This window comes from Mus caroli, chromosome 14 (assembly GCF_900094665.2).
Source record: "Mus caroli chromosome 14, CAROLI_EIJ_v1.1, whole genome shotgun sequence".
Classification (NCBI taxonomy): domain Eukaryota; kingdom Metazoa; phylum Chordata; class Mammalia; order Rodentia; family Muridae; genus Mus; species Mus caroli.
Window position 1 is genome coordinate 93,467,394 of NC_034583.1, and position 52,143 is coordinate 93,519,536.

General features: G+C 40.6%; 1 long non-coding RNA gene across 1 annotated transcript; it reads left to right on the forward strand.

Moving 5' to 3' along the window:
* Positions 1-8,381: 8,381 nt before the first annotated feature.
* LOC115029255 lies at positions 8,382-37,647 on the forward strand. Its single transcript, XR_003834835.1, has 3 exons — positions 8,382-8,431; positions 21,635-21,734; positions 36,715-37,647. It is a non-coding gene; the product is annotated as an uncharacterized LOC115029255 (long non-coding RNA).
* Positions 37,648-52,143: the final 14,496 nt, after the last annotated feature.

Here is a 52,143-nt window from a genome sequence, read left to right on the forward strand (position 1 = left end):
ATGGATCCCTGGATATGGCAGTCTTTAGATGGTCCATCCTTTCTTCACAGCTCCAAACTTTATCTCTGTAACTCCTTCCATGGGTGTTTTGTTCCCAATCTAAGAAGGGGCACAGTGAAAGAGTTGCCATGATCATGGTGTCTCTTCACAGCAACAGGAACCCTAACTAAAACAGTTAGTATTCTATCACTATGACAAAATACCTCCGTCACATAACTTCGTAAAGAGAAAAGATTGATTTTGGCTCACAGTTTGAATGTTCCAAAGTGCTCTGAGTCCCTGGTGAGTGTTCGATGCCAGTGGGATCGGACACACGGAGCAAAATACTCACCTTACTACCAGGAAGAAAATAAGGGCTGGGGTCATAATCTGCTTTGAGATCATGTGTACAATAATATGGACATGTGAGAAGGCCCTTCTTCATGATAGGCCCTACCAATAAGAATGTACAAGACTCTAAACTTTTAATACACAGACCTTCAAGATCCAAATTATAGCAGCAATCGTGTTGATTACTCTTTCAAGAACATTTTTATACAGATAGCTTGTTTAAAACCGAATTTAGTTTTCACACTACACTTGTTAAATTCACCTCTTTAAGTCTCCATGCCACTAACTAGTTGTAATTTTAATTACTAAAAGTAGTGGTGCCAGGCATAGTGGTTCACACCTGGAACCCCGGCACGTGGAAGCTGAGGGTGGAAGATTAACGTGAGTTAGAGGTTCCTTGATTATACAGTATGTTTCATACAAGCTTGGCTGGAGTGAAACCAATGGGAAAAAATGGATAAATAAAGTGATTAAATAATTCACCTTCAGATTCTCATAGCTACTTAAATTATCTGGCAGCCCATTGTTATTATACGTTGGAGCTTATGGAAAGATTATAATCCGACTTGTAAGTGCCTCTCTACCCTCCACCACTCACCAGTTATTGCACTTGTCAATAAACCAGTGCTTACTGAGTGTGTAATTAAAAAGAATATTTATTAAGTTTTTTTTACATAAAAGTCACTTTGAGAGGATAGCAACACAGAATACAAGAACATATAGGAAAAAAAAGTGCCACATGTTTAAGTAAAATCTTAAAAGTGAACTAAATTCTCATATTTTGTTTAAACTAGAAATTGGATGAAGTTATCCTCATACTTAAAATGTACATAAATGCATCTTATATGAAATTCTGAATATTGTGGTTTTTAGTCTACTACATTTGTCCCCTCCAAACACACACCCCAGCTTCAAGATAGTAACAATGAAAAGTCATTAATGTGAAAGTCACCATACACTGTTGCAGGATATTTGATCATACTGTGAACTCTGAGATTGTGTTATTTATTGGGGGGGGGGGTGTTTCTAGTTGTGGTGTAGCTCAGCCCTTAGCACACACCTTTAATCCCTCAGACAAGCCCTTAATACACACCTCTAATCCCAAACAATGAAGGCAAAGTTAGTCTGTAGAAGGAAATACCCTTCTTTGAAAATGATATGTAATTGAGTGGCAGAGACAGTGATGAATCAGAAAGAGTTGACAGAATAGGATGTGCCCAAGTTTCACAAGATGAGAGACGAAAGGGAAGCTACTTAAGGAGCAGTGTAGAGATAGGAATAGATAGATGAGAAAGAGAGAGGGAGGGAGGGAGGGAGAAAGAGAGAGAGAGAGAAAGAGAGAGAGAGAGAGAGAGGTGAGTAGTTTTATAGAGACTGGTTGTAGAGAGGACAAGCTAAATATAGATGAACACATATGAACCCGAGAATGAGAAGGGACAGATTAGAATGGATTACCAGAGTAAGTTTGAAGCCAAGCAGAGCATTCAGTCAGAAGCTGAGAGAGAAGTCAGAGCTCAGAGAGAACATGAAAGGGTGAGCTTATTCAGCAGTCAGCAGTCAGTCCCAGGGGCTAAAAACATTCTAGGTATAGATCAGATTATACAGACACACATTCTCTCTCTCTCTCTCTCTCTCTCTCTCTCTCTCTCTCTCTCTCACACACACACACACACACACACATATGCACATACACACACACAGTATGTGTGAGATAACTTAATTTTTTTTTAAAAAAGACAAGCTGAAAATTACAATCTCACAGAATTCTTCAGGACAATGGATAAGTATTGGCTGCATAATAGATACAGCTGAGCATCATATGGTCATCAGTGAGAAGGGATACCATGATAGAACAGCATTACTCTCTCTGATCCAACAGCATCTAGTTAGTACTAATAGAGGGAAAAATAGAAAATGATAGCAGGAGCTTAATATGATATGAGCAGAAAGATCCTAATGGACAGATTGATCATTTAACGGAAATTCCCTAGAGATGTAATGTTACTGCAATTCCAGCATGTAATCAGGGGACAAACAGCATAGAAGGAGAAAGAAATGTGTTTTCAATTGTCTAAACAACCCTGCATGTGTCAATCCCTGCTGAGGACATGTCATCTAAAAATACATAAAAACCAGTATGTATAGGTACATTCTTAGGGAAGGAATACCTGGAAACAGAACGAAATTATGAAAACGATGTTTTATTTTTATTTCTCTTGCTGATGTGAGAGTGTGCACTCTACAAATTGCCCAAGGAAGCTAATATTTCTATTATTCCTTAAATAACATTAAAATGTTTTATTATTGTATAGTGATATTATAATTATTCATAAGACAACACAGTGTCCCCAGGCATTCATTAGCATGTCAGGAATATTAGAAAAGCATAGACACATTGGTAGCTGTTTATACTAAAAACGTACTAAATCAATTTATACCAACTTAACTGTCTCTGGGTTTTGACGGTTGAAATACATTTTTTATAGCCTCTCTGAGCTTGGCTAAGAAGATTGAAAGAAAATAAACAAAGTCTATTAATGCTCTCTCACCTAAATTGCTTCTCCAATCAATACTGATTTACAAAATAATAGGCTATCTCTGTTTATTAGACGTACAATATAATTTTGATATTTTCATTTTTGTGGGGGTTAACATACAAGGCCAACTTTTCATCACGCATCTTCAAACACATGTCATTACAGTTTGCTCATGTTTATTCTCCTTCCTGTTAATTTTGCTACTATATTTAATTTTCACTTACTTTGTGGCAATTTTGAAGGTGTACAGTGAGCCAAAATACCTCATGATCTCCCCCAGAGTCCTCTTAATGAAGTATGAGTATAAGAAATGGGGATACAATGTGCAGCTATTTCTAGCTTTTGTTAACCAAAACAGCCTTCACTTTCAGTGGAGGGAAAATGGAGACTGAGTATCTAGCGTTCATGGGTCAGAATTATATGCTTATATAATTTAGATTTCTAGAGTCCAGCTTTATTTATCCAGATCTATGTGATGCTCTGTGTTGAACAAATGCAGCCAAAGCATTTAGGATTTAAACCAGGTTTCTCAAGGAGGGTTAAGCGTGGAAACATAGAGCATGTTAACAGAATTGACGGTTATTGTGAAAGATCAAAAAATAGCTGAGAGAAGGGCCTCCCTGAGCACACACATTAGACCTGAACTGCTCTCGTTAAGTGCTTTGTCTCCTTAAAGGCACTGGTCATCCTTTAGGACACATCTAGGCGAGTGATGCGAGTGCTTGATTGTTTCATAAATAAACACACCAGCAAGTCCTCTTGGTCCTGCGATTCTCACAGACAGACTAGAAATAGCATTTAAAATAGTCTGTCACCAAGGCAATGAGTCAACCTGGAAACCATCTTGCAGATGTACAGAAAAAAAGTCTTATGTGCAAATATAGCCTTCATATTTGGCAAAAATAAATTAGCATGAGGGATAAGGTGGGCCTTAGTGTGGCTTAGGGTATACATTATTTGTGCTCTCTAAATGTTTATGTGACTAAAAGACTCCATTGGAAGTAACGAGCCTTTAAGAAGTGGGGTCAACTTAATGTGGAGGTTAGTTTTTGTGGGACCCCTCCTTGGTTGTTACTGTGTGAGCCCTTTGGATCCTGTGAAGGGTCATTGTAAAAGAAGCGAGCATGCTCCCTTGTTCATCCTGTCTCCTTCCTGGATGGCGATATGATTATTGACTGACACGTGCTTGCACCGGCTAGTGCAATCAAAGACCTTGGACCAAGGTCTACGCTGTTTAGATTTCAAATCCTTAAACCATAAGCTAGATAAGGCTCTTTTCTCATAAGCATCTTGTGTCAGATGGTTCATAATTGTAATAAGGAGCTAATGCAGGTCTAGTGAGGTAAGTTGCTGTGTGGTATTGCATTTCCTTCTTAGTTTGTACTGTTTATATTTTATGCTTGATCTCTTTTGGGTCAGAGTTCCCATGATGTCCACAAATCAAAATCACATGGTCTCAAACTTCTTCCCTAGGTATAAAGTCATGGAATTCAAAATTATTATTTCTGAAAAGGCAGAATTGCAACCATGTCTGCTAATTATATTCATGAAACAATCACACTGTAAACATATTATCAATGCTTGCTGAATCATATCTGTGACAGGATAGCACAGTGTTGACATGAAGATAATGTTAAACTATGGATTTCTCAAGGAAGAAAACACTGTTTTTTGGTTTTTTTTGTTTTTAATTTTCAAGAATCTGTATCATGTATTCAATGCTGAATTGGAGCTTGCTATATACCTGGCAATGACCTTGATCTAATTTCACTATAGGAATTTTACTAGCTGATTTTGTGTGTCAACTTGACATAAGCTGGAGTTATCATAGAGATAGGAGCCACCCTTGAGGAAATGCCTCCATGAGATCCGGCTGTAAAGCATTTTCTCAATTAGTGATCAAGAGTGAGAGGGCCCCTTGTGGGTGGTGCCATCCCTGGGCTGATAGTCCTGGGTTCTATAAGAAACCCATTGAGCAAGTCAAGGGAAGTAAGCCAGAAGGCAGCATTCCTCCTTGACTTCTGTGTCCATCCTGCCTCCAAGTTCCTACCATGTATGAATTCCTGTCCTAACTTCCTTTGGTGATGAACAGCAACGTGGAAGTATAAGCTGAATAAACCCTTTCCTCCCCAATTTGCTTCATATATCTTAATGTTTTGTGCAGGAATAGAAACTCTGAATAAGACAGGGTTGCCCCATCACTGGCTTTATCCCATGCTCGTTGTAGATCCTAAGGTCTTCTTGCATGCTAGGCAAACATTCTACCAAATGAGCTATGTCCTCAGCCTTAGTGACATTTTTGTATCTGTATACATAGTAAGCTTGACATAGGAAAAAAGAGGAGCCTATATTGGTGAGATTGAAGTGAAATGTCCTATCTTTAAGCCAACGGACTATTATTTTTTAATTACATTTTTAAAACTTATTCACTCTACAGCCTGCCCACTGCCCCTCTCCCAGTCACCCCGTCTCCCATCTTAGAATGCTAGGTAGCTCGCATCTTGCTAATGCCCTCAGAAGTCAGCACTGTGGTAAAGCCTGCTGTTTTGCATTGTGGTCTGTTCTATTTAGATAAGATTTCACACAGTGGACTCCTGTACCAGAATCTCTTTGTAGGTCAAATAGAGTTTATCTTGAATGCTTGGGACCAAATGTTTTGGGATTTGGTATTAAATTTTTTTTCTACTGTTTTGATACACATTATAAGATATTTGGGGATTTATTGAAGCCTACACAAAAATCCACTCATCTTTGTTTAACATAAACCTCCTACATTATGCATAAAGATAATTTCCCAGAATGCACCAGGCTGATGCACATATGAACTCACAGAGACTCTGCACAAATTGAAGCCAGACACAATCCCAAGGCAGAGAAGGGGAAGTGAACCCAGTCCCACTGTAACTGAGAAGATAGTTGCAGTAGACAGCAGCTGGGAAGGGAAATTGGTTTTCTCCAATGTAGGGACAATGGGTGTCTCAGCCACACTCCAGGGCAGGCCTCATGTGCAGGAGTAGCTGACCAGCACAAAACAGGCTTAATGGTCTTTGGTGACCTGTTTTTGTTTGTTTGTTTGTTTGTTTTTTTTTGTTGTTTTTATGGCTAGTGTTGCCGTTCTTGGTTTTTTTTGGGGGGGGGGTAGAAGAGGAAAGGAGGAGTGGGAGTGGAAGGGAGAGGAAGAGGAGAGGGAAAAGAGGAAGTGAGGTAGGGAGGTGAGGAAGAACTGGGAGAACTTGGGGGGAAGGGACAGAGTATAATCAAAATATATTTTAGGAAAAATTTAAAAATGTAAAAAGAGTATGAGGTGTAGATCTATGCAGGTGTCACTTTGGGGATCTCTGTTCTGCCCTAGTCATTGGCTTGTTCATCTTCACATCAAAAACACCCTGTTGCCCATTATGTAAAATGTCCCTTGCTTCTACTCTCTACTCAATAGGCCGTTTTGAGTCCTATACTCCCCTAAGTATGTAACTGTAATTAAGGATAACTGCCAACTAGGTTTTAGGGTAAGATTTTTGTGGTTTGTTTTTGTATTTTGTTTCTGGTTTTGCTTTTGTTTTGTTTTGTTTTTTAGCATAGTTAAGGACCCTATTGGAATCAAAGCTGTATGTCTTGCCAATACTCAAATATGGCTGCCTGATTGGGAAGCTACTCATACTTAGGAGGAGAATCAGGACAGAAAGCTCACCCTAACAGATGTAGGAGAGGGAGCACTGGTTTTTATCAGAGCACCCTGTTACCTTTTCTGTTCTGGTCCAGGTCTCACAGTGGAGGATAAAGTATCCCCAGATTTTCTCATCTCTTGAAGATGTGTGGACACTAAGAATCTCTATTTTAGTCTCTAGGCACAGAGCAAAGAAGCAAGAAGCAGTTTTTTTTTTTTTTTTGGAAGGCACAGCATGACTTCAGCACACTGAAGTTTCTCCAAAGCTCTTCGCTGTTAACATTGTGGGAATTCAGCATTTTCCTGCAGATCAAAGTCCACGTGGCTTCTCCCGTGCAGGGAGTACAAGCAAAATAGATTTGCTTCTGTGGATGCCCAAGGAGAACGGGGAAGACTTTTGAGAGAACCTGGAGCACTGGAAAATTGTAATATGGGAGTGGGGGGAATACAATACAGCAGAAATATAGGCTGTTACTATCAATATGTTTGGTCCTACATGGATGATAATTGTGAAACATAGGCAACAGATTCTGATGAAATAGATTAGAATACGGTGTTCTGAGTATGGTTTCAGAGATATAAAACATATAATCAGTTGCTCATCACAGATCCTTAGAGACATTGTACTTCTGTTTTGCACGATTCTTTTACTGCTACACTTATATGCTTGCGTGTATATGCATGTTTATGTATGTGCATGAATGTGCAGATGCATGTGGAAGTCAGAGGCCAGTGTTGGTCAACTGCTTTCCACTTTATTAAGACGGCGTCTTCCACTGAACCAGGAATTCACTGACTCAGCCAGGCTGTGAGTCGCTAGAGATCGCCTTTCTTCACTTTGTAGCCCAGATGATTGGTATGCATCCCCAAACCCAGCATTTTGCTTAGTGCTTAAGATCAGAACTCAGGTCTTCCTGATTGTAGGGCAAGCCACTTTACTAACTGCCGTCTCCCTAGCACCCTGATTATTTTTTAAGTTATGAATCTTTTCTGTGATTTTTACATGCTAATTCTAAAGCTCTCGCAGGACTACAAATAAAAAGGCAAGAAGAAGATCAAATCTAGAAAAAGCATTGTCTACTTTTCAGCTTTTGTTGTTGTATAACTAGTGTTCATTTGTTGCTTTGCTCGTTGGTTTCTGACAATTAAAACATGGCTACTGACTTGACACAATTTAACCCAAGGAATTTTAATGCTAGAGTCCCCTAATAGGGAACAAAAGACTTGTAAATAATGTATCTACTTCCTTGTGTGTAGGTGAGATTTAAATTGACACAAATCTTGATGGAAATGCTCCAAGCACGTGTCAACTAGATCAGCCTGCACTTCCCACTGATATTCTCATGGTGGTCTCTACTGCTTAGAGTCTGTCCTAATTAAGGAGATGGAAGGTTCACAAATATTTTTGTTGGAATCACACTCAGATACTGGGATCTCCTGCCTAATAACTTCTACATTCTTTGGGAACAGAAATAGTCCTCAAATGGATAAAGTACCATTTCACAATAACAATAAGAACAGATGAATATAGGTCATGTCTTCTGAGAACCTTTCAGCATGGGACATCGCTGTTAGATCGCAGAGCAGAAAATGGCAGTGCTGCTGGTAGCTCCTAAGATGATGATCTGCTCAACCCAGAACAGATTCTTAGGTTCGAGTTAATCCCATAAGTAGTCAAGTTGACAACAAAGAACAGGCATCACAATAGGTTTCTGTTTTTTCAGGAAAGCCATCGCGTCCCTTGGGCAAAGGGCATCTAGTTCCCAATTAACCAAAACAGCTTGCATCAGCTCAGAAACTCTGACCCTATCACATAAAATCCTCTTGCTCTCTCCCAATGAGAGACAGCCCTGCAATGTGTCGCCCCAACAGAGCATGCTCTACCCAGGAAGCAGTCAAGGTCAGTGGTTTCACTGTGCCGTGTTTATAACTACTCACCTCTCTAGCAGCTAACATTTCTTGAAAGTGGGTTTATTTTTGTTCCACAATCTAATTATTTCATGCTTAAGCTTTTGAATTGTACGTTAACCTGATTTTCACTGTTAAAAAAAGAAAAATATCTGTCTTCCATTTCTTTATATACGTACATATATATGTACACATATACACATATATACATATACACACACACATATATATGTACATATATGTGTCACACATGTGTATGCATGGATATGAAGGTACCTACAGAGGCCAGGAGAGGGTATCTGATTTTCTGGACTTGCCAGCTACTGGACTTAGGTTCTGGGAACCTGGCTCTGGCCCTCTGGAAGAGCAGCATTAAGACCACTGAGCTGTCTCTCAAGCCCACATCTTCTCTTTTTATGTTATTTGTTTTATCTCCTCTGTCTCAGTTCTCCTTTTGGCGATGACTGTTAACCACACCATAGAAAAGCGATAGAAGCGATCCAAAGGGCATTGAGGTCATTTAAATTTCTGGCAGATAGAAAAAGATCTAGGAATATACTAATGCTTTAGCAACTATTAAATGTTGTTAAAGACTAATAATGTTACTTAAATTTTGGGAAAATCGCCACGCTGAAAGTAAAACTTAAAAAATTAATACCTTTTCCTTTATTATTGTAAATTATACCGAAAGTTTAGGCATTTGCTTGTGTGTTTGTTTGTCTGCTTGTTTTTCTAGAAAAACAATAACCAAGAATTGTGATACCATCAGAGAAAGGCTTAGTAAGTAAAAGTGCAAATAAAAGGCCTCGAGATTATACTAAAGTTTTAGATTTTTTGTTTGTTTTCAGAAAACAAGATTATCAAGAATTGATATGGGGTCAGGGAATGGCTATAGAGGTAAAAATTCTTGTTGTGTAACCCTGGGAGACTGAGTTCAGTCCCTGGAACTCACATAGAACAGCAGGCACTGTGGCATCCACCTGTAATCCCAAGATTCCTAGGGAGTGATAAGAGATGGTGACAGGAGAATCACTTAGAAGCGCAAGGCCTAAGGAGCCGTGGACTGCAGAAACTGCTTCAGCAAGGTGGACAGTGAGAACAGAAACCTGCATGCTGTCCTCTGGCTTAGACACACACACCAGACACAGTGTGCCAACACGCATGCGCGCGCACACACACACACACATACACACACACACACACACACGCACGCACACACCAAAATTACTTATAATACTAAAAAAAAAAGCATCATAAAGAATCTTAGGTTTATCCACTTACAGTCTGGTCAGAGCCAGCTTTGGTACTCACTGCCATTGCTCTCCCCTGCCCAAATATCGATTGCATTTCTTAAAGCAAGTCCCTTCTGTAGCAGGCTTCTTATGTCCTACTAACTCATTGTAAAACCTCTTTATTTTATTTAAGGATAACACAAGTCATTTATTTCTTAATGCCATCTGTTTCACCCAAATAAATCTGATCCACTTTGTCCAAATTTAGATTCTTAGAAGTAAGACAAATAGAACACTTCGAGGGTCCACTTTCTATCTCGTGGTGTCAGCACTGTGTGGCTGTGAACAAGCAGCTCGTCCAACTTTATTTCTTCTCTTTCCCCATATGAGAATTTGCTGTCTCTCCCCATAGTTTTTGAGGCTTTTACATTTTACAAATAAGACTATTCCTGTAAAATCTGTACTCTCTCTCTCCATATTGAGAATTTGCTATCTCTCCATATTTTTTTTGAAGATTTTACAAATAGATCTATTTTTGTAAAATCTGTCACAAATTCTTGGAAGATTATTTTAGACTTCAATCTGGTATATATGCTATACTAAATTCCCTACCGGTGGCCAATTCATACTCAAACATAATAAATACGTATCAAACTTTTGTGATATGTTATATACTGGGCTAACTAAATGACTTCATGTATGTACCTCATTCAATTTTTTAAATCACTGAAATAGATGTGAACGAGTTCCATTTTCAGATGCAGGAGTTCAGCCTTAGGATTTTTATATTGAAAGAGAATGTAGTTGTTATGTGGTCCTTCTTCTCCATAATAACTAGGCATTGTTTAACATTTCCATAGCATTTTTTAAAGGAGTGTATTAACATAGGAAACGAGATTGCCCTACAGCCTTGAAGACATGTTTGCTTTATAGGTAAGTTGATTATTTAGTCTGTAAGAACAGTGCTGAACCAGATTGTAGGCCATACATTAACAATGTTATTCATGAATATTTTTGGTGAAAACAATCAAGGGGTTTTACATAGAGACCGTAAGCCAATTTTAAGAAATGCTCCTATGGTCTTATCGTTAAAAATCCAGGAGAGATGGCTCAGCAGTTAAGAACACTGACTACTCTTCCAGAGGTCCTGAGTTCAATTCCCAGCAACTACACATGGTGGCTCACAACCATCTGTAATGGGATCTAATCCACTCTTCTGGTGTGTCTGAAGACAGCTACTCACAAACATTAGATAGATAGATAGATAGATAGATAGATAGATAGATAGATAGATAGATAGATAGATAGATAGATAGATAGATCTTTAAAAAAAATCCAGTGTATGGAGCTGGAGAGGTGGATCAGTGGTAAGAACATTTGCTGCTCTTGGAAATGCAATAAAGAATTCAAGACACAAATGAAAACAAAACAGTTTTTAATGCACAGTTCATACCAGCATAGAAAATAATAGCCAACATACAATGTTTTTAAAACTGTCCAAACCTGAGAAATTCCTGTCCTCTGTCTCCTGTAGGCTGAGACTTGCAACTGCCAAACACCCCCTTGCTTTGGCTTAGGACACAAAGTTTCATCCAGTGAACAATTTGGGGTTTAAGACAATTTGATCCTAGGATCAGTGACACAACAAACTACCTATATAGCTGTCAAAATCCTGACTCAAGCAGGTTCCAGCAGCTAGCTGGGAGAGGGAGTGGCCCAGTGCCCCTGCTTGCCTGTAACGCCAGCAAATCCTAAGATCATCTGTACTGAAAATGGACCATAACAGTCTGTTTCTTACACTGCTGTGACAGTGGGTTTCCAGCACCTACATGAAAGCTTACAACTACCCTTAAACTCCAGTCCAGGGTATCTGATAGCATCTTCTGGTCTTCATAGTCACCAGACATACATGTGGTACACACACATACATGTAGGTGAGACACTCATGCACATAAAAATGACTAAGTCATTTTTAGTACATAGTGTATTCAGTACATAGTGCATTGATAAAAATTTAATTATTTTCAGTTCAGAATATATAAAACATAGTAAGTTTGCACAGTGATTTTTCTCTTGGTAAATCCCTTGTTTCTCAAGGAAAGATAAACTGGCCTCAATCAAATCAGTAAAGATTAAGTTAGGTATAACTTTATTGAGTTGCTCAAGAGAAAATAATACAATGATGAATTTCCCAATCAGAGGTATTCACACCATTTGACTATCACTGACCTTATCAGCCAGAAAAATAATCTGTTTTTATAGAAGTAAAAAAAAAAAATCTGCATTTGTGCAAGTGAGAGGCCATCATTTCAGTGGGTATACTTTTTTGTAGTTGTTGTCGTCGTTGTTTTATTTTTTTCAAGACAGGGTTTCTCTGTGTAGCCCTGGCTGTCCTGGAACTCACTCTGTAGACCAGGCTGGCCTCAAACTCAGAAATCCGCCTGCCTCTGCCTCCCAGGTGCTGGGATTAAAGGCGTGTGCCACCACCGCCCAGCTCCAGTGGGTATACTTTATAGCAATGGCAATAAAATATGGTGCATGCAATTATTGTTATCTGTTTATTTCAAATTTCATGTGTTAGATATAATGGATGCTTACAACAAAACTGATGGACTTAAATAAGAAAAGATGCAGATATATACATGACCACAAAAGTTTGCATATAAATTGAGGGGATCTGTAGGTCTTAGAACCCCACTTCAAGCATCTGTCCTGAATAACCTAGGTTGTGCTTATCGCACACAATTGCAATAAATTTTCGCTTCCAGACTCTAGCTTGCTGATTTTTAATCAATACTTTTGAGCATAAAACGTAAAAGATAGAATTTCAGTGACCTCATGAAGTCAATTGTATTACAAGAGGGTATCCTTATCCTGAAGAAATAGATGGAAAAGCTGATATTAAGTAGCAACTAAGGAATAATTTATATTAGGATAGAACTAGACATAACTATATATTCAGCAGTGGAATATATGATATATTAAATAGATTTGATAAGATATTACAAATTCATTTTCATGACAAAAGCACGTTAATCACTAACATCATATTATGGCATACAGATGTCAAGGAAGCAAGATTCTGAATGACATAAGTCTTTTGAAATGTGTATATTACATGAAAAGTGCCTACAAAGATATCATTGATGGACTGATGGATTCCAGAAGAAAACATAAAGATGGGGAATCTCTTGGGAACCCCAGTATTGGATGCCATTATGTGGTTATACAAAATGTAGCTTGCTTATCAATGACATAATAGCTAAAATCTCCATACAAGCAAACGCAGTCTCAAGGCTTCCATCCTCTGTCCAAATCTTGTCAACTTCTTTTTTTCTAGAACTCTTTCTAGAGCCCTGTACAAACCAGGCGAGAGTTTGGTACAGTTAGTCTGATGTGGCTTAGTCTAAGGAGTAAGTGATAACCAGAGTAGCTCGTTGGAGTAATCTGAGCCACGCATAACCAGATGAACCGATCTGGAGCTTGCCCCTCCCCCACCTTCTGGGGTGTTTCATATGTTATTCCTGCTTATATCTGAAGGGCACATTAAAAACATATATAAAGGCACATATAGTTTAGTAACTTCTTATTGATATTTTTTTACTTAGTCTTTCAAACATAGGCTTCATCTATAACTGTATAATTACCTATGCAAATAAATACATCACATTTTATGCAAGTTTTGATATTCTGTGTATATTATTCTACCCCTTCCCCTTTTTCTTGACGATTATTTTGTATGTAACATAAGAAGTATAATTATTCAAAGGAATGTGAGAAGACCAATTGTCAGCTAATACAAACTTCTCAAGCTGTTTTTTTCCTGTGCAGCAGTTTTAAAATTTCTAATAACCATGACTTACTTGTACTTTACAATAGAATACTATCTTCTAGTGAGTATGAAATATTTATAAGAATATTTTCTCCTAATTTCCTACATTATATTATTCTAGATAGCATTTGATGCTTAATATAATTTTCCTATTATGACTACTGAATATCTACTGTTTATATTATGTGTACTGTATATATAGTATGCGGTACCATGCTACATACTGTAGGAGATGCAAACATGAGCATGAGTTATCTAAGACAATGAGTAAAGCATGATTCTGTGGAGAGAGCATGATATTGTACATAGATGTTCACACACAACAAAGGAACTTGTACAATCCTTAAAGGGCAAGAAGGTAGTGTTAGTAGCAATGGCATCATCTTAGCTCTTGGCTAAGACAAAGAATAATTGTATACTCAGGGAACAAATTATGTCTGGCTTAATTGCCTTTGTCAGTTTGAAGGAGCAGACACTGCAGTGTCTGGGCAGATGCTGGGACTCCTCTGGGAATGCTGATCTGTGTGTGTCTACTTATGGGGGTAGGGATGCCCACTAACTCCAGCTGATGCGAGCTTCATTATGAACTGAGCATGGCAGACCCTCTCATGCTCTACTCAGTTATGTATGATCTCGGCTGGAAAGAACTTCAGCAGCTACTGTGACATCCTAGTGGATGGCAAAAATCCACATCTTCATGTCAAGCTAATTTGGGAAACATTACATCATTTAGTTTCCCAGTGTGAAGGGCATTAATAATTCAGTGATTCATGAACATCTCCATTTGTTTCTCTCACAACGTTGTTTTGCACTGCATACAGAAGGTGCAGGGAGGAGGACTCAGAAGGCCCGAGGTTTAGATTAGGCTTATAGTCTTCAGGTATGTCTTTCATACTCATTCTGTACATTCTTTTCCTAGAACCTCCGTGGCTTCAGCAGTAGAGAACACTGGGTGAAAGAATTGTTATTAGCAACTATGAGTCTCAGTGTTACACGCTATGCTCACTCTGTCTGGGTTGTTGAATATTCTTTATTTTTTAAAGCTTTGTTTCTACTCTTTTGTGTTAGAGTGTAACTTAATATACATTTTTTTTCTGGGTTGCAACATTTTTTTAATGCAAATTCTCCAAAAGAAGATTGAAGAGATTAAGCCTCTTGGGAGTTACCCATCTGTGAAAAAATATTTCCATTGGATTAGATCTCTGACAGTTGCAAAATGACTTTCACTGCCAGCCATTTACTTTGTCCCTTTGGACAAAATAAATTGTTTCCTAATTGGAGTTACATCATGGCATGTTCTGAAAAATATGGTACCCATAGTTTCCTCTTGGCTTAAAGATACGGCGAGGCAGTTGATTGCTTTTACAGAGAGCATTCTCTATCAATCATACTTTGAGACAATCTTTTAAAAGGAATACTTTCCTACTGTTTTTGCAATTAATGTGTACTATATAATTTTATTTATTTATTTATTTACATCCCAAATTCTGTCCCTACTCCTGGTCCTCCCTCCTAGAGTTCCTCCCCCACCCGCACTTCCCTTAGCCTTTGAGACGTAGTCCCCCACCCTGGGGCATCAGGTCTCTTAAACAATTAGATGAATCCTCTCTCACTGAGGCAGACATGGCAGCTTTCTGCTACATCTGTGCTGGTGGGCCTCAGACCAGCCTGGAAAAGAACTAACCAAATATTATATGTTCCTTTGAGTTGCATCATTGTAAAGTAATTAAATCAGAATGTCTTTAACATGATCTCCTTTATCATGGTGTGTCCTTGTTACAGAGACACAGGGTCTGTGGGATAGGAAAAATGATAGTGACCTCTCAATAGGAAAATAGTAGAGTTGGTTACAGAGTATTCACTCAAAGTATTTCCTGGAGCAGATAAGAAGCAGGTTCAAGATCCACTATGTTCATAGCAGCCTTATTTATAATAGCCAGAAGCTGGAAAGAACCCAGATGTCCCTCAACAGAGGAATGGGTACAGAAAATGTGGTACATTTACACAATGGAGTACTACTCAGCTATTCAAAACAATGAATTTGCTCTTACCCTCTTGGTTCTCTGGACTCTTTCTTGCCTCTTGCCCCTTGCTCCCCGTCTCTCTCCATGTGGTCATGGCCAGCTTCTATGTCTCTACTCTCTCCTTCTCTCTGCCTTTCTCTGCCTCTGCTACCCTCTTAACTTCCCTCTTCATGCCCTAAATAAACTCTATTCTATACTAAAAAAAAAAAAAAAAGAATTCATTAAATTCTTAGACAAATGGATGGATCTAGAGGATATCATCCTGAGAGAGGTAACCCAATCACAAAAGAACATACATGATATGCACTCACTGATAAGTGGATATTACCCCAGAAACTTAGAATACCCAAGATACACTTCACAAATCACATGAAGCTCAAGAAGAAGGAAGATCAAAGTGTAGATACTTCAGTCCTTCTTTGAAGGGAAAACAAAACACCCATGGAAGGAGTTACAGAGACAAAGTGTGGAGCAGAGAGAGGGTATGACCATCCAGAGACTGTCCCACCTGGGGATCCATCCCATATACAGTCACCAAACCCAGACACTGTTGTGGATGCCAACAAGTACTTGCTGACAGAAGCCTGTTATAGCTGTCTCCTGAGAGACTCTTCCAGTGCCTGACAAATACAGAGGTGGATGCTTGCAGCCAAACCATTGGACTGAGCACAGGGTCCCCAATGGAGGAGCTAGAGAAAGGACCCAAGGAGCTGAAGGGGTTTGCAGTCCCATAAGAGGAACAACAATATGAACTAACCAGTATTCCCAGAGCTCTGAGGGACTAAACCACCAACCAAAGAGTGCACATGGTGGGACTCATGGCTCCAGCCGCATATGTAGCAGAGGATGGCCTAGTTGACCATCAATGGGAGGAGAGGCCCTTGGTCCTGTGAAGGTTTTATGCCCCAGTGTAGGGGAATGCCTGGGCCAGGAAGTGGGAGTGGGTGGGTTGGGGAGCAGGGGGAGTGGGGAGGTGATAGGGGGGTTTTGGAGGGGAAACCAGGAAAGGGGATAACATTTGAAATGTAGCATATATATATATATATATATATATATATATATATATTCAGGTTCATATGCAGCCATTTAGAAAACCACTCGTTGCAAAGGAAACAAAAAACACTTTGTAAAACCGTATTCATAGCCTGATTGTATGTTCATATGTTACTGTAAGCACAGAATGAAAAGACTATGACAGCTACATCTGGAGCTGCCCTCAGGAGAGGTGGGAATCCTATTTTTTTAATTGGTTATTTCATTTATTTGCATTTCAAATGTTAACCACTTTCCTGGTTTCCCCTCTGGAAACCCCCTATCCCATTCCCCCTTTCCCTGCTTCTATGAGGGTGCTCCCTTGCCCAACCACTCACTCACTCCTGCCTCCCCCTCCTCCCTCCAGAATTCCCCTACACTGGGGCATCAACCCTTCATGCTGGTGCCAGATTAGGCCATCTTCTGCTACATATGCAGTTGGAGCCCTGGGTCCCTCCAAGTGTATTCTTTGGTTGGTGGTTTAGTCCCTGGGAGGGAGGGGGAGAGAGGGGGTGTCTTGTTGGTTGATATTGTTGTTCTTCCTATGGAGTTGCAAACCCCATTCAGCTCCTTCAGTCCTTTCTTTAACTTCTCCATTGGGGTACCCCCCCCCCAAGCTGATGGTTGGCTGCGAGCATCCACATCTGTATTTGTGAGGCTCTGGTAGAGCCTCTCAGGAGACATCTATATCGGGCTCCAGTCAGTAAGCAGTTCTTGGCATCAGCAATAGTCTCCTTTTGATGACTGTATATGGGATGGACCCCCAGGGGGTGCAGTCTCTGGATGGCCTTTCAGGAGGGGGATTCTTAAGGCAATCGACACTCAAAATGGTGGGAGAATGTAGTTTGGACTGTTTTGCCTTTTTCACATTTCTCTGCTAGACATGCATACTTTCATATTTGAAAAACAAATTGTGACCTTGAAAAGAATATTTGTGAGGGCTGGGCTGAAAGCATGGAGGGAGACAGTTTAGGAGACTTTAAGTGTTTGAGAAAGACCTTGACAGACAAACCCACCTCGGAGATGGAGGAATGGAAGAGATGGATGGGAGACTGGGAGCAGAACGGAGAAAGAGGCTAGCTCTGTCACACAGCTGTTGACCGGTCTGAGCTTGGAGCCTGGGATTCTAGTCCGGCACTCTTCTGAAGGTTGGTCCCGAGAGGCAAGAGAGAGATCATTATCCCGTAGGGGCTCCACACTGAAACTCTCCTGGGATAGCGTTCACGTGTGAGCACTTAGAGCATCTCTGCCCAAGCTGAGGTCTGAATCTGTTCAGGTAGCAGTTTCTGTTCTGGTTCCCTACTTAATGTGTTCCCACATGAGATCTGGCAAAAGCAATGTCATGTCTGCTAACAGCCCCTTGGGCTTTTCTCTGTAGCTTAGTGGCCTAAGGGTGATGGCTCCATTACATCAGCCTCTTCCGCAGGGACTGGCAAGCAGCTCTCTGGCTCATTCCACATAAGCCAGAACGCCTTCCTTCACTTTGCTTGAAGCGTAACCGTTGCCTGCAGTCTGCAAAGGCCCTTCTGAAAAATCTTTGGTTTCTGTTTTCACTAAGACTTAATATAAACTTGAGTCTGAACACACACGGAGTCGGCTCTAAACCCAATGTCGTCATTGCCCAAAAACAGCCACCGGGAACGTCATTGCCGCATCTTTGGACTTCTTCCAAGCCCCTGGCTTTACCCTCTAATTTGTATAACCAACTGCTCAACACAGGATAAGCAATGTCACCCAGTAGACAGTCATCTCATGAGGGACCGCTAGTTTTATTTGTTTACTAAGAAACAGATGTTTAAACATCTGCTTAAGTACTGTGATTTTCCCCCCAGTAGATTGAACCCTTCCTTCCAGCAATATAACCAGCAAAACCAATATTTACCAAAGTATAATCAAATTGTATTTGGAAAAGAGGAATTCTGTAAAATACCTTTTTATAATGTCTCCAAGACAGAAAATAAAATGTCAACAAAGGCTTGCACATATTTATTAGGAAATAGCTTTGGCTATTTGAATTTTTAGAGCTCACTAGCATACTGTGACCTTGAATCCTTTTTCATTGTGTGGATCTGAGATATAAAAAGCTAAAAATAAAGGGTTTTTTTGTGAAAATAAACTGAAAAAGTATAAATATTCTTGAGAGCTGAACTGGTGTGGCAGAGAAGACACAATCAAAATTTACCCCCTCCCTTTTCTTATCCAGTTAAAAAACAGACAACGTCCCTGCATGGCACATCAACACATCCGAGGAGCAGCCTATGGCTGAATGTGTGCACAAAGGCTGAAGTTCTGCTGCTTGCTTCTATAATACAATATAAAAGCAAATTGGCTTATACAATTAAGTTAATCTGATTACACCCCGAGCTGTCTTATTTTGGGTTTGAGTGATTTCTGTCTAGTGTCACTTGGAAGAAAATATAATTCTGTCTTTTAGCAGAAAATAATTGGTAAATTCTGTGGCCAAATAGCTTCTCCGGGGAAGGAATTGCAACTCGAGACTTGTGTCATTTGGTACATAATTGAAATGGCAGTTTTGTTTTGTTTTTTAAAGCAGGAATTGGTGGAAATTTAGTTAGTTGTTTCTCTTCTGATCTGAATAACCAGTTTTAATTAAACTGTTTAGTTGCTTATGCATCTTGTAGAGCAATTTAGAAATGAAGAAACTACACCGAGTTCAGTCTGTTACCTTTTCTGGTCCTGGTTTGTTTAAGTTACTTCATCACATGCATCATCAAGTATACACACAGACACAAGACCAGAATAGAATGACAGAGACATTTAAATCAATTCTAAAGAAAAGCTACCATGCACATTTTGTTGCTTAACTGGTTATTTGAGGGGTGATGTCCATATGTCTTTAATGCTTCTTTTGTGCCGATATCCAGTGACCATGTCTCTTAGTGTTCTAGAATGATCAGCATCACTTCCAGTGGATTTCAATCTTACAGATCTGAGATTAGATAGATGAACAGTCTAGACAGACTGTTCCTACCCTGAAGCTTAAGCTTGAAGCTCTTTTCAGAAACCATACACAGAAGGATGGACCATCTAGAGACTGCCATACCCAGGGATCCATCCCATAATCAGCCTCCAAACGCTGACACCATTGCATACACTAACAAGATTTTGCTGAAAGGACCCTGATATAGCTGTATCTTGTGAGGCTATTCTTGGGCCTAGCAAACACAGAAGTGAAGGCTCACAGTCAGCTATTAGATGGAACACAGGGCCCTCAACCGAGGAGCTAGAGAAAGTACCCAAGGAGCTAAAGGGATCTGCAACCCTATAGTTGGAACAACAATATCAAATGACCAGTACCCCCAGAGCTTGTGACTCTAGCTGCATATGTATCAGAAGATGACCTAGTTGGCCATCATTGGAAAGATGGTCTTGCAAACTTTATATGCCTAAGTACAGGGGAACGCCAGGGCCAAGAAGTGGGAATATGGGGGGGAGGATTGGGGGGAGGGTATGGGGGACTTTTGGTATAGCATTGGAAATGTAAATGAAGAAAATACCTAATTTTTAAAAAGGGAAAAAATAAAAATAAATAAATAAACTTTAAAAAGTGGGCAAAGCTCACATGATGGTTAAAAAAAAAAGAAACTACACATAGAAGAATAAATTCAATCAACATGAATATTTAGTACTCCCAAGGGAAGCCTAGAAGAGTAACAGTTATACATGTGTGAATGTTTGACATGTGTAGATTTGCATACGACAGCCTTGCCCTGGGGAGAATCAACAGTGTAGAGAGCTTCATCCTTAACTCCATGTATGCACTCTTTGTCTTCACTCTTAGGTTTTGCAAAGTCACCCTCACCCCTGAATCTAATGAGTTATGATACTGCAAAGCCTGAAATGTTCAGGCAATGTGGATGCCTGCCTGTCTGTCTGCCTCTTAAGTAGATTCTGTGGACCAGAACCCAGGATTGATTTTTCTGATTTTTGATTTTACCTTCTTTAGACTCTCTTGTAACAGGTACACCAGGTCCAAAGGACAGCTGTCCATTAGTAAGTGGAAATACGCCAAGCTTTTCTTCATCATTTAGTGATGAGATGAGGAATAGCAAGCTACAGAAGGGAAGGAAGCATTTTCTTACTTAAATTTCACTGGAGAATATGGTTTTCCCTGAAACACCACATACTTCCTACCACGCTCCAGGAAAATTCCTGAGATCCTTTACTGTATATTTGATTTGGATGGAGGAAAAAAAAACATCTTATTGGTGGTCTAAGCCGTTCAGATCACATCTATGATAAAAAATAATTAGTGAATCTTTTAAACATTGTTTTGTCTCTAAAACCACTGTCTGCCTCAGTCAAGCTTCGAGCACTTAGATGATATCTTGGTTTTAAAAGACTTTGAGTTGGACCCCTGAGCAAATTTGGTTGATCTAGATAATTTTTTTTTCTTTTTAGAAAAACAAGATGTCTCCTTTTGCTTCAGTCCCCATTAACCATTTATGAAATCTAAAGGAATTTATTTTCAGCTTGTCCAAGACACCTGTAGACATTTTTTCCCGACTGTTTGTAACCAGCAGCACAGCTTCTGGCTTTCCATGTAGTTTCCACTTTACATGAAGAAGGAGAAATGATGAGGTTTTGATCTGTCTGGACAGAGTTGTTCTTTCACTCCATTTCCTAAACCCTTCTGCTAGAGCAAGCTGGTAATTCTGGGAAGATGGCCTACAGACATACCCACCCATTTGTGCTTCAAACACAAGTCTTGTTTTTCTTCATGTGCAGCTGGTAGGGGTTGGGGTAATCACCGAAAGTGCGCATGCCAGGTAGGTCTCGAATCCAGTAATAAGGGAGAGTCAAGATTCAACCCATATCGGCAGGGACACCCACAGAGAGGGACTTGCTGCAACAGTTGCTTCCTGCTTCCTGTGGTCCCAAATTCCTCTGCTTGATCTATATTCTGAAGGCTTTTAAAAACACTCTTTGTTTGCCTTTGGTAGACATTGCTTGTATGTTCTTTGCTCATGCGGGTCTAAGATTGCACATGTACATAGTTCTTGAATGTTTCCGAGAAGGGGGTCAGGCAGCTGCTATTCATCTCGTTTTGCTAGGTCTTCACAGCCTCTGGAAAATGTAACCAACATTGATGAGACGCTCCCACAGAAGCACTGCTGAGGCAGCATCCAGGAGTGGGTCGGAAGAGAGACTGTGGTAAGAGTGAGGTGTTTGCTTCTCTTTCCTTGCTGCTTCCTTTCTCCCTCTGGCTGTTCTGGCTTTAGGCTTAGTGGGGACACTGTGAATATTGACAGTGACTTCTTACTAACATTTTGTTTTTTGAATAGAATTATAGCTTTGTGTCTAATTTCTCATAGTAGGGGTTTACCATGTCAATATTCAGACTATCAATTTAAACAGATATTGACTGAGTGGAAGGCATTTATGTAATATCTCTCTCTTTTTCTTTTATTGGATATTTTCTTTATTTACATTTCAATTGTTTTTCCCTTTTCAGGTCTCCCCTTCAGAAACCCCCTGTCCCCTCCCCCTCCCCCTGACTTTATGAGGGCACTCCCCCACCAACCTACCCACTCACCCACTCCAATCTTCCTACTATGGCATTCCCCTACACTGGGGCGTCAAATACCCTCAGGCCCAAGGACCACTCCTCCTACTGATGTCCAACAAGGCCATCCTCTGCCACAGGTGCAGTCAGAGCCATGGGTCCCTCCATATGTACTCTTTGGTTGGTAGTCCAATCCCCAGGAAATCTGTGGGGCAGTGGGTATGGCTGGTTGACACTGCTGCTCCCCCCATGGGGCTAGAAACCCCCTCAGTTCCTTCAGTCTGTTCTCCAACTCCTCCATTGGGGATCCCTTGCTCAGTCCAGTGACTGGCTTTGAGCATCTGCCTCAGTATTTGTCAGGCTCTGGCAGAGCCTCTAGAAGACAGCTATATCAGGCTCCTGTCAGGAAGCACTTCCTGGCATCCACAATAGAGTCCGGACTTGGGAACTGTATATTTAATGGCTAATATCCACTTATCAGTGAGTACATACCGTGTGTGTTCTTTTGTGACTGAGTTACCTCACTCAGGATGATATTTTTTAGTTCCTTCCATTTGTCTATGAATTTCATGAAGTCATCTTTTTAATAGCTGAGTAGTACTCCATTGTGTAAATGTACCACATTTTCTGTATCCATTTCTCTGTTAAGGGACATCTGGGTTCTTTCCAGCTTCTGGCTATTATAAATAAGGCTGCTATGAACATAGTAGAGCATGTGTCCTTATTACATGTTGGAGCATATTCTGGGTATATGCCCAGGAGTGGAATAGCTGGGTCCTCAGGTAGTACTATGTCTAAATTCTGAGGAACTGCCAGACTGATTTCCAGAGTGGTTGTACCAGTTTACAATCCCACCAGCAATGGAAGAGTGTTCCTCTTTCTCCACATCCTTGCCAGCATCTGCTGTTGCCTGAGTTTTTGATCTTAGCCATTCTGACTGGTATGAGGTAGAATCTCAGGGTTGTTTTGATTTCATCATTTCCCTGATGACTAAGAAGGTTGAACTTTTCTTCAGGTGCTTCTCAGCCAACCGGTATTCTGGTGGGAATACCAAGAGGTTGAGAATTCTTTGTTTAGCTCTGTACCCTATTTTTTGATAGGGTTATTTGGTTCTATGGAGTCTAACTTCTTGAGTTCTTTGTCTATATTGGATATCAGCCCTCTATGAGATGTAGGGTTGGTAAAGCTCTTCTCTCAACCTGTTGGTTGCCATTTTGTCCTATTGACAGTGTCTTTTGCCTTACAGAAGGTTTGCAATTTTATGAGGTCCCATTTGCCGATTCTTGATCTTAGAGCATAAGCCATTGGTGTTCTGTTCAGGAACTTTTCCCCTGTGGCCATGTATTCGAGGTTTCCCCCCCCCCCACTTTCTCTATTAGGTTCAGTGTATCTGGCTTTACATGAAGGTCCTTGATCCACTTGGACATGAGCTTTGTACAGGGAGATAAGAATGGATCTATTTGCATTCTTCTATATCTTGACCAGCAGTTGAACCAGCACCATTAGTTGAAAACATTGTCTTTTTTTCCCATTGGTTTAGTTCCTTTGTCAAAAGTCAAGTGACCATAGGTGTGTGGGTTCATTTCTGGGTCTTTAATTCTATCCCATTCATCTACCTGCCTGTCACTGTACCAATAGCATGCAATTTTTATCACTATTGCTCTGTAGTACAGCTTGAGGTAAGAGATGGTGATTCCCCCAGATGTTATTTTATTGTTGAGAATAGTTTTCACTATCCTGGGTTTTTGTTATTCCAAATGAATTTGAGAATTTCTCTGTCTAAGTCTATGAAGAATTGAGTTGAAATTTTGATGGGGATTGCATTGAATTTGTAGATTGCTTTTGGCAAGATGGCCATTTTTACTACATTAATCCTGCCAATCTATGAACATGTGAGAGCATTCCATCTTCTGAGATCTTCAATTTCTTTCTTCAGAGTCTTAAGTTCTTGTTGTATAGATCTTTCACTTCTTTGTTTAGAGTCACACCAAGATATTTTATATTGTTTGTGACTATTGTGAAGGGTGTCGTTTCCCTAATTTCTTTCTCAACCTGTTTATCCTTTGAGTATAGGAAGGCTACTGATTTGTTTGAGTTATCTTTATATCTGGCCACTTTGCTGAAGTTGTTCATCAGCTGTAGGAGTTCTCGGGTGGATTATGTAATTTCTTAGTTTAATTATTATTTTTTCTCTCCTCCTGGGGAGGAACCCCAAGTTCTGGGAAGTTAGGTGCTTCCCGGTGGTTGCACAACATGTAAAGGAAGAAACCGAGAGAATAAGTTTCCTTCTTCCCTGTGATGCAGGGTAGTGAATGTGCCTCTTTACTCCAATATACAGACCATGGTGGCTGTTTAAAAGCAGTTCTGGAGACATTTAGTATACATAGCATGTTTTAAGGGCCTCAAATTCATTCAGATGCCTTCATATGTTTTGAATGTTTCTTATGTCATGACAAAAGAGTATGTGAGTGAGTGTGTGGGTGTGTGAAGATTTCCATATTTTTCTGCCATCTTAGCATTCCCTGAGTCATAAGAATATGGCTTAGCTTTACACTTAAGACTTTTAAAGCTCTGTAAGTAGACATCCATAGAAGACTCAAGGGGTTCACATAACACATTGATTTCATGTGGGCTATAAGGCTAGATATAACTAGGAAAAATTCACAACAGGAATTGTAAACTCCTAACAAGAACTCTAACAAAAACCAAACCAAACCAAATGTATTCAGTCTTGAAACTAAAATTTCTTTAGTTTTTACTTATTTGTGTTCACTTTAAACTTGTATAAAATTCCCACTTGGAGTGCCTAATTAATCACAATCTCTGAATAAATTATTATGCTTTATACACTACCCCTCCTGAAGAGATTCACTCATTATGCACAACTTTCTGCATCTCTGCTAGGTGATGAAGATACATTGAATGTATCTCAAATACTGTGGTGACTCTGGGAGGCTTAAGTGCTGTTTAGGGCATGGGCCTAGAAGGGCTAACAGAAACCATGGTCTCAATGGAATGAATACTTCTCCACCTGCCCATCCTCCTGCATGTTACAAGTCTATTTGTTGTCTTATAAACTGGCTGCTCAGATGCCTGTACTATCATGGGCTAGCAGCAGGATCCTTCTCCACTTCCTTCTCTGCATGGCGCCCCCAGCCTCCTTGGTCTTGTCACATACCTCCATCTCAACATGATGAGCCCACAGCCTACCTAGGATTTTGTGAGGTCGGCTGATGGACAGGTCTTTCAAAGATATTATGGTCCCAATATAGATGTATGAATACATTATCTTGCTTAGTGAAAAAGACTTTGCAGATGTGATTCAGATAATGAATTGGGGCCCAATGGTATCACGAGGATCTTTGTAAGAGGCAGGCATGAGGAACAGTCAGAAAAAGATTGGTGACAATACCAATGGAGTTCAAATAGAGGGTCCCGGAAAATGGAGAGAAACTAAGAGTGGTAGTTTGAATGGGAATGACCTCCGTAGGCTTAGATATTTGAATGCTTACACTCCAGTAAGTGGAACTGTTTGGGAAGGATTAGGAGGTGTGGCTTTGTTGGGAGAGTATGTCACTGGGGGTGGGCTCTGAGGGTTCAAACGTCCATACCATTCCTAGTCTCTTGTTCTCTACCCCATTCTTGTGGATCAGATGTGAGCTCTCATGCCTTAGTGACCCACTACAGGCATGGCTGCTGCCATGCTTCCCACCATGGTGGGAATCTAACCCTCAACAATTGTAAGCAAGCCCCAAATTAAATGCTTTCTTTTACAAGCTGCCTTTATGTGGTGTCTCTTCACAGCAATAGAAGAATGACTAAGGCACTGAGGAAGGTGGGAAGCTTCAACAATCTAAAACAGGGAAGAAGACATTCTTCTCTGAACCCTCCAGGACAAAGGAGAGCTATAGGCACACTGGTTTGCTTATTTCTAACTACCTGAACTGTAAAGTAACAGTAGCTATATATTTATCTCCATCTCCATCTCTATCTCTCTATAGTCACATCTACATCTCTCTCCCTCTATATATCTATATTACCTAGAACATAGACTTTGAATCCAAGGTCATAGACTTTGAATCCAAGGTCATAGACTTTGAATCATAGGTCAGCCCTAGACATTAAGTCACTGTATAAATAACTACTGTCTAAGTACTACACTCTATTATAGTCATACAACTTTATTGTCTCACAGATCTGATGGCTAGCACTTGAGATTCAGATGTCCCTAGATTTATTTTCTTTTGAGGCTTCCTTCCTTTGCTTGGAGATGGCATTTTTCCCTTGAGTGGTTTTGTGGTCTTCAGTTTGTGCCTTCATTCTAGTCTTGTCTTACTAGAATACTAGTCGTAATGGATCAGAGGCCATTCTATTGAACTTTAAGCCAGCTGACTCTCTAAAGACTTTTAGTAAGACACATTTTGAGACCCGTAGAGTTAAGATTTCAGTATGTGAATCTCTACTGGGGGGATGTTCAGCCTACAACACAAACCAAGCTTCTGTGTTAAGAAAATTCAAAGAGTAAGATATCCCAGATAATTGTTAGTAACAGAATTTACTTAAAAATTAAGCGGTCAGGTGTTGGTGATATGCCTGATTGGGTAAGAACCCTTGCCACCAAATTCTATGATCTGGGTTTAATCCTTTGGACCCCACTTGGTAAAGGAGAGAACCAACTTCTGCTAGTTGTTTTCTGAGCCCCATGTATATGCACACACACACACACACACACACACACACACACACACATACACACACACACACACACACAAATAAAACTTGTTTTAAAAAAAGCAAGTGATAACCAAAAAGGTTCATAGGTTCCTCACATCAGATTGCTAACTTGAGAGAAGCATTATGGTTTAAAGGACATGAAATGGTAAATACAACAAAAGTTCCATTTCTTTCCCCTCATGAGCTGGGTGAAGAGATCCTTTGGTGGGATTTCACCATGCTATTCCCAGGCCCCATGAAGCCAGCAGCTAAGGACTGAGCCATCTGATGAATCTGACCATTAGGAGTAACCAAATGATTGCAGTGAATTTCAGTGTGCTTTCAGGAGCTGTCTCATCCAGGTTTATAGATGTGTCTTAGCCAAAACAAACAAACAAACAAACAAACAAACAAAATGTTTATTGCTCCCTAAGAGAATGTATTCCAATAGAAAGAACATGATATATGTTTAACATGTTAGGTAAGCAAAATAAGCTAAATTCCTCAGGGTCTTAATTATTCCAAAGCAATGGTGTAATCAATGGCAATGAGCTCTGATCCAGTTAGAGAAACAGATAATATTCACACAAACCTTTCATTTCCCTACCAATGATAATAAAAATGCTCAATGTGCTGGGAACTTATAAGAGCTAGTAATTTTATCAACTTAATTTGACACATCATTGTTAGAGTACTATAGATGCAGATGTAGTCAAGAGGTTGGGAGTCACAATCTGGGAAGATAACATACATGTCAGATGAAGCATCCATGATGCTTTGTGAGATACTGTGTAAGAAACCTGATAATGGACTTGAGCTCCTTTAAAATTTTAGACACAGAAAAAAATAATAAAGAGATTCTAACTTTAGGTTAGTCCTTTGTGTAATTGCCAACCATATGACTTACACATTTTTGGCTACCCTTTATCCTATCAGACAAATTGTGCTACTGTAGAATTGTGAACACAATTTAGGTCTCAAGTCCAAAAGAACACTGCTAGACGCTAGACGTAGAAAATGAATGTTTTCCTATGAAGAAATAAAATGGGAGATTGGGGGGATGCCCAGTACCGACAGTTGAAACGCTGCCTTTTCTAACTTAGTATTGTTTCATTGTAGGGTAATTGAGCTCAATTGTCTGAAGAGTATGTATTTGCCAGCAACATGAGAGTTTATTTAATGATAGTGCACAGTTTTTTAGCAGGAATTATTGAATTTTTCTTACACTGTTGGTTCACTTCAAACCACAGTTTTCCAGATTGGTGCTGATGGGTTTTTAACAAAGGCCTCTAGCCAATCACAAACAGGAACCAATTATACCATACAACTGCGTGTATTGATGATGCTGGCTGTTATTATACAGCAACGTGCTTCTTAGCAACACCCTTTCTGTCGTCAAGGAGATGTTGTCCCACGTATTGAGAAGAGATGGAGAGATTTCGAGGGTGCAGAGAAGATGCTTCAGAGAGCTAACTGACAACCCTTTTAATTAAACCTACAGCAATTTTAGTCACAAACTAAAAGACTGAAGTGGAAACGGACAGTAAAGATGCCCAAAAGTGGACAGAGGACATGTTACAGACACAGGATGGGTCATTCAGAGTCACAAGGCACAAATATGTAGATTTTAGATGTAGAGAGACAATTCAAGGATTTTACAACAGAGGGATTTCCAAGAGAGATCTTTTGTTTGTTTGTTTTTTGTTGTTTTGTTTGTTTGTTTGTTTTTGCTTTTTGTTTTTTGAGACAGGGCTTCTCTGTGTAGCCCTAGCTGTCCTGGAACTCACTCTGTAGACCAGGCTGGCCTCAAATTCAGAAATCTGCCTGCCTCTGCCTCTGGAGTGCTGGGATTAAAGGTGTGCACCACCACGTCCAGCTCCAAGAGAGAGATCTTAAGGGAAGTCCGAAGAAAAGAGGAACCTGAAGGACAAATTATCTTCTTTTCTTAGCCATATATGCTTTTAGGTAAAGCAAGGCAGTGGGGTCGATAGCAACCCAAGACAGAGAAAGTTTGCCTTGGGCCTTTTTAAATCACTATGGTTTTATAATTATATGTCTCGTTTGCCTCCTCTGAGCGCCTGCTATTTGTTTCTCTGGACTCCCTTCCAGTGTTCTGGACTTTATTCCTTTAGGAACTGCAGCATTTTTTCCTTTCGTTGTCCCCTGATGATCTCTTCCTCTTGGCTGTGCTTCCTGGACAGCACACAGTCCCTCTTTAGATCACCATCCTCCCAGCGCCCTCCTCTTCAGAGTCTGTAAGTAGATGCTCTGCTCCCAGCTTCCAGTTTCTGGTTTCCAGCTTCCAGCTTCCAGTGGAGAAGCTCATACTCCAGTTTAAGCTTTTCTCAGTGCTAGTGAAAACAATGTCTTTATTTCTCAATTAATCGATATACTCAGATTGTCGTTATTTTTGGAAGAGTGAGACAATGCAGTCTCATTGCATTCTGAGATCCCTATGCTATAAAAGGCCTTTATAGATAGATAGTTTTAGTATTTGATAGCTGCTATTACATATTTTTAAAATGATCTTTTTCTCTCAAATATGAATTTTTCAGATATTTTTCTTAATTATCGATCTGGATGCATTGTCATATCACAGGAGACATACAGATATAACAAGCTACTGTAAGAATAGAGTAAGGTTCAAAATTTAAAGCATTTCTATGCTTCTTCAAGTCATCTTAGTAATAGTTTATAAATTGCTTATAACATTGTAAGCTTTAGCTAAAGAGTAGCTAAGCGATTCTAAACCAATTTATAAACTGTCACATTAAATTCTATATAATTTGTATATTACGTATTCATTGTCTGTGTATAGATAACCATGTTTATCTGAAAATTGGGACCAATTCTAGCTACCAATCAATAAAATGTGGGGGAGCAAATATCCTTGTTGGCATTTTTAAGTGAAATTCAATGTTATAGCAACAGATTGCTGGCATAGATGGAGTGCATGCTGTGCCCACATTGCTTTCAGCCTCTCACTGCTGAGCTGAAGCCAGGTTGCTACCTAGCATCCTCTCTGCTGCTGCTTTTCTGATGCAGGTGCTGGCTGAAGGAAATCCAGTCAAGCTTCAGAGGACCGAACCTGAAATATGTCTTTGATTTCATGACCCAAAGACTAAAATCTTGAAGAATATAGATTGTAAAGTTTGGCTGTTTATTAGAAAACACATAGGTCTTTGTACCTATGCTGCAAAAGAGGTAAATAAGATATAATCTATGTAAAATTCAGACAATTGGAGATTAATTTCACTTTTGTCTCTAAATGATGCATACATATCTCAAAGCTTCTAAAATTTATGTCAGAAAAATCTTGTAAATATTCTCCAGCTCTCCTGTGAGTAATTGGAATGAGATTTTACTGGGATGAGAGGCACACATTCAATTATAAAATTACTTGCTTCCTGGCCTTGCAAACTTGGCTAAATGTAATTTGGTTTTGGTTAGCCTAACTTATAGGGAAAAGTACTATCATGCTTGTACTTGGCATGGTCAATTTGGATATTATCTGGCATTCAGTCACATGTTCTTCTGAAATCTCTGAAGTCTCGCTCTTTGTTTTTCCTGATTTCCCTAAAACAAGAAAAATGCATGTTGCCTAATTTCAACCAGATTTCATTTTTTGTACATAATGTATGATTCAGGCTTCAGCATTTCCTATTTTTCTAGATCATGCTTGCTTGATGACATTTTCTTCCTTTTATTTGTTTCTTCTGTGAAGAACAATTTCAGCTTGTTTTCCCAGAAAGGGAGCTGAGGAGACCAGTAGAGAAAGCCTGGGTAGGAAAGATCTAACTACTTAAGAAAAGGAGACTTAGAAAACTAAAGCCCTGTGCATCTCCATAAACTTTAAAAGCTAAAATCTGTATATAAAACTTGTCACAATTCTGAACCAAATTTGTGATCCACAGAAAATGAACATTAAAATATTCAGCTAATTCTGCCTTCCACTGAAAGTAAATTCTGTCGACCATTTTTCTCATTAAAACGTTTTTAGAGCTAGACCAACAACAAAATTTCATCTCCAGCGATGTGATTAGTTTCCTAAAAGCACATCTATCTATTTAGAGACAGACTTGGCATTTCTAAGCATGTGTCTGCACCAGTGGCCCCCCACTGTGGGCAGAATGATGTAGTGAAAAGAATATGAGCCTCTGGAATTAGAGGAACTGGGCATGACTCCCAGACAGCCCTAGCAGCTATGTGACCTTGGGTAGGTCATTTAATCTGTCCAAAGCCTTTTTTTTTTCTTACCTGTCAAATAAAACATAAGTGATAAAAAAAAAATAGAAAAGAAAAACCTTTCTGGTTTGATGTATGAGTCACATGAATAATTTGTGTGACCTTGCTTTGTTGATTGAGAAGCATTATACAAAATATAGTTAGTTTATTCCAGATGAATTTGAACTAGACTCGACTTAACAAAACGTAGGACTGTTCACACCCACAGTAATCCTGGTTTTCTTTAATTAACATGTTGTCGATGTGTCTTCATATTTTTTTTTGAAAAATGGAAATATGTTTTAAATTATTCAATCTAGAAAAAAGAAGTCTCTTTAAAAGGCCCTCCCCTGCTTGGAGCATACGACTTTGTCCTCAAATCTTACCATATTTTAGGACCACACTGCTCTCTTTCAGAGAAGCACCTTTACCCTTGATTTCTGTAAGAGATGACATTGGAAGTCCCCATGAATAGGAACCACTCACCTATGGGAGACAGTGAACCCAGCGCCAGGGTTCTGCTCTGCTTGGAGGTGTCTACAGAAATGCCTTACTGTCTTTAGAATGAACGTTTAGGTCCAAGTAGCACTTTAATATATGCTATTAATGTTTGTGCTAATGTTATCAACCTTTGTGCTAATGTTATAAACTCCAACCTTTAATATTTATCATAACCCTGAATAACCCACGGTGAATTATTCAAGGAACCCAGGTACCTGCAACTCAAGGCACATCAAGGCCCTCCTCCAACAAGAGTGGCACTGCCAGGAATCACAGATGTGAATGATCACTTCTGTCTGGGAAACAGGGACGGCTTCACAGAGCTGATGTTTAAATCACTTCTTTAGACAAAGCCTTCTAGAGTAGAAGACTGATGTTTATGAAGGGCTTTTCTGAAAGAAAAGCTATGGAGCTGTGGAGGAAACGGTGTTATAACTTACCATTGCTATAATCCACAATGGTTTCTTTCTTGTATATATGTAGATGAGGTGGGGCGTAGGGAATCATGGATAGAAGTAAATTATATTTACATACAATAAATATATATTATATATAATAAATTATATAGTAAAATCTTGCATTGAAATATTTTAAAGCTACATAGAAATACTTAATGAGTGAGCGATAGATTCTTTATAGGCTAATGAGATTAGGCAAAGTTAGTTGGGATATTGTGTTCTGGTCAGAACAAGGCAGATCTCAGTTCTTTTCTGACCGAAGCAGAGACTGTCTCTAGATACCTCAGTCAATCAAGATAGAGAAAGGACAAAGGGGACTAGAAGCTGTTCTCAGTAACACGTTGCTATTCGTTTTAAGGTCAGCTAAACTAGGCAATCCCATCCAATCTGCAGACTCAGTTTTACCTGAAAAGCCATTGAGCCAATCCATCATTCGTGGTGAATATTCAGATGATCCAACTCCAAATCTGTGCGCTGAACCCTGTTCGGTATAAAACTGATACAGAGTTTGTGGTTCAGTTCTAGAAGTTCTACTCTGTCCCTTTTCTAAAGTCAAATCCTTCCAGTGTAGCCTAGTTTTATGTCCTCTTTCTCTGATCAGTTTTCATGACTTTCCAGTCAGAGTCATATCTCTGCTCCTTATCTCTAAGTGCCTCCAAGTAAGACTGACATTAATTCTCTAAAGAGTGAACGGGGCTGGTAATTTACACCTATGTCTGGGCTAATACTTAATTGCTGGTGTCTGTTCTCATGTTTGAAGGCATCCTTCTGGTGGGGTGTCCTGAACAGTCATCTGGTACCTGTTCTGAATTGCTGTGGCCTGTATAGGCACCAGTGGGCTACATATTTTTCATAGCATTCTGACGGGAGTATATTTGTTCTACTGAACTGTTGTGGCTTGAATTTAAAACGTTCCCAGGGGCTTCTGTTTTGAATACTTGTTTCATAGCGTGTTGGATTATTTTGATGGGTGTGAAGCCTTTAGGAAGTAGGAATAGGTCACGACGGGTAGACCTTTCAAGGACATACCACTTCTGATTCTAGTATCAGTCTTTGGCTTCTGGACAGCGACAGAGTGAACAGCTGTTCCAACTGATTTTCCTGCCATCAGGATGGAGTCACTCACCTTGCCTTTCCCACTATGATGGTCTGGAATTTCTCGGAAAGCATGATCCAAGTAACTCTGTCCTTCCTTAGTTGTCTCTATTGGGCATTCCTTTTTAAGATGCAAAAATAACTAACTCATGTGGATGCCTTCCCTGCCAAGATGCTCTGCCACACCATAGGCCCAAATAGCTAGGAAGAAGCAGAGTCTGCACTGAAACTCTGAAATTAGGAAGCAGAGTAAATACCTCTCCCGTCTACGTTTCTGCTCTGTGGTCACAACCGCAGAAAACTGAGCTACGCAATGGTAAACTGTGATGATTCCACCTGAGTAGCCTCTAACAAGCATCGTTTTTTGTGTTTGTTTTACTCTTTTGGTTTGTTTGTTGCTTGGTTTTGTTTTTATCACCTAAGGACTCCTGTTTAAAGGTCTGTTCCACTGTCCTTACCTGGTTAACTCCAGCTCCTCTCTCCAGTCTCTAAAGTCAGATTCCTTAAGCATAGTTTCCAGTATCGATCCCCACGGACTTAATTTGTGAATTCCTTGGATATCTGTATTTGTCCTGTCAAAATAACCATATAGAACGGCAGTGCTGTATGTAATCTTATATTTCTGTACAGGGCTGGTTTACAGTTTACTTCAGAAAGCATCTTTTATATTTACACTGCTTGATGCAAAATTCTGGTGGATGCCAGACAGTATAAATGTATTATCATTTCATCCAGTTTTTGTATCAAATTTAAAAAAAAAAACAGGCTTATGAAACACTTAGGAAGTGGAGGCAGGAGAATCAAGAGTTCAAGGACAACTTCCACTATATGAGAGCCTGTTTCAAAAAATAAAAAATAATGAACAATATATAGGATTATGAGTAAGATTGGTTTTCAAGCAAAGAAACAGTCATTTAAAGAATTTAAACAAACCATTTATTACCCAAATTACTGTATTTTCTAAATAGTAAGATACTATAGATTATAAAAATAAAACAAGTTAAAGAATAAACCCACAGAACATTATTTACCTCAGAATACTTCTCTATGGAGAAGGGGACTCAACTGTTTAGATTTGAGGTAATTCCCAGGCTGACACGGTCAGCTGATAAACACTGAGGTGGGGGGGGGCACTCAGATGAACTTTGGATTATATAATTCTGGAACCAACTTTGAAAAAGTCTGCGGCTCTGCATTCTTCAGATTCATTGGCTTTTAGCTACATGGTGTTTGCAAAGGGCTCATGAAACATACACTTCTTTTTTGACGCTGTAAAAATAGACCCACAGAAAGTATGAATACACAAACAAGAACCAGATCAAGTCCTAAATCACCTCAGGTCACTCAGTACCATCTTGTCAGACGTCACAGAAGATATGGGGTAGAATATTTATTAATCTGTTTCTTACTCTACGTGTTTACTTCACTGAATCCTTATCACAAGCTTAAGCCACATACAGTACTCATATCCAGAAAGAATGGCAAAGAACCCACCTTAGTTCATATACTGATGCAAAGCAGGGGTTTTATTCAACTCAGAGAGTCTAATTCTAGAATCCACAGATTGTGAAATTGATAAAGAGTCCTACAATTCCCAGACCTTATGATTGCAGCAATGCTTTTAAGGACTTGAGCCAAGTTCTTGGGGAGGAATGCTTCCTGTCAGGGTGAGTTTCCTCATGGGATAATCTCGGTTGGTGTGACAATGGGAACCGTCCAAAACCCTACTGTTCTTCCAGATGTGAATTTTACCAGCTTGGTTTTGACAGCATTGATTTCTGAGCTCAACAAAGGGATAAAGTTACTGTGTTAAGACATGCTTATGTCCCTAAATCTGTGGTCGAGCTCTGTGTTTCCTTTCTGGATGATGTCTGGCCAAAGCTAAGGACTCAATAAATATTCTCAAAGTTAATGAGCTGTATAAGAAACCAAACAGAAGCAATTTTACTTTTAAACAACAGCAACAAAGAGCACATCGTGAAAAGAACGAGGTTCTTTCCTCAGCCCACAATCAACCCACACAGGCCCTTTGATATGGCAGAAAAGGCACACTGTCAGTATATCAGGTGGATTCTCTCAGATCCAGCTCAGCTTGCAATCCATTAAAACAGATTTTCCTCCATTGCATCCCATGCCTGTAATCTCACATCTTGAAGATAGAGGCAGGATGATTATAATTTTGAGGCCAGCCTGAGCTACATAGTGAGTGAGAGTCAGCCTTCTTTTCTTTCTCTGTGTGTCTCCCTCCCCCCAAAAAAAGAAGGAAGGAAGGAAGGAAGGAAGGAAGGAAGGAAGGAAGGAAGGAAGGNAGGGAGNGAGGGAGGGAGGGAGGGAGGGAGGGAGTGCACTTTCTTGTGCACTAAATAAATAACTATATGCCAGTCTGTTTTACACCATGGCATCCCCTTTTGTGGTGTGTGTGTGTGTGTGTGTGTGTGTGTACATATGCAGGGAGAGGTAGTGTCCTTTTGTCTTTCCTAAGAAAGTTCCCTTTCTGACTAGCTTATAAACGTGGAACACGAGAACATCCATTTATTAATTTATACTTTATTCCCTGTCCATGCCAATCTATTTTTCAAGGTCAATGCTGTTGATGGATTGGTTATTATTTTCACTGTTATGTTATGAGTTACATACAATTTATATTAGATATTTTCAATGTTTGGAAACAAAGCTGGCAAACCTGAAAACGAGATATGCGTTCTCTAATGACTTTCAGCTTCTGTCTGTGTTAATTGAGCCACTAGAAAAAGATTAGTGAAGCCTAGTGTCACATAAGTGAGATTTTCTTCCTTTTCCAGGTATGTGCTCGAGTACACACTCACATGTGTACACATTCAAAACTACAGAAAGAAACTCACATAAACTGCTGGCCTGCGTTACTTAGGAATTTAAGGGTAACTTGAGTCATAACAAAGCATGTAGGACTTCTGCTGGAATTAAGAGGCCTAGAGATAATGCCAATGAATTAAAAATGATCATACCAGGAATGGGGTTTTAAAACTTTTAATTAATTTTTTGCACTTATTTATCTTGTGCATGTATGTGTTTATGTGTGTGGTTGTACTCATAACATGACTCATGTGTGGAGATGAGAGGACAATTTGTAAGAGTCATTTCCCTCCTTCCACCTCCTGGGTCCCAGGGATCATATTTAGGTTCCCAGGTTCACTGAAAAGCACTGTCACCTCCTGAGCTGTCTCAGGCCCACAGAGCAGTTGTTTTTCAAGTCAGGAAGGAATAGTTTCTCAGAGAAGGTTTCTTGAAGTTTACATCTTAACACCCGGGCTCAGGTTACTTAAATACACAAGTCTTTCAAAAGTGTAGGAATCAAAGATATACCAAGACAGTATGCAGCCTTGGCTGACCTGGAACTCACTATGTAGACCAGGATGGATGGCCTTGAACTCAGAGATCCTCTTGCTTCTGCTTTTGATCAAAGGTCTGTGCTCCCACACCCAAGCCAATTAAGACATGCTTGTACCGACTATAGCTCTGCTACTACAGCATGTCTCTGAGGACTGGCATTCATGTTCATTCATAATAAGTACCATATACCATTCTAGTTATTGTGGGGGAAAAGTATATGTTTCTGTTTACAGCCTCTTAACCTAGAACCTTGTCTTCTTGTCTCTAGATGCTTTTGAAAACGCGGTGTCTCGGTGTCTGTTGTTTCTGTTAATCCTGAAGATGTTCACCCGTGAGACTGAATCAGAAACTTGTCCCTGCCCTCACTCAGAGGATGACTCATACCGTGTGGGCGAGGTTTGGAGATGGAAGCTGGCTGTGCTCTCTCTGTTGGTAACCAAGGCAAAGGCATCTTGCTGAGAGAATGCTTGCAAGTACATAGAGAGCTAATCCCACCGTCAGGCCTGTGAATGTTGGTTACCCCTGTTGGTTATCCTTTGCTTAAGTTTAAGTCACGGCATCTTCAGAATTACATAGTTCCAAGATACCAAGATACTGTGTCTTCTGGTCCACATTCCTTTGTCATTGAACAGTTGCATACACTGAACAGGCTTTGGGTAAATGAGGGAAGGACAGGGGACCAAGAGAGAACTTGAGTGCTTGGGAAATAGCATTGAACAATAAGTCAGAAGGTGAGGCCTCTAGAGATGTACCTTTAAATTCCAGATTTCGGTTTCACTGTGTAGGCTTTGGCAGGTTGTCAAAGGCATTTGAGTTTCCCTCATTTCCAATATACCTTAAAGCATCTCTTCAATGGAGAACACCTAGCACAGAGTATCCGGGTTGCTCTCAGTGATTGGCAAGTGACATCTTTTTCTACTATGGTAAATGCTCACCAGGAAAAAAATGTTCTGAAGGTCCTGTCTTAACAGAGCAGAGCCATGTGGGCACAAAAGGGGTCAGAGAAGGACAGAAAGGGCAGGAGAGACTGTCCAAGAGCACATGGGAACACACACAGAGCGAGCGAGCGAGCGAGCGAGCGAGAGAGAGAGAGAGAGAGAGAGAGATGGGGTGGTGACCAGTCCTTTTCTGTGCTAGGTCACCTGCACCCAGAAGTGGCAGATAATGGTGGCAGGTGATGACTTAAGCTGTTGCTAGGTCCGTGGGAGGAGCCTGGTGGACTCACCTGTAAGCCAACAGTAACGATGACACAGAAATGGGTGTATTATCTCCTCTTTGTTCAGTGTAAACTTCATTTGCTATGTGCTTTAAGTACATGACTGTTAAGTGTTTGCAATAAAGGTATACATTAAGTGTATTGTCCTGATTTGATAGCTACAGCACTAACAAAGAGACGAAGGACTATCTTCTAGGCTGCACAACTGGCAAACCGAAGTCCTGCAATTCCAGGCTAGGGTTGCTGCACTTACTTGAGAGACTTTGCTCATCCTTTGTACCTGCCACGTGCTCTGCTGGCACAGTTGTGTCCCTGTAATCGGCATAGTGAAGATCAATGGATAGTTTGGTCACCGTAGGAAAAAAAAAAACCGACTCTTGGACGCCGATTTCCCAAATACCCATGGAATCCCACAGACTCGTCTTTGCTGCAGCTCAGAATCTCTTCAACTGACCGAATTATTTCCGTCGATGTGAATTTCAATCCCATTCAATAGCAACAAGATTCAACTACACAAAGGATGAGCTGTCCTTAGGGTTTTCCAGAGGGGCTTCTGTCATAACTTTTCAGTCAGATGGATCTGAAGAATAAAATTATTACCATCTGTCGAGTTCAGGCAGAGAGGAAACTTGTGTTTTAGGGACTTTTCTTCTGGTGGGTCTCGTCAGGAGATTAAAAATAAAAGATTCCCCTCCCCCAAAATTCCATTACCAAGTCAGGACAGGTCATAATATCAGGACATGTCAGTCAGAGGTGAGTGAGGCATAAACTGCTGAGAAGCAAAGACAGACCCGTAGCTCTAGATGAGGCCAGAGACAGCATGAGGGAGAGTGCAGACTATACTAGGGAGAACAAAGGAGAAAATGATCGGGCCCAGAACTGAAAATCACTGAGTCGAGTCTTGGACAGTGAGGGATGTGCTTCCGAATGACGAATGACGTGGGAGAGGAGTGGGGTATAAAATGGCGTTCAAGTGCCTGTAACAAGAGGAAGGTTCAGACAACTTGGAAATCGATCAATAGTGTCATTCAAGTGGAACACAGAACAGACAATAACCGAAAGAGTAGAGTAGACCCATTGCTGCGTGACAGATTTTACTGAGGAGACATGGTGCACGCCCTTACTCGTCCCATGTGGGAACCCGAGACAGACCACAGTAGCACCTGCACCAGTGTTCTACTTGGTGAGCCAGGGTGTTCTCATTAGAGTTATCAATAGACGTGTGGTGAGTGGTTACTGGCAACAAATAGGACCAACTCAAATGTAGCCGTCTGATCCGAAGGCCCGCGGCAACAGAGCAAGCTGCTCCTCAGGAAGGCTGCGACCCTGGAGCAATCGGGATGGCTTGCGGGCCACTGCCCACACCTCTCCTCTGCAGCAATGCGTCTCTACCCAGCAACTCTTTGCTCCTTTTATAAAACTGGGAGAGACTTTCCAGAGGATCTTCCAAGTTGTTCTTTTCCTAGACGTGTGACCTTCTATTTACCTCCCAAGTCTCCGGAGCCTCTTCCTTTCTCCTGGAGGGAAGGTTTCAGTTCAGAGGAAATTGCATGACAGCTCCTGTATGTGCCCCTTTCCACTGCTAAAGCAGCCTCTGCTTCTTCCAAACCCACAGAGCAGAGTTCATGATGGCATTGCGTCTGTGGAGTTAGTGCCAGATTCCACGGATTAAAGAGTTATCCCATTTCTCCCCATTTCTCTTGGGATTCCAAGGCTACCCATACTTCCCAGTTAACTACAAACGTGGGGGTTCCCAAACGCTTCTCCACAGGTTAGATAGTGGTCTGCTGTAGAGGATACAGCTTGGGGCCTTCTGAATGGTAGGACCTAAACAACAAGATAGAAAGGGCCCGGCACAAGACTGCTCTGTAGCCCATGAGTTGCTCACCAGTGAGATGTTCTATGACCCTTGTGTTCATCAAAGGCTCATTATGCAGGCATGATTAAGTCATTGGCTATGGTGACTGAACTCTTTCTCCAGCCTTTTCCACTCCTCAGGGAAGGTTAAGGTTACTGAAATTTTCAACCTGTTAGTCAAGGGGTTGGTTCTTCAGATGACCAGCTCCCATCCTGAATCTATTTAGTTCCAATTCTCTTTTTGCGTCCACATTGTTGTATATGTGGTGCTCTGCCAGCCTGACTTTCAGCAACTCAGCAGCAGCAGCACCAGGGGTGGCACTGGTTTCCACTGTCACTATGAGGTAAGTATTTTCCTATTTCCTACTTTCCCCCTCTTTTAAAAGGCCTTTCTCATTCTCCCTGTCACCCTCTCCATTGGTCTGTCGGTCTGACTCGATCATGTTCCCACTCTGAGAAGGCTTTTTGCTCTCCCCATTCCTCGAATAAACCTTTTGGCATTAAATCTGATCTGTGGCCTGATCTCTTAGAAGTACCAGCACACCTTGGCCTGAACCCACCATTGGTACCTTTCAGCCACCTTATCCTAACAATCATAGCATACAAAAACAAACAAATAGCCAAAACCCAACCAACTAAACAAATAAGAAACATTTTTCACTAAAGACCAAGGGTTTTAGTGTGGCCAGGAACAAGAGACAAAGACAAAGTATGCATCTATATTTTATTATTCCTCAGCTATCCAATACTCAAAATCTTAAGTGTATATGAGTTAAGTTTATGCTGTCCAATATGGCTCCCTCCATCATACATACTGACTCAGAACTAAGTTAATTGATGTTAAGAATTATGCAGCCCCATGGAGGGAGCAACAGTGTCAATAAGCCAGATGCCCCCCACCCTCAGCTCCCAAGGACTGGACCACCAACCAAAGAATACACGTGGATTGAGCCATGGCGCTGGCTACATATGTGGCAGAAGATGGCCTTGTTGGATATCAGTGGGAGGAGAGGCCCTGGGGCCTGAGGGTGTTCAATGCCTCACTGTAGGGAAATGCCAGGATGGCAGAATGGGAGTGGGTGGGTGGGGGAGCACCCTCATAGAGGCAGGGAGACCTGGAAAGGGAAACATTTGAAATGTAAATAAGAAAAATGTCCCAAAAAAGTTATTTGTAATATCACTCTTTACTTGCACTAGTGACATTGAAATGGCCACGATATTATGTTAGACAGTGGAGAGTAGAACATTTCCTCTCAGTAAGTCCTATTAGGCCATGTTGTAAGAAATTTCAAAATAAACTGGTCTTTAACAAAACAAGACAAAGGTCTGAGGATGTAGTTTAGTTGTATATTGCTTGGCTACCATGTGTGAGTGATGCCCTGGGTCAAACTGTTGTAATACACATACTCCCAATTACAACCTGTCTTAGGGTTTTACTGCTGTAAACAGACACCATGACCAACTCAAGTCTTATAAAGGACAGCATTTAATTAAGACTGGCTTACAAGTCAGAGGTTTAGTCCATTATCATCAAGGTGGGAGCATGGCAGAGTCCAGGCAGGCATAGTGCAAGCAGAGCTGAGAGTTCTACATCTTCATCTGAAGGCTGCTAGAATACTGACTTCCAGGCAGCTAGGATGAGGGTCTTAAAGCCCACATCCACAGTGACACACCTATTCCAACAAGGCCACACCTCCTCCAACAGGGCCACACCGTCTAATAGTGCCACTACCTAGGCTGAGCACATAGACACCATCACACAACCCAAGTGTGTTTTCTCTGTAAAAGATATACTCACTTATTTATATATTTAGTTACCACAGTTCTGGAGACTGAACCCAGTTTGTGTATATGAGGCAAGTTCTCTACAACTCAGCTATATCCCGAGCCCAAGAAGTACATTTGAAATGTAGAGGCATAGATTGATATTCTGCACAAACAATATATGCAGGGATGCAGTAATGAATATGTTAATGTCAGCTTAGTCAGACATTGAGACAAAATTACATTATTAGAATCTACCTGGATTGCTACACTGCTAAGAACCAACCACGAGTCGTCAGTGGAAAACCAGCTAGCAGTTTCATTCTAACAATGAAAAACTCTGAATGGGCAAAGAGAGAAACATAAGCACATGGGTTTGAGGAACTACTAGTACAGTAAATTCTGTAATATACTGTTAAAATAATACAGACTCACAGCATCATTTGTACAAAGGCAGAAATACAATGATGCAAAGCCCCTCACATGACTGTGTTCTTACAAAGATGTGATGACCTTGTGGCGTTTTCTCCTCAGGCCTGCGGTCCTCACAGCTGACATCCTTCAGTCCCCTGGATTCTCCCTGACCCTTAACTTGGTTATTTTCATTGTATATCTAATAATTTATTATATGTATTATTATCCAAGGCAATGGATATCTTAACTAGCTTGACTATGATAAGCAGTTAAATTTACATACATATATCAAAACATCAAATGTACTGCACTTCTTAAGTAAATAAAATTTTCATCTGTTTGTTATGATAAAGCTAAGAACAGGGCAAAAGTTGCAGTTTTGTATATAGAAATGTCAGCTTGACCAAAAAAGTTCTGGAGCTTCCATTTGAATTTTAAAGTTTTCTTAGTTTTTTTTAAACATTATTATCATTCAGGAGGTTTTAGGTGGGAACAGAGGAGCAGCAGCACTTAATTCTATATAATTTGACCAGAACACACTCTTGCTTCATTGTATCTTTCTTTGTCTCTTTAAGTCACCCTGAAGCCAAAATCTTTGTTTTGAAAAATCTGTAGTCTTTCTTGTAGTACCAGATAATTTTGTCATGTAGCAACTTTCCATGTATATACACATGTTTGACAATGCCAGAGGTCAGATTTTAGCCTGTAAAATCAAAGTGCACTCAGTAAGAAAGCCTCATTTGCCGACATGCTTGTGCATCTCCTTCTTACACACACACACACACACACACAAACATACATACACACACAGCATCATTTCAAAAATGTTGTGTCTTGTCGGAGATGGAACTAGAAGGCAGAAATAACATGTTTAATCCAGAGAGCTCTGGTTTCAGCTGTGGCCCCTGGTGTTTCTGCAGTCTCAATTTAACCCCTTAGCAGGTTTACAAGTCAGTATCCTGAATACCTCTTCCACAAGGCCGCAGTGTGTGGTGGCCTGCAGCGTTTTTGAAGAATTGTGTAAGTGAAGCACTTGCGCCTAGGAAGCCCTCCTGGACCCTCTAGTGCAAGCGGCTGGACAATAAGCAGTTTTCTGACTTGGTTTTAAAGAACCAGTGTGGCAGTATGAAGGTCTTTAAAGCTGCACAGGAGGCTCAAGAGATGCCTCTGGCTAAGAGCATTTGCTGCTCTCAGGAGGTCTGCTGTTTGATTTCCAGCACCCATATAGAGACTCATAGCTGTGTGCAAAACCAGTTTCAGATTATCTGAAATCCTCTTCTTGCCTCTGGGGGCAACAGGCACACATTTGGTAGACATTCATGCATTCAAGTGAATCACTTGTGAACATAATAATAATAATAATAATAATAATAATAATAATAAATGCAAAATTAGGTTCCACTTTTCCTTGTCATACATTGGGACTTTGACTTTCTGCAAATTATTTAACCCCTTAGATTAAGTTTCTGTGTCTCCACAGGAAGACAGGAGATTGATCATCAGTCAAATCCACGGATCCATGAGGAAAAATCTGTAAACATATGTCAACATCCAGAACACTGCCCAGGACTGTGTGGATGCTTGACTAAGCTTCTGTTAGCTCACTTTTGTGCTATGAGTTCTGTTATTAAGGTTTTGGTTACAAGGTCAAATGCATTCAGTTGATCAAAGTCCCCAGGATCACCACTGGCATTGTTAGAGCTCAGATCACTTTCTGGTTCAAATGCTGGATATTTCATTTCATTTCTGCCTCTGTGCATGAGTGCTGAGGGGGTAAACCTCTCTGCCGAGTAGAGAGATGCTCTGCAGGCTCCATGGATGCTGTTCTTTTTCCTCACGCCTCCAGCATTCACAATACCCGTGATTGACGATCATTGTTTTACGGTTTTTAAAATTCCTATCCAGAGACTTCAGATTAATAATTTCTATCAGATGATTTCTGCTAGTCACTTTACAACACACCAGGATATATGACTGGTAGGTACAAGGAAGTATTTATTCGATTAAAATCCTTTAGCTTAATTTTCTGGTTGCCAGTAGCAACCCACAAAAGATAGATCTAAAACGACAAGTCGGTGCCATGAAGATTGCCAGCCATGTTTTATTCTTTCCTGAGTTGTGGTTTTAAAATAGCCTTCCCAGTGCTGATAGCAATAAAAACAATTGCTGTGTATTCTGCCTTAGATATATCGACAAACCATCTCCTAAACAGCCTGGGCTACTAATGAACTTTTTTCCCTGAGGCTTTTAGATGCAGCCTCGGGCCCCACAGACTGATGCTATGTCCATAGCTATAGGGACAATGACAGTGTTTGTACTATAAAAAATATTTTCTAATTTCTATAAACTAATGCATGAGATCAGTGTGAAACACAGAGTAGCGGAAATATTTGCATCTTTTTGAAAACTACCGTCATTTAATAAACAATGTATATCACCTCTTTAAGAATTTGGCTGCTCTGCTATAAAGGAGTAGTGAACACATTAAAGGAAACTAAAAATAAATCCTGGGCAGAGCTGTTTGTAGACGACAGTGAAATTTTATTAGGCGGCTTTCTAAGGGCAGACGGAGGAGTCTCTGCAAGCAGAAAAATGTTGCTGTGCAGAAGCAGGACAAACCTTTGAGAGATTTGTTGGGTCTTCTAAAGTGGGACCTGGTATACAGAAAAACCAAAACCAAACCTCATGCTGGTCACTGTGGTACGAGGGCATCATAGATAGGCAGGGCTTTTGGTTGCTTCCTTCGTTTGGAAGCTTGCGTGGGGCCTTCTGGTACGGTGGATGCCGGGAGGAGACTTTCAGGTGAACAAAACCCAACTGAAGTAGCATGGCTTCTGTTTCACTCTGCGCCCACTACTTTGCTCACTTTCAAGTCAATCGAGAGCCTGGTAGTGCTCATGTTAGTTCTGCTTGCTCAAGCAGATACTTTGTGACTGACCATTTCCTGCTACTCACGGGAACGAGGATGATCACCATATTGGCTCCTGCGGGTTGAGAAGCCTCTTTGTTAATAATGGAATCGGCTAAATTTTATTCCTCAGGGTCGAGAGCAGGACTCCATATCCAGCATGGTGAAGAACAAAATCTCGGAGGACAGACAGTTGACAAGTAGAGGGAAGTTGCTGACAGAGTCAGCTGGTTCTTAATGGGACCCACTTACAATAGGGGTGGGGGCTGTGGCCCAGGAAGCACGTCTGAGTGTGACCTGTGTCACATCTGGGCACCCCTGTGAGCCGGGGAGAAATTCAAGATGGACCTGAGAAGACAGCGCAGGAGATGCCAAGATGCCAAGAGGCATCAAAGAGGATCCACAACATTGTGTCACTTCATGAATTTCCCCAAGTTTAACAAAGACTTTTGTTAATAATAGTAATGTTTTTAAAAGTTCCGAAGTTTAGAGAAAGTCTTTTTTTCCACCTTCTTTCTCAATTTCTACAGTGTTGCAACTATGCGTCCTTGCCTAAGTCTGCCCGGGCAGCAAAGATGGGCACTTTCCAGTTGAGTGTCTGCCATCAAGAGCTGCCAGGGCAGAAGCTGGTAAGGATGGCTCAACAATCCACCAGATCCTCATCTTTTCTTGCCTCCTTCTGACACTTAGCCCAGAAGTGAATGGGGGCCTCATGTCTCAAGAACTAGTTATTATTACGGCACACTCTCTATTATTAGAGCAGGAAGAAACTTGCATGTGCAGGAAAAACAAGGCCCGATGATCACCTAATGATCCTTCTACAGAGTATGTGTTTTGCAGCCCTGCTCACACCACCTTGGGTTCCCAGTGATATTAACATGGTCTTGTCTCTTCTGGGGGTCATGAGAAGCAGTGATTTAGCTCAATTATTCCAGTCCCCCAGGGTTGTAGGAAACTCATGTGCATCTCTTTCATTATTCTGAATTCCTTTCCACTCGTGATTTGAACTCAGGTTACCTACTGCCATTGTCCAGCCCAGGCTTTCTCAACTCAGCCACAGAGGAGGAATGGAAGCCCTGGAGCTAGAGGTCAGGATTCCTTAAGAGAATTACCTTCTATGCTTAATTTTAATTTTAGCTATTTGAGGCAGGGTCTCCTTGTATACCCCTGGCAGTCCTGGAACTTGCTTCTTCAACAAAGTTTATTCAAGCCACCACACCAGGCTTTAATAAGCTGATTTTAAACCAGTAAGCTTGTTTTTATAGAAAAAAAAAAGAGAGAGAGCCTGCTTAAAATTTAACTCCATAGCTACAGATGAGAGAGGAGAAACCCTTGTCTTAAATACTTTACATTCTCAGTAAACATCTTATGCAAAGAGATGGGAATCTACACAATCCAAAGGTCATGCCTGTTTAGAATAGCGTCTCGTGATGCTTTAGGAATGGAGGGTGCTTGGCAAACCTCCCAAAGTAACTATAGATCACTAAAACACCCCCCTCTACACACACACACACACACACACACACACACACACACACACACACAGACACACACAGACACACACGCACACACACTTCCAACCTACACTGACTTTTCTAAGCATGAGGAATTATTGGAGCAGAGATTATATATTTTTTGCTGTTTTATAAGTTGGAACATAATCAGCTTACTAAACACAGGTCACCAAGGTGAAGGAAAAGTCTGAGGAGAGAAGCAAGAGCAGGAGTGAGTAGGAAAGGATTGGACCTTCAGTAGCTAGAGAAAAGTCTCCTGATAAATGACGTTATTATGGCAAACCTCCCAAAGTAACTATAGATCACTAAAACACCCCCCTCTACACACACACACGCGTGACTTCCAATCTACACTGACTTTTCTAAGCATGAACAGTGAGTCACTGTGCTTCCCTCTTACAAGTATAGCATTACATAACATATGTAACATATATAATGGTGACTATGTCGGACCCACAGATTAATCTAGGATCGTATCTGTACCTTAAAACCTTTCTTCTCATCACACCTCCCGAATCATTTTGCCATGCCGTGCATGGTGGTACGCACTTATAATCTCAGCTTTCCAGAGGCTGAGGCAAGAGGCCTCCTCTAGTTTGAGTCCAACGAGGGCTAAAAATACTATCTTTTAAAACCTGAAACAAACAGCTTTCTTTCCATGTGAAATGATATATTTAATGTAGTCCAGGGATGAGATGTATTTGTTAGTGATCCAGTCATTATTCTTTGACACAAATCAAATGGGCACCGAAAAGCAGCATATCCCCCCACCCCCATGCTATGAACCATACTGCTCCCAGAAGACCTGAGCTATTCAATGAAAATCTCATTGCCAGGGATGGGTTACTTTCCAATGACTTATTGATCAGGGAGTCTCCAGAAATCTGCAGAAGAGCACAGGAAGCTGCCAATGCAGCTCCCCACCATAAGTTTATAGTAAGATCCTATAGTTTCCCACCATAACTATATAGTAAGACCCTATAGTTTCCCACCATAAGTTTATAGTAAGATCCTATAGTTTCCCATCATAACTATATAGTAAGACCCTATAGCTGAAGACACTGCACAGCTTTGGTTGCAAGACACAGAGAAACCAGTCTTAAGCTGATCAAGAAATCCTTCTTGCTAGATAGTTTTCATAATGCTAGAAGATTCCGTGTAGGCTTCAAGGGGAGCAAAGATATCAATGGTTGTGTATAGCACTGGACACTAAAGTGGTTCAATACTGATCTGATCGCCAGGCAAGGTGCAACAGCAGCAAGTCTGTTTTTAGGGTAACTCACTGCTCTCTTCAGTGGTTTGGATGCCTGCTCCACAGGAAGGAACTCACTGTAAACATGGTCAAAATCAATTTCTAGGGAAATCATATGCCCAAAGGGACACCATACTGATTGATGTCTTTCTCAATGGCCATGTTGCCAAACTGCCTTCTAGATATTTATATTTATATTTATATCCATCAATTTGTATTAGTCCTGAGCTGTGTCAGAGAAAGCTTCTTGTTGTTGTTTTGTTTTGTTTGCAGTTGTTGCTAGTTATTGCAGGGAGACATTACTGCTCAAATTACTGAAAATAAGCAATTATGAGTGCTCAGCTATAGGTAAAATATGAATATTGATTCCCCACCTCTCAAGGCCTAGGGACCATCTAAGAAGTAGGCGTGGAAAACAATGCACAAGAAGGAGACTATGGCAGAGTGCTGTCCTCTGGCCAACGCATGGCCACTGCACACGTGAACTCCCAGGGGCTGCTGTTGCTCACCTGTGCAAGACCTGTGCACTCTCAAGCCAGCAAAATAATCCAGCAAGGACCTGAGAAAGGATCCCCAGGCCCCACCCTATCATGGGAACGATTGGCTGTTAATGGTTACTGAGAGATGGAGAGTGACCTTATTTAGGAGTGTGGCCACTGGTGGGGCCCCCGTGCCCTAGTTCCTGGCTCCGTACTCATACACATATAGGCAGCACCAATTAGACTCAGTGGATAAATAAATAAATAAATAAATACGATTTTTAAACTCCTTTATGGGTGAAATAGCCACAACTACCAGCTAGATTCTGACTCTTTCTCTGAATTTTGACCTAACTTCTTGCTTAATATTCCTTTCCCTAAGCACAGGAGACCTGTGCCACGTGTAAACTTTGACCTAAGAGTACATTGTACCTTACACCAGAATGAATTCTTTATTCGAATATCTGCATAGGTAATACACTTTGTTTCTTTTTGTGGTTCTGAGAAAACCATCACCATATATTTTGGAACACTTGCTACCAGTTTTATAGAACTAGATGTCTTTAGTAGCAGTGCATGGATATTGTTTGATATTCTATGGTATTTATTATTCTCGTGCTTTATGCATTCTTTACAGATGCCCCGGAGAGTAAAGTAACTCTCATTTTGTATTTGGTATGATGTGTGTAGCTGTAATCACTGAGGTGACATAATACCATGACCCCGCTGAGCTGTGTTTTAGACCAGGATGGTTTCAACTACTCAGTAGCTCATCCACGAGCATGGGATATGCCTGTCTCGGGGATTGTGTCCTTGAAGAGTCCTCGGTTTACTAGGACACAGAGGTCATTCATGGCAGAGATAACCAGCAGCCTGTGGGAGCAGGACTAGGAGTACAAAATTAAATAATGTGGACCCAAATTGTATTAGCAGGTGACATTCAGAATCTAACATTCAAGCAAATGTATTTCCTTGAGAACTGACAGTAAATGTCACTTGCTTAAAGTTCATATTCAGAGCACAGAAAGTTAAGGACTATGAAATGCTGACTAGAAATTTATAGTTTGAAAAAATCTTTAAATTTGTTTACATATCTTTTTCCTTGATGTCACCAAGAAAATTTGATGCTAAGGATGAGAAACAATGTACAGAATACAGATGTGTAAGATATACAGATATCTTTTTTTTTCTTTTCTTTTCTTTTTTTTTTGGTTTTTGGTTTTTGAGACAGGGTTTCTCTGTGTAGCCCTGGCTGTGCTGGAACTCACTCTGTAGACCAGGCTGGTCTCAAACTCAGAAATCCGCCTGCCTCTGCCTCCCGAGTGCTGGGATTAAAGGTGTGCGCCACCACTGTTATCTTATACAGATATATAAGAGCTCTTGGGTCTGTTTTATGTGCTTGGGTTTGTTGGTTTGGCAACTTGTGAGTTTGGTCCTTCTAGTCAAACTCATATTGAAAATCAGCCTTCACTGATTGTTGAGGACTTTAAGGAATTAGATCCATTGTTTTGAGCTGGTAGAGGAACACAGTACGTCCCCTGTCTGTCGGTGAGTCTTACTGGTCCCTGGGCTTCCCGACAGAAACAGGGAAATATGCAGACCATGCTGAAGACACAGGCATCTGATTCACATGGTTCTATTAGCAACCAGTCCAGTTCTCAGAAGAGGCATAGACTAAGTCTTGAGATGTTTGGGTGGAAGATTATTCTGTGAACGAGCCAAGTCAAAGACTACAAATTTTATCCTTAAACTTTCTGGTTGTCATTTCTAAAACAAGAAACAAATTTTGCTTTAAAATATTTGCCATTGATGATTAAGTTGGTGGGTTTTTTTTTTTTAAATCAAGATTCCAAGGCAAGACTCTGCAGTTGATAGTGCAACTGCTTTCCGATTAAAGGCAAAACAGAAGCAAGGAGCACACGGCTCACATGGAAGGTACAGCAGAAGCGAATAGAACCCCAGCTGATAGAAAGTGGTTCTGTCCTAAAATACACAGGTTACCTGTCTCGTTCCCCAGACTCTTGCTGAATTTCCCACTTATTGGACTGGTCACAGAGCGGCAGGACCCAGCTAGCTAAGTATCTTCTCAGTGATTTACTGTGGCCAGTATACATATTTTCTAAGTGACAGAGCCTGCTGTATTCCTGCTTCTGCTGTGCATGGTGAACTTGATGTTTTGATGCGGCTAAGTTCCACTGATATCACATAGATCCTTTGCTATACAGACGCTGAAGTTTCCCTGGAAGTGATGATGTAGTCCTCAGTCATTAGTGAAGTGCAGTTCTTACACACGTAGGACCCAGGCTTCCTGTACAAAACTCTCCATTGTTTAAGGAGAGCTGGCACAAATGGATGAGAATTTGGAGATATTGTTGGAAGTACGAGCACAGAGATTTGTAGAATTATATATTTTTTTGTTTCCAGAAAGGATTTGGGGGTAGGAAATCTGGCTCAGTGGTAGGGCAGGAGCAAGACCCTGGGTTCAATCCCCAGAGCTGCAAAAAGGCAGAACAGGGTACAGTACTGTGATTAAGCCCAGGGTGGGCTTCAGCCTCTTGGGTTTAACTCCTGTCCTTTACCTGAAGTCGCCTGAGGTTACCTGAAGCATGGTTTTGCCTGCATCCCAGCGTTACACGTGCAAGTGCAAGTTTGTACTCCATTTGGTGTGTTTCTATATCAGTAATTAGGATGGAATTTGAGCTGTGCATATTTAATCTCTCTTTTCATGGCCTTTGATAGAACAAGGAGAATCACCTTGCTTATGATCTGTATGAATGTCTGCTGCTTAGTAAGTGCTCATGAAACGCTAGACTATATGTTCATCCAGGGACACGACTGTGGTTTCTGTTTGTTTCCATTTAGGTTAAATAACTAAGAAATGTTGCCAAATAACAGAGGCTCAGCTGTGAACACAAGAACATGCACTGGAACTGGCTTCTGAAAGGCAAGCCAGCTGGCTGCTTCAGAAAAAGTCTTGGGGAAAAAAATAGCCTTCCTCATCAAGTTCACAAATGGTAAGTTGAATTTCTCTCTGTGCTTAACTGGCTTCTTGTTAGATTGTTTGTTTGTTTGTTTGTTTGAGGTGGGCTTTGCTCACAACACTGAGAGTTCCTGAGTAAAACCAAGGGTGACCTTTTCTAAAACATTGTTGCAACCGTCTCCAAGGAAGAACCTACTGATGACTCCATGTCGGAAACACTGTATGCAAGCTTGTCTGGGACCAAGCCAGGTGATAGGAGCAACGGGAAACTTTCTGCCCAGTTGCTGAGTGTGTGTGTGTGTGTGTGTGTGTGTGTGTGTGTGTGTGTGTGTGCGCGCGCGCGCACATGTGTTCTGGGAATACTTTATGTTCTGCCCACCAAATGCACACATAGAAGATTCCAAAGGCACAACAGATAACCAGTGTGTACAAATATTTAAAAAGTACGAAAATAATACTTTCTTGAATTTATCGATTTTATGTTTGGAATTGTAAACAGCCTCTCCTGCTGCCCCAGTAACCAAGAAACACCTGTTCACTTCGCATTTGCTAAGCATGAACTCAATCATTTATTAAACAAACAAGATGAGTGAGTTATCTTTATTACTCCCTATCGCCAAATGTGATATCGTTAGAGAGACAAAAATAGCAGTTTGAAGCAGATGCCATATTGTCATCTTTGAGTGGCACACATTTAGTAGCAACCATTGGGTATGTTATTATGCATTTCTTTATAAAGCATAATCCAAAACCTGTTCCTCTGTGGCTTCAGGATAAAATCCCATTGAGAGTCAACACTGAGAGTACAGATGGACGTTTGAGGGGGATGAGGGAGATGGGCCACTATTTTTGTAGGAAGGAGGGCTAGACTGTGAAAAGGTGAATGTATTACTGAACAAAACGAGGCTTCTGCATGTAAACTGTATGTGCATTCAGTGCGCAGAAATATTCAATAAGGTGAGCTATCAAAAGATCTTCCCTTTGATAAGCACATCCATTTTAATAGCATAGCAGTTCCTGAGATGACAGTCTTAGATTTATGGTCTCTAATCTCTGGGGCCAGAAAGTCTGACATAACTTTTCAGTCAATTGCCTTGAAAAAGTATTCTGGGAGGCTTATTGTTCGTACTTCACCTCACAGGTCATATGTGATGGAATCTTAGAGATAAACCTCTTTATATAAGGTTTAAATCGAACCTCATTTATCCTATAATATAATGGTGTTTTGGACTATTAGTGATTCTTTTTTTTCTTTTTTTTAAAATTTTTAATATTTTTATTACATATTTTCCTCAATTACATTTCCAATGCTA